Source organism: Calliphora vicina, chromosome 1 (genome assembly GCF_958450345.1).
Source record: "Calliphora vicina chromosome 1, idCalVici1.1, whole genome shotgun sequence".
Classification (NCBI taxonomy): Eukaryota; Metazoa; Arthropoda; class Insecta; order Diptera; family Calliphoridae; genus Calliphora; species Calliphora vicina.
In genome coordinates, this window is record NC_088780.1 from 75,135,651 (window position 1) to 75,207,739 (window position 72,089).

At 33.5% G+C, this 72,089-nt stretch overlaps 2 protein-coding genes and 2 long non-coding RNA genes across 4 annotated transcripts; 2 read left to right on the top strand and 2 right to left on the bottom strand.

Moving 5' to 3' along the window:
- The first annotated feature begins 7,714 nt into the window (after positions 1–7,714).
- Positions 7,715–8,878, top strand: LOC135963204 (uncharacterized). The gene is made up of 3 exons (XR_010576837.1): positions 7,715–7,846; positions 8,451–8,574; positions 8,657–8,878. It is a non-coding gene; the product is annotated as an uncharacterized LOC135963204 (long non-coding RNA).
- A 15,445-nt stretch (positions 8,879–24,323) lies between these two features.
- LOC135949420 (uncharacterized) lies at positions 24,324–39,720 on the top strand. The gene is made up of 3 exons (XR_010575867.1): positions 24,324–26,129; positions 26,214–26,450; positions 39,576–39,720. It is a non-coding gene; the product is annotated as an uncharacterized LOC135949420 (long non-coding RNA).
- A 2,509-nt stretch (positions 39,721–42,229) lies between these two features.
- On the bottom strand, positions 42,230–45,635 carry LOC135950539 (uncharacterized). Its single transcript, XM_065500078.1, has 3 exons — positions 44,994–45,635; positions 44,195–44,371; positions 42,230–43,192 (listed from the first exon to the last, which is right to left on the bottom strand). Exons 1-3 carry the CDS (start codon positions 45,633–45,635, stop codon positions 42,230–42,232), a joined length of 1,782 nt encoding a protein of 593 aa, XP_065356150.1.
- Positions 45,636–48,440: 2,805 nt separating this feature from the next.
- Positions 48,441–59,898, bottom strand: RpL10 (ribosomal protein L10). The gene is made up of 4 exons (XM_065514972.1): positions 59,868–59,898; positions 59,502–59,807; positions 50,456–50,618; positions 48,441–48,716 (listed from the first exon to the last, which is right to left on the bottom strand). Exons 1-4 carry the CDS (start codon positions 59,888–59,890, stop codon positions 48,552–48,554), a joined length of 657 nt encoding a protein of 218 aa, XP_065371044.1. The 5' UTR covers positions 59,891–59,898; the 3' UTR covers positions 48,441–48,551.
- Between the last annotated feature and the right edge of the window lie 12,191 nt (positions 59,899–72,089).

Sequence of the window (72,089 nt, forward strand, 5' to 3'; positions counted from 1 at the left end):
GAAAATACTATATTTCAGAAAATAAAGCATCCTCCAATTTTTGAGTTTTTTATATTTTTTGTGGTAATTAATGAAAAAGTTATGTTTTTTTTAAACGGGACAAATGGCGTCCCGTTCAGAGTATCGCCGGGGCACGGGACATTCGACTCTAAAACTGGTCTGTCCCGTCGAAAACGGGACGGTTGGCACGTCTAGGTCCAAATGACCCTGAACTTTTAAAATCACAAAAAAAACAGTCATTTTGACCCCAAGTGCTCTTAAGGGTTAATTTCCATTTTTGTAGTGTTATTGTAAATACTAGACTTCATGTTATATTCTTCTTAAGTTTCATCAAAATCGTCCAAAAAATATATAACATTTCGCTATCTTTCCATTAGAAATTCCAAATATTGAAAAATTTTACTTTTGACCTTCACGATTTAAGGGTTAACGTTTTCCGATTTTAAGAAAACTTTCAGACTATATTTAAAATTACATGGACTATAATATTCTGAACAGGTTTTTCTTAAAATTAATAACAGTAAGGAAATTGGGCTCATTCGCCAAAATATGGCCAAAAAATTAGTTTTTCCTGAAAATCACAAAATTTATATCACAGGTACGAAAAAACTATAGGAGGTATTGACATATTTTTTTTCACATTTTTATATCCTATTATGTTGTAAATAAATCCCCATGTGATGATCAAAAAATTCTGAAATTTGTTTAACATAATTTTTAAAAATTTGAAATTGGAGTTTTGAAACTGCCTTTAAAAAATATTTTTTTTGGTTATACCTGCGAATTGGTTAACTATATCCTATGAAGATAAAAACTCATATACATGTAAATATGGATATATTTTAAGTAAGAATAAACTTTTGTTTTGATATTTCTCAAATATGTTAATTTTGTTCCTACATTTCTTGTTCTAGGGGCCTGAGACACGTTAATGGCCAGGCGATTTTTTAATAACATTAACATTTTTTAACCAATTTTAGTTTTTTATATCTCATTAGAACGACAATTACGTACACGTACGATTCTTTTAAATTAAATTGCAAAAGTAATTACTTAATAGCTAAATTTTCTAAAAAAAACTGACAAAAAAATGCATTTTTTCCCCCTTGTAATGCACCTCAAAACTAAATCGAAAGTCGGCACGGGTTGACCTTCTTAGAACAAGCTAAAAAATTTGTTGGTGGTATTTTAGGTCATTACGAAAGTTTTCAGGGGGTACCATTTCAACATTTCAAAAAATTTAATTCTAAGGGACACTTGTACATATACTCTAATGTACATATAACGTTTATGTACTTTTCGAAATGTACACTACGTTTAGTGTACTTTTTAGGGTAGATTTTAGCGTACACGTAGTGAACTTTTTAGGGTACATTTAGGTAGCGAAGATTTTAAAGTACATGTACGGTATAGTATTTTTCCATGTGTTTTTTGTTTTTCTGTTTTATTTACTTGTATTATCTATTAGAAATATATGCATGCCGTTAAATTTTTCATTATTTATGTGATTAAATTTGTATGAGTAAATAATTTGTTTTTAATTAATTTCTCATTTCAATAATTTGTTGATCTATTTTCGTTCATGATTTTTAGATATAATAGAAGGCAAAATAGAACAATTGGATTGACTTGAAAATTATTTTTACTAACAAGTTTGTGGGCTACGTATAAAATATTTAAAAAAAATGCAACTGAATACAAGAGAGCATTGTTGGGAAAAATTTTATTTTATTATACTACCTGTTTCTATCAATCCATTATTTTGTAACCATTTCAAAAGGGTTTTTATGGTACTTGTAAAAATTACCAATGCAAATTTCATGGAAAATGTTTTTCAATATATGTACAATGTACATTGTATATAAATTATGATACTGACAGCTGTAAAAAAGACTTTTTAGCTGTAATGTGTGGAAAACCCCAAAACATGAATGAATGGTATTGATTTATTGCCTTTGTCAAACAAAACTCGTATATGTAAATTTGTTGTGTTTTTTTTAGTTTCCGCCCTATGTACAGTCTATATATATAAAAATGGATGTTTGTATGTGGGTATGTATGTTCCGAATGAACTCCACCGATTTTGATGAAATTTTCAGGGAATCTTCAGAATATCCTGGCGGGTAACACCGTAAAGTCAGATTTTCGGTCTGTGAGCGGAGAGGAGTGGCATTATCCAATTTTTACATTATACAGCTAATACCATCTATATATATATATAAACAACTTCTGGACCGATTTTGATGAAATTTTCAGAGAATCTTCAGAATAACCCAGCGGGTAACACTGTAAAGTCAGATTTTTGATATTCGGTCTGTGGGCGTAGAGGTGTGTAAAAATCTAATTTTTACATTATACCGTTAATGCAATTATATATAAAAACAGATGTGTGTATGTATGTTCCATATGGACTCAAAAACGGCTAGATCGATTTTGATAAAATTTTCACGGAATCTTCAGAAAAGCATAGCGGGTAAACTAAATACTTTTAATAAAAAATAAAGGTTTTATTCAAATAAAATTTGTTTTCGAAAGGGAATCTACGTCTAGAGTCGCAGAAACGGGAAGAGAACGAGAATCACGGCTTCAGCAAATGCGTCACAGTGCATCTTCATCGAGTGCTGCAGAAACACCTCAACAGCATATAGTTGTTCGCTCCCGAATGGCTCCATCAAGAGAAAGAATCGATTTAAAGTTGCCCGGATTTTATTACAATAAGTATGATGACTACAGGAATCACAAGGATGTACTAATTGGCGCAATGAACAAACATTACTTACATTGCAGCATTTTGAAGTTCCCTAAGGAATCCCCGGGAATATGCTGTTCGAACGGTAAAGTTATTCTGCCACCAGTTATTGAGCCGTCTGAGCTGCTACTAAGTTACATTTCCGGCGCCAATCCTATTTCCAAAAGTACAACACATGCTTTCAAATGACGTCGGCTTCATGCCCACCTTTAAAGTTAAAGGCCAAATGTACCACAGATTTGAATCATTGCTCACGCTTCTCAATGACGATACGAAAAATTCCAATTGATCCCTCCACATATAAGATTTCATTTCCGGACTTCTGCCAAATGCAAATGAATATTCAAGACGTTGTCGACAAAGTATTCCCAAGTCTTACAATGAACTACAACAATTCGGATTGTCTGTGGGAACATGCAATTTTGGCACCAACAAATTATGATATTAACAAGATCAATAAGCAAATACAATTGAAACTGCCTGGCAAAACAATAAAATACAAATAAAATACAATAGATTGATGAACGAAGAACAAGCCGTCGATTATCCTACTGAATTTTTGAATTCATTGGATCACCGACTTTGTCCGAAACTGTATATTAAAATAGAGATGCAATATTAAACAGATATTTTCTAAGGGCCAGCAACGCGGACCGGGTTCACACCTCAACAGCATATAGTTGTTCGCTCCCGAATGGCTCGATCAAGAGAAAGAATCGATTTAAAGTGGCCCGGATTTTATTACAATAAGTATGATGACTACAGGAATCACAAGGATGTACTAATTGGCGCAATGAACAAACATTACTTACATTGCAGCATTTTGAAGTTCCCTAAGGAATCCCCGGGAATATGCTGTTCGAACGGTAAAGTTATTCTGCCACCAGTTATTGAGCCGTCTGAGCTGCTACTAAGTTACATTTCCGGCGCCAATCCTATTTCCAAAAGTACAACACATGCTTTCAAATGACGTCGGCTTCATGCCCACCTTTAAAGTTAAAGGCCAAATGTACCACAGATTTGAATCATTGCTCACGCTTCTCAATGACGATACGAAAAATTCCAATTGAGCCCTCCACAAATAAGATTTCATTTCCGGACTTCTGCCAAATGAAAATGAATATTCAAGACGTTGTCGACAAAGTATTCCCAAGTCTTACAATGAACTACAACAATTCGGATTGTCTGTGGGAACATGCAATTTTGGCACCAACAAATTATGATATTAACAATATCAATAAGCAAATACAATTGAAACTGCCTGGCAAAACAATAAAATACAATAGATTGATGAACGAAGAACAAGCCGTCGATTATCCTACTGAATTTTTGAATTCATTGGATCACCGACTTTGTCTGAAACTGTATATTAAAACAGAGATGCAATATTAAACAGATATTTTCTAAGGGCCAGCAACGCGGACCGGGTTCAGGTAGTACAAAAATATTGACGGAGAAATAAGAGAATTGAATATGTATTTATAAATGTGTTTAATTGTAAATTCATTTCGTATTTTTATAATTTTTTAGGATATGTTTGTATATTTTTACTTTTGAATAGGACTTGAATAAAATATGGGAATTAATTATCGAAAATCATTTAAAGATTTTTATTTTTTAGATAATTATAAATAATTTTTATCGAAAATAATTTATATTTTGAATTTTTATAGAGAACTAGCTGAACCCGGTCCGCGTTGCTGGCCCTTAGAAAATATCTGTTTTATATTGCATCTCTATTTTAATATACAGTTTCGGACAAAGTCGGTGATCCAATGAATTCAAAAATTCAGTAGGATAATCGACGGCTTGTTCTTCGTTCATTACTGTGTCAATCTATTTGTATTTTATTGTTTTGCCAGGCAGTTTCAATTGTATTTGCTTATTGATCTTGTTAATATCATAATTTGTTGGTGCCAAAATTGCATGTTCCCACAGACAATCCGAATTGTTGTAGTTCATTGTAAGACTTGGGAATACTTTGTCGACAACGTCTTGAATATTCATTTGCATTTGGCAGAAGTCCGGAAATGAAACCTCATTTGTGGAGGGATCAATTGGAATTTTTCGTATCGTCATTGAGAAGCGTGAGCAATGATTCAAATCTGTGGTACATTTGGCCTTTAACTTTAAAGGTGGGCATGAAGCCGACTTCATTTGAAAGCATGTGTTGTACTTTTGGATATTTTGAAGGAAGTGTTTGGAAATAGGATTGTCGCCGGAAATGTAACTTAGTAGCAGCTCAGACGGCTCAATAACTGGTGCAAGAATAACTTTACCGTTCGAACAGCACATTCCCGGGGATTCCTTAGGGAACTTCAAAATGCTGCAATGTAAGTAATTTTTGTTCATTGCGCCAATTAGTACATCCTTGTGATTCCTGTAGTCATCATACTTATTGTAATAAAATCCGGGCAACTTTAAATCGATTCTTTCTCTTGATCGAGCCATTCGGGAGCGAACAACTATATGCTGTTGAGGTGTTTTTGCAGCACTCGATGAAGATGCACTGCGACGCATTTGATGAAGCCGTGATTCTCGTTCTCTTCCCGTTTCTGCGACTCTAGACGTAGATGCCCTTTCGAAAACAATTTTATTTGAATAAAACCTTTATTTTTTATTAAAAGTATTTAGTATTACCCGCTATGCTTTTCTGAAGATTCCGTGAAAATTTTATCAAAATCGGTCTAGCCGTTTTTGAGTCCATATGGAACATACATACACACATCTGTTTTTATATATAATGGCATTAACAGTATAATGTAAAAATTAGATTTTTACACTGAAGATTCTCTGAAAATTTCATCAAAATCGGTGAAGCCGTTTTTGAGTTCATTCGGAACATACATACACACATACATACCCACATACAAACATCCATTTTTATATATATAGATTAAATATATATAATTTCTGCCTTCATTAATACTCCACATGTTGAACAAAATCTTCGCTAAATGTACGCTAAAAAATACACTAAACGTAGTGAATGTGTACAATGTACCGTACCTTATTCGTAGTGTTTGCGATCATTAGACATGCCCTTAAAAAATAGATTTGCTTTGGATGGGTCTTATTTTGTTCATTAGCAGCTAAAACTAACTACTGCAAAATTTAAGTGCAATCGGATAACTAGAACATGTGCCGGAAATCGATTTAAAGTTGTAAAACGGGGTAAATAATGGTACTTTTTCCGATATCTTAAAAAAATCCATATTTGAATACTGTTTTTTAAACATTTGCAATAAACCTAAACTTCTAGAGAAAATTATCTTTCTAACAAGGTATAAAACCACAGTAGGTGGATTTACTTAGAGCCTCCCACCAAACTAGTGCTCCATACATTTGTATGGGCTTAACCACCATGTCGAAAAGCCATTTCGCATTCGTAGGACTTATTCCTCAGGTACTCCCAATGGCCCTTCTGCAGGCATATATAGCGATAGCCGCCTTGGACGCTCTCGTATGAATATTCTGGCTCCAGGATAGCTTAGAGTCTAGAATAATTCCCAGATACTTAGCTCTATCCGAGAGCTTAAGTTCCACTCCGTTAAGGCGCGGTAGTGGGAACGAGAGTGGAGATAAAACCCCTCCCTGTGGAGTGCCTCGGTTCGCTAATCTAAAAATAGTAGCAGTTCCCATAGAAGAGATAATGACTCTATTGGACAGAAGTCTACCTATGAAGCATATAATAGATTAATCTATATCCTGATCGCCTAGAGCCGAAAGGATCGTCTCTGGCGTCACATTGTTAAAGGCCCCCTCAATATCCAAGAAGGCCACCAATGTATATTCTCTGTGCTCGAGTGATTTCTCTACGAATCCCACAAGCGAATGTAAAGCAGTCTCAACAGATCTGCCCTTCATGTAGGCATGTTGAGACAAGGATAGTCGGTTCGGGTTAATCGATGTACGAAGGTGCAGATCAATCAACCTTTCCATGGTCTTCAAGAGGAAGGACGATATGTAGTGTATGGGCTGGTGTGTCTGTCAAACATCTGTTTGTTCATTGAACAAACAGAAAACAAAACAAGTAAGAGTGCTATATTCGGCTATGCCGAATCTTATATACCCTTCACCTTTGTTGTGGATGCATTATTATTTTTTATAATTAGTATATAGGTATGTATGTACATTGCCCACTTTCAGCGTACAGCATCCTAAATTTATCAAGAACACAAAAAACAACAACAACGCCAAACGAAACAGAACACCAAAAGAAAAAACAAAATACGCAAGGCAATGACACCAACACACATCCAAACATACGTTTAATTGTATAAAAAACAACAACAACGCCAAAAGAAACAAAACACAAAAGAAAAACAAAATACGCAAAGCTTGCACATCCAAGCATACGTTTTGTTGAATTTTTGTAAAAAAAACCAACACACAACCAAACAAAAGTTTAGTTGTATAAAAAACAACAACAACGCCAAGAGAAACCAAACACAAAAAAAAACACAATACACAAAGCTTGCACATCCAACCATAATTTTGTTGCTATTTTGTCAAAGCATGCAATACATTGTGTTTTTTGATGAAATTTTCAGAGGTTGTCTCGGATTTTTGCTCATATCTCCGTTATTTATGGACGGATTTTGCTGATTTTAAATAGCAAAATTCTCGAAAGTATGTCTGACAGAATTGTTGAAGATTTGGATCCCGGAGATATCTGGGGCCTTCAGAAAATTGATTTCAACAGACAGACGGGCAGACAGACAGACAGACAGACAGACAGACAGACAGACAGACAGACAGACAGACAGACAGACAGACAGACAGACAGACAGACAGACAGACAGACAGACAGACGGACATGGCTTAATCGACTCCGCTATCTATAAGGATCCAGAATATATATACTTTATAGGGTCGGAAATGAAAAATGTAGAAATTACAAACGGAATGACAAACTTATATATACCCTTCTCACGAAGCTGAAGGGTATAATAAACACAAAGAAACAAGGTGGCCAGATTGCCGGCGGCGCTGGTATGCTCGCGTTTGCCTGGCTGGGAACTCGCCGGAGGGGGTGGTCCTTGCCAGCAATCCGGATCGAAAACACACACTATCACAAAAATCATACCAGCAAAAGTATATTTAAGTTAAAGGGGCTCAAAGTAGTTTCTCTTGTCCTTTTTCCCTTTTCTCTTTCCTTTATTTCCCTGCGTACCTATCTACCGAACAATTTCTTCTCCTGGCTGATGTTGTTGCCAGGAGATAACCCACCCACTCGGGATTGAATCCCGCCATGACATCCTATCGTAAGAATGTCCCAAACTTTCCCCGCAAACAATACCTTCCCTACTTACCGCCGCGTTTACTGAATTTTAGTAAATCATTTTAAAAAAAAAAGAACTTGAAAAGTAGCAATTTCATTTAAACATTATAAAAGTTTCGGTTTATTAATAAAGAATGAATTTATACAAACAAAAAAATGAATTATTAACAAAATTTACTTTAGAAATAAAAATGTACAAAAATTTTGTTTTTGTTTAAAAATTTCAAATTTTAGCTTTAAGATTCAGTTTTAAAAATTTAGCTTTAAGATTTTAGTTTTAAATTTTAAATTTAAGATTTTAGTTTTAAATTTTCTTTTCTTAGATTTTAGTTTTAAATTTTAATTTTAAGCTTTTAGTTTAATTTAATAAAATTTCTTTTAATAATAATAATTTATAATGTATCTTTTTAAATCTAGCGTTACTGCTTTCCCGCTCTATTCCCTGGCGGCCAACTAATTTTGCAGAAGAATCTCCCGGGTGAGGATAGGGTAGATGGATATTTCCTGTCAGTGACGTGTCTAAATGTCTAAGTAGTTCGAGGTACTATTAATATTTAGAATTCTCTAATTCCTTTTATTTATTTATTTATATATATTTATTTATAAAATTTTTTTTTGTATAGGAGAATTACCTATATAAGATTTAGGAAAATCTTGGGTTAATTAACCTCGCGACTCACTGTTCCCTAGGCCAGAGCTCTAACCTAACTCGCGCACGCGTGGTTAAGGTTCACACGCGGGATGGACTTTGCGATACTTAAGACTTCCTATTTTTTTATATAAATATCTCACTAATCACCTTTTTTTTATTTTATAAATATTTCTTTTTTTTTTTTTTTATTTTCTTAAAGAAAAGGAACCGAATTGAACGTCCGTCTATATGTCCCGGTGTATTTCACTGTACTTCGTCGGAATATCACCAAATATACCCTAGCACCCCAGGCGTGGTGGTGCTAATGCTGCTGTTCCCACGATGGATGGAGTCCTGTTGAAGTGGCTGGCGGTTTCTTAGTTTTTTTTTTTTTTTTTAATTCTTTAGTTTTAAAATCATTTAGTTTCAAGACTATTTAGTTTTAAGATCCTTTAGTTTTAAGATTATTTATGAATTTTTTTTTTTTTAACTTCCAAATAAAAAAAAATTTACTTCAAAAATATAAAAATTGTTAAATAAATTTGCGCCACGAACTCCACCTTCTTCCTTCTTTGGCCAGTACGATTGAAAAAAGAACGAATTTCACTATCTTTCCTTCCTCGAAACCTATCTTTTTTTAGGAAAATGGCCGAGATTTTTATTTCAGCCATCTAAATTATATATTCTGTTCATTTGTTTCCAATTGTCAAAACACAAAAAAAAAATACTTCAAAACAAAACCCTTTTGTCATCATCAATTCATTATTAGCTCTTCTTCTTTTTTCTAGTAGCTTTTGTCTACAGGGTGCACACTACAAACCCCACCACTCCTGTTATCCAGCCCTGGATACAGGATGGGAGGGAAAAAAAAGCGCCCTAATTTCAATGAAATCCCTAATGTTCAAAAAATTTTGGGAATTTTGGGCATTTTACTCACTCCTATAATACAATTACCACTACGGTAACCCCGTTTTACAAACTCACCACACTTAAAAAAAAACAACTCTGTGCCTTGTTTACATCAATCGTATGGCAACCCCCCACTGAACATACTACACAGCTGTATGAATGAATGGAACGGGAAGAGGCAAATGTGAAAAATACTACGCGTGGGTGAAGAAGAAGCACCCAAACAAAAAAATATGAATGAAAATAAAAACCGGTAAGTAAAATTAAGGAACAAATAATAAAAAAATTAAATAAATTCTAATAAATCTTTTGGAAATTTTTCAGGTACTGTTCCAGATAAGCTGGTGGACTATCGATTAAGGTGGTTCCGGAAATTGAAGGTAAGTGTAATGAATTATCATGGAATTAAAAAAGTGTTCTCTTTTTTTTATAAAAAAGTGCAAAAAATAAAAATGTGGTTCGGGTTTATATAAAAAAAAATTTGGTTACAGTGTGTGCGAAAAGTGAGTAATCCGTAAAATCGTTTTCTGGTAAAAATATTTTTAACATCTTTAATAATAATTAAAAAAAAAAAAAAATTCGTTAAATAAAGACAATTTAATCGGAATCTACGATGAGTGATAAAAAAAGAAAATTTAGAATAAAAATTGGAACAAAAAAAAAAATCTAATTGGAAATACAGTGCTTGATAAAAGTTTGTGTTAATAAAAAAATTTAAAATAATCTTATGAAAATTAAACTATTGAGTGATTTGAAACTGTTGAATAAAAAAAAAACATAAATAAAAATTGAATTTTATAATTTACAGTGGCGTCTAAAATTTGTGAAACGGATAAAAAAAACTGAATAAAATTTAAAAATTAAATAAGTGAACTCTGTGATCAAAAATAATGGGATAACTAGAAAATTATTAATATAGTGTGCGACGAAAGTAATTGCTCAAATATTTTAATTGTTCATATAAAAAAAGGAAATGTTGAAAGTGAAAATAAATTTTATGAAAATTTAATTCATATATGGAAATTAATGTGAACTGTGGCCATAACCATTTAGTAACCAATCCAAAAGAAAAATTATTAAAGAAAACTTAAAAAAAATATCAAACCGATCCTAAATGGGTAAAATAAAAGAAAAGTGAAAATAAAATTATTTCTCCAATTATAATATCTTTTGTTTTAATTCAAAATTAATAATTTTATAAATTTTCTTTTACTTTCAGCTAATAAAATTCAATTGGACCTGGGATTTGGCCTTGGTTAGCTGCTTCCGTTCAGGAAAGGCAAGTAATAAAACTAAATAATAACAAATGAAAGATAATTTCATTTATATTAAGTTTTTTTTTTTTTTTTTTTTTTCTTTATTAATTCACGACTTAATCGCAGGAAATTTGGTAGAAATGTAAGGACTAAGTTCACCAAAGCTCATAGACTAAGGTCTAGAGACTTTGGCAAGAAATACCCCTTACCATTTCTCCGGAAAATAAAAGTAAAAATATTCAAAAATAAAATTATTTTGGAAAACAAAAAAAATAAAGTATAATTTTCTAAAAGGAATAATAAATAAAAATGGTTTGATTTTAGCTTGGAATTCAATTTGTCCTTTTAGAAAATTATAACAAAAACTAAAATAACTTATCTTAACTAATTATATCTTATCTATCTTCCACAGGCTACAAATTCAGATGGGACCTGGACCGGAAAACTAAATATGAAATAATTTGGACCAAATTATGATTCAAAAAGGTAAGTACTAAATAATGCTGAAGTTAGCTAAATCATTTGATTAGATATTGTAAATGAATTGTATCATTAAAACTTATTTTAGACCAAATACTAATTGTTTTTCCTATTACAGGTGTTGGTAACAATTCGTATTTCCTACAGAAAAACAGCGAGACTGAGGAAGAAGCAACACACTGAGGAAAAGATCCCTGTCAGCGAGAATAAAATCGGTGAGTGAAAAATTTAAATTGCTATTATTAACATCTAATTTTAAATTATTCTGTTTAGTCTAACAGTAGATTTAGTATTTAAATTAGATTTAAAAACAAATTGGATATATTGCCTTATTTCGTGATCGTTAAGATCATAATGTTTTCCATTAGAAACTAAACTATTTTGCCAGGAATGGTTCATGTTGTGAGAACAAATCACAGTATTGTTAGATTTATCCAATAACAAGTAAGCCACGTATTTCTTTACGAGATGCTTGTTGGGTAAACGTCGCGAATTGCTCCCGTTCCTTTAATATAAAAAAATCAGATCAACATACTAGATGACTAACAATTCCCAGCTCTTAATGGCATAGTTCCCCAGAGTGTTAACGGAATTGCATCAATAGTGTGTTGACAGTCACAACTGTGATAAAAGATTAAATTGGTTTCGGTGAGCATGGCGACGTACTACTTGTTACTGCGTAAATCCACCGCAACTGGTAATTGTTTCACAACAACCATCTGGTCACAAATTTCTAAAAAAAAAACAACAACAAAAATAGCAAAATATTAATTAAAATAAAATCCAATGAGGCAAAATAAAGAAAAATGTAGTCATTTAACTAGAGTTTTGTGTAAAAAAAGGTATTTACTAACCACTCAAAAAAAATTGACAATACGTTTTTGTATTTGATAGAGTTAGGTATTCGGACTGAAATGTTGGGACTAAGACCACCAAAGAACTTGAACCTATTGTTTCAAGTCTTTGGCGTGAAATACCCCCAACATTTTCCCCTGAAGGTCTTCCACCTCGTACAGACTATTACCTATAGGCTTGACAATTCGACATTTTAAAAATTTTCGGGCTAGTTTGGCGTTAAAATTATTTTTAAAATCACTTTGCTGGAAGTTGCGGCGATAAACTTCTTGACCTGGTATGAATTTGACTTGACGGCAACGGATATTGTAGGACTTCTCGTTTTTCAGGTACGCCTTATGCAGATTATCGCGAATTTTCTGCCGTACTAGATCCATTTTTACGGGTTTTGGTACTATGTCGATTTCCGGATCATGAAGACATTGTAGTTTTCTAGCGAGCTTATATACACTTCCGTGCGAAATCATGTTCATGCCGAACAGTGCAAAGTACGGTGTAACTCCAATAGACGTTTGGACTGACGAACGCAACGAAAACTCTATTTCGGATAGGTACTTATCCCATTCAGTGTGATCCTGTTGTAGATATGACCGAATTGCGGACAGAATCGACTGGTTTACACGCTCTGAAGCGTTCGCCTGTGGTGAATGAATGGCTGTTTTTACGTGTTTAACGCCAAAGTTTGTAACCATTTCCTTGAAATCCTTGCCCACGAACTGTTTACCGTTATCAGATAGAATCGTCTCTGGGGTACCAAACTTGAAGAATACTTCAGATATAAGGAACTTAATTACGTTTTTAGAATTTGCCTTGGTCATAGCTTTAAGTAGGACGTATTTGGTCAAGTGGTCTAGCACGATAAAAATGAAAGTATTTCCGTTCTTTGACCGCGGATACGGACCCAAAAAATCGATGAATAACTTTTGGAACGGTCGTTCCGACTGAGATTCAGTTCCCATTGGTGGTCGTAAGGTGGTGTTAGAGGGTTTGGTTTCTCGACAGGTTTGACAATTTGACACCAACGTGCGGATATGTGCATTCTGGTTGGGCCAGTAAAAGTATTCTTTGACCCTTCGAAGCGTCTTCCCAAATCCTCCGTGCGCAGCCTGAGGTGGATTGTGGCACTTGGCAATTATGTATTGGGTTAATTCGAGCGGGACCCAAAGTTTCCAAGCGAAGTCCTCGTTTATCGGGACTCCATCGTAAGGCAAAACTCGTTTGTAGACCAAATCGTCTACTATCTTCAAATCTGGTAAACGTTCTGCATTTTCTTGGATTGTGGCGATTAATTCCAGGTAACTTTGTTCCTTAAAATACTTGGAATCAAAACTTATAATGTTGTTTACCTCCGTAGAAAGCTCCTCCATGTCATACCTCGACAAGGTGTCGGGTACTATATTTTTAGAACCTGGCCTGTGTTCGACGTTGAAGGCAAATGACTGAAGATGCAAGCTCCATCTGGCAAGTCGACCGCTCAAGTCTTTGTGAGACATTAGCCATTTAAGGCTGCTGTGGTCAGTAATGACTGTAAAGGGCATCAACTCGATGTAAGGCCTAAATTTTTTAATGGCCATTACTACGGCCAAACACTCTCTCTCTGTGACCGAATAGTTCTTCCTGGGCGCTGGTCAATTTATGAGAAAAAAAAGCGATGGGATGCTCTCCGTCGTCTTCGTCCTTTTGAAATAAGACAGCTCCCAATCCAAGATCCGAGGCATCACACTGCACATAAAAGTGCTTGTTAAAATTGGGATGAGTGAGCACTGGTGCGGTTGTTAGGGCTGTTTTCAGTCTATCGAAGGCTTCTCTGGCATCATCGGGAAAGTTGAACGTTTTTCCTTTCTTAAGGGTGTTGAAGATAGGAGTAGAAATCGTCGCGTAGTCTGGGATGAAGCGCCTGTACCAGCCAGTAGCTCCCATGAAACTCCTGACCTGCCTAGCGGTTTTCGGGTAAGTAAATTTTAAAATCGTTTCTACTTTCTCTGGGTCTGGTCTTAATTTACCCCCTCCCACTATATAACCTAGGTACCTCAACTCTTTGAAGCAGAACTTAGATTTCCCTACATTTATGGTCAGTCCTGCCGAATCCAAACAATGCGCTACTCGATCCAGCAATTCCAGGTGGGTTTTAAAGTCCGGAGATACGATCAAAAGATCGTCTAGATAGACAAAGACTCTATCACGAAGTGCTGAGGGGATCACTTTATCCATCAGACGGCATAACCTTTGGGCTGCATTACACAACCCGAAAGGCATTACCGTAAAATGGTAAAGTGGTCGTCCTGGCACCGTAAATGCAGTCTTTTCTCTACTAGACGCATCTAGTGGTATCTGCCAGAATGCGTCTTTAAGATCTACGCTTGATATAAAATATGTGTCCCCTAACCGGCTGAGAAGACCTTCGATGTGCGGCAGAGGATAGGCGTCCTTAATCGTGAGGGCATTCAGCTTACGAGCGTCCAAGCACAAACGGTTCTTCTCGCCCCTACGGACGAGAGTAACCGGATGGCTCCAAGGGCTCTCGCTTTGCTCAATGACCCCAAGATTAAGCATCCTATCAAGTTCTGCGTACATCAACTTCTGCACAGCTGGTGAGACCGGATAATGCTTGTCCTTAACTGGAATCGCGTCGCGAGTGTCGATTGTATGAGATTCGAGGGAAGTCTGACCAAGTCCCTTCTTCGTAAAACATGGAAATTTCGCTACGATGACATCTAATGACGCCTTCTGACTCGGAGTGAGTATATGTGTCTTAACTTTATCATTCGTTTCTTCGGACTCCGGACAGAGATTGACATCATTAGTTGTTAGGCTACACAAATTAGGAAATAAACCAAAACTTCGCATGAAGTCTACACCTAAAAATAGTGGTCTATTTAGAGAAGGCACCAAATAAAAAGTGATCTCTTGTGTCCTATTATTAAAATTTATTTCGACCCTTACACGACCTACTATTTTGTGAGGACTACCATCAGCTGTTTTAATGTGTGATGAAAAATTTAAAATTTGTATACCTGTGTTCTCGAGAAACTCCAGGCACCCTTTACCTAAACATGAGACAGTGGCTCCACTGTCTAAAAGACCTTCTATGGGTACGCCATTAATGGGTACCTTCAGATAAAAACGGGCGTCTTCACCCTCATATAGACTAGTAGACATAATTTCATTTTTAATTTTCCTCCTAATCTTATACCTAATCCTAGCTTTCTGCATTTTACTAGAGACCTGACCGAAAATCCTAGATTTAGCTTCGTTATATTCACGAATTCTCTGATGGAGTGGTTTGATAACGTGAACTCGTGGCTTTTCGTCCTTAGGTAGCGGACGTTGCGGACTTACTAAAATTTCAGTAGGCCTAAACTTATCACTATCAGAGAACACCGGGATTAGGTTTGGGTTGAACGAGTCTCCCCCGTTTGGGACTCGCCCCCCTTCAGGTTTCCCTGACATTTAGGGCAATTAGGTGTCACTACATTGTCCCGACCACATTTAAAACAGAATACGCGCCTATTAGTTGAAGGACAATCCATAAAGCTATGGCCTGGTTGCTTGCAATTCCAGCATGTATAACGGCTGCTGGTGGCCATTGCATCTATCTCGAGGATTGGTATAGGTGTTTCATCACTGAACTGTAGTTCATGCACGCGAGCGGGTGTAAGAGTTCTTGACTGGAATGACTGCCTCTGGGTATTTATCAAATTTTCGGCTCTTTTTGCCTGTTGACAGAAATCATTCAGACTGTCAGTTCTAACAGCGAATAGCAAATGGGATAGAGATGGCTTCAAGTTGCTTTTCATAATCTCGACCAAGTCTCTTTCCGAATAGGGATTCCGTTGCTGGTTCCTCAGCCTCATTACAGCATTGTAAAAACTCTCGAAATTCTCCTGAGGCATTTGGCGACGATCCATAATTTGTTTTTGCAATTGGAACTCACTACCATACCTCCTGAATTGTGTGAGAAATGCTCCCACGAGCTCGTCCCAGGACTGTATCGTACTCAGCTTACGTAAGGTCCAGTACCAATCCAGCGCCTGACCTTCCAAAAGGGTATGGAAACATCTTAAGAGATCATTAAAAGCGCAATTATAATCTTGCCTCAACACATCTACTCGAAAAATGAAGTCTTCGGCACTCATTGATCTCGAAGTACCATCGAATTTAATCCCCCATTTCGATAAATCCACTTTGCGTTGGATGGTAAACTCGCCTTCGGTTGGCCAACTAGGCGCCTGCGAAGACTGAACTGGATTGACAGTCGGTGTTCCATGACTCGGTTGCGTATTGGCGGCATTGCTTTGAGGAAAATTATGTGGTGGCTGAATGTTATTACCGGGTATGTAAGAATGAGTTTGTTGTTGTTGTTGATTTATTAAATTATCTTGTTGTCCAGCAGGAAAAAGTGGTACGGCAGTTTGTGGACCAGGTGTTGACGGGATCGCGCGAGATACAGCATTCGCAATTTCTTGTTGCATATCTGTTCGCAACAACTGCATTTGTCGCTGTAGTTCCTCCCGCATAAAAGTAAACATATCTCCTGTGGCTGGCATATTATTTGCCGGTTGAGGAGCTACAGGTGGCATAACCGAACGGTACTGCACCATTCTAGCAGTGATGTTGCTGTACTCAGGTGGCGTTATAGTGTCGTTAGATAGGACATTATTGACAGGTTGAGGAACTGGAGGCGGGTTACTACCACGATATTCCTCCTGTACATGTCTGGCGGCGGCACTACTGTAGTCTGGCGAAGTTATGGTACTGTTCGAAATGGCCGATTCATTGAAGAATCCTGAACGTTCCTGCGCCATTGAGATGAATTGCTGAACTGCTGGAGTTACTGTTGGTGTTCTTGTAGCCGTAGTTGTGATCGTGTTCGCGATGGTATACACCGGAAGTGTAGAAGAAACTGTAGTTCCTACGGTAGTTCTATTTGTATTTTCCATATTAGATTTAGCCGAACGAGTTAAAACCATTACTACTTGTCTAATTAGATATAGATAAAGATCTAGTACGAGGAATAACCAAATGAAACAAATCAAAATGATAAAACCACAATGTTGATTATTTGTATAGAACGCTAGTAAAAAAAAATATATTTATCTAACAGATAAATATCAAACAAGATACTAATAGAAATCTCCTCCTCTTAAAAAACTAGACGTATAAATCTTAACAAAGAAAAGGTTAAAACTCAAAATGGAAAAGAAGATTCAAAACTTAATCTTGTGAACGGCGATGTTTTTCGGGTAAGTAATGTTTGCAGGTAAAGTGTATAGAAATTGTTCGAAGATATGTACTAATTGTTTTTCTATTGGTTTCAGGAAATGGAAAAAGTAAATGGATAAATAAAAAAAAGGTAGTATTTGTTCTACCGCAGCTCAAATTTCAAGGGGCATCTAGAAGATTGGTGTTGAAAACCCAGTACGCCTAGGACTACCCTATCTATTTTACCGCAGACAAAACGTGAGTTTAAATAAAACAAATACTAATAATTGTATCTATTAAGGGTGGCTGCCTATGCTATTCTTTCCTCCCAACTTGAGCATTCTCGCTTTTGCTACAGAAAGCTAACACGAGAGCCTCAAGTTGCTTGGAAAGAACAGGCTGAAGAATCTATCATCCCGCATGACTATAGCGTACACACCAAACGTCGCAACGCGAACCAGACTAGATTGTCCAGATGTTCGGGACTTACGTTGGTGTGCACCATATTAGCCATGCACGATGATAGATTCCCATCTATTGTAAAGTAAAAAAAAAACGAAAAGGAAAAAAAAATAAATAACTATTTGTCTGACGACGTCGCTGCAGTTAGGGACTCTTGTTATGACCTAACAGGACTTACGTAGTCTTGACTAAATAGCATTAAGGACTAACTAGATTAGGCTATGGACCTACTTCGGTCCCCACGTTGGGCGCCATTTATGTAGTGTATGGGCTGGTGTGTCTGTCAAACATCTGTTTGTTCATTGAACAAACAGAAAACAAAATAAACACAAAGAAACAAGGTGGCCAGATTGCCGGCGGCGCTGGTATGCTCGCGTTTGCCTGGCTGGGAACTCGCCGGAGGGGGTAGTCCTTGCCAGCAATCCGGATCGAAAACACACACTATCACAAAAATCATACCAGCAAAAGTATATTTAAGTTAAAGGGGCTCAAAGTAGTTTCTCTTGTCCTTTTTCCCTTTTCTCTTTCCTTTATTTCCCTGCGTACCTATCTACCGAACAATTTCTTCTCCTGGCTGATGTTGTTGCCAGGAGATAACCCACCCCCTCCGGCGAGTTCCCAGCCAGGCAAACGCGAGCATACCAGCGCCGCCGGCAATCTGGCCACCTTGTTTCTTTGTGTTTATTTTGTTTTCTGTTTGTTCAATGAACAAACAGATGTTTGACAGACACACCAGCCCATACACTACAGATAGACTAATAGGCCTAAAGTCCTTTGGTCTAGTATGAGATGCCTTCCCTCCCTTGGGAATGAAGGCTACAATACATCTGGTCCACGACTCCGGAATATATGACCAAGTTAAGCAGGCCGAGTATATACGAGTCAACCAGGGAATGATTAAATCCTCATTCCGTTGCAAATCCGCCGGAATGATTCCATCAGGACCCGGAGATTTATATGGGTCGAAGCTACGCAGGGCCCATTTCAGTCTCTCCTCATTTATGAGAATTGTGACTTCAAAAGGCCCAGCAGAAGATACCGCAGTGTTACCCTCAGATAGGGGAACACTGCCAGGGAAATGAGCGTCCACCAAAACCTCTAGGGTTTCCTTTCCGCTAGTAGTCCAGCTGTCGCTCGATGTCTGTATGTAACTCGGGACAGCGGCCGAAGATGACAAGATCCTGCGCAAGCGACTCGTCTCAGAGGAACCTTCCACGCCACAGAAGGACCTCCAGGATTTGCGCTTAGCGTTTCATACCAGGTTCTTAAATTTGTTAACAGAGGACTTGCAAGCAGACCAGTTGCCCAGTCCTTTGGCCTCATTGAAAAGTTTGCCACACTCTCTGCGAGTGTTCGCAATCTCGGAAGTCCACCAAGGTGGTTTTTTCCTACCTCTGCAGATGATAGGTCCGCACGTATCTGATATCGCTCTGTCAAACGCAATTGTCAGTTTGTTGACCGCAATTTTAATATCATTTCGATCTCTAATGATCGGAGGGTCAGGGAGAAGGCGTGAGAGAATAGCATGTTGCCCAACCCAGTCAGTCCTTCTCCTGTTTCGGATGGGCATAGCCCCCTTTTCACGAACTTCAATAACGAAGTCTATGTACATATGATCAGAGAATGGACAGTCATTCGAAACTCTCCATCCACTGATAAGATCTGAGTGCCTAGAACTAACTAGCGTTAAATCAAGAACCTCCCTTCTGTTAGTAACTACAAAGGTTGGTTCTGAACCAGTGTTGACTATGTCTATGTTATTGCAAAGAATGAATTTGAAAATTGACTTACCCCTTGCGTTGGTATCCGAGCTACCCCATATAATATGATGTGCATTGGCATCAGCTCCAATAATAACCGGCAGATTCTCAGCTCTTGCCCTTTCAATTATGTCGGGAACCTTGCGGTTTGGTGGTGGTTCGCTGTGGTCATGTGCCATGTAGCTTAAGATAACTAGTATAGTTCCTACACCAGTTTCCCAGGCCGCTACCACAGTATCTTCATCGCTGTAATCAGAAAGAATGAAGATATTGAGTTTATTGCTAGCTACTATACATGATCTAATGTTACCTGAGCCTTTCATGTATAGTAACTTATGGCCTTTGGCACCTAGTTCGCGAACCCCATCTCGATGGATCCAGGGTTCTTGGATGAGTGCGAGCTCCTCCCCTCTCTCAGACATCCGGAGGAGCAGGGCAGCCGAAGCTGCTTTGGAGTGGTGAAGGTTAATTTGAGTTACCTTCACCATCTCCGTGTTTGCGTACAATTGTGACGTTGACGTCTTCTTGGTCTGCGGGACTCGAGTTCAAGAGGGTGTCCTCGTCAACTACATCGTCCAATGGCCCAAAAAATTCGAAAAACTTTCCGCATGAAACGATTGAATTGCAACAAAAACAGTGTAAAATGAAACAAAATATGTTTTTTCTCGCACAAGTGTTTCTGTATCTTGAGTTTGCGAGAATTATCTTGCACATCCTTCCAGCAATTATTGGAAGGATGTGCGAAAAAGTGTTTCTGTAACAATATTTTGCGAAAAGATTCTCACAAGAACTGTCAAAACAAGTCATATTTGAAATTGGTGTGAGAAAAACTAAATTTTAAAAAATATAGATATTTTTAACTTCGTATGTATAAATATGGAACCCAAATCAGCCGAATATGTAAGTAGCACAGAGTTTAAATAAAATAATTATTATGTTAGTACACAAAAATGTGTTTCAAAATTATTTTTTTAAATTCAGCAGTTATAAGCGCACCACTATACTTTTTGTTTTATATTTAAATGATGACAATCAATAAAACACAATTGTTATATTTTGGCATTTTTATTTGTTTTAGCCTTTCACTGTTTTGGTTTTATTATAATTTCTTTCTTTCGTTGACGTTTGTCTTGCATTTGACACTTAATTACTGGAAATATTCCAGTAAGAACAGAATCTGTGTTGTCTGTTTTCGCATTCAAATACAGAAACACTTTTTTCTCGCACATCGAGAAACGATGGAATTTTTTGTTTCACACTTCATGTGAGAAGTTTTCCGATGCGAAAAATACAGAAACGAGCTACAGGTTTCCCTTATCATCCCCTCGGTAAACTCTAAGAAAGATCGACTCGAAACCGTAGTAGAGCTTTCCTAGATTTTTCCGAAGAGGCGCCAAGGACTCCTGGTTCATAATGACCGTTATCCTCCTGTATCCCCCTTCGGATTCGGAGACCCTGGCAACCATCCAATCATGTGTAGGGATGTCAGGATTTCCGATCCGAAGAAGTTCCAGGACTTCCTCCGGTTTCGCCGGTTCGTCGGGAACACGGGCTGTGGACCTATGCCGGCGTGGTATCTCATCAACAGAGACCACGTCCAGTCTAGCTCCTTCCCAAAGGCCGTCCAACAGAGCGACAGCCTGCTTAAAAAGCATAGCAGATCGCTCGTTTTGAACATGCCATCAATTTAACCCGACCGCGATACCAGCCGGCATCATCTCACTGAGGGGGGGTCCGGGGTTCTCTTTGAGAACTCGCCAGAACACTCCCATCAGCTTTCTGCGCACCATATCCCAATTTGCATGAGATATGGAGCAGTCAGAGTCACTCCGATCGATTACAGCCCGAACAAGATGACCTTTTGCCACCTCGCTGAAGGATTTGTCAATTCTGCAGGTCAGCTAGGATGTACCTTGCCCAGTTTATTGATGATAAATCATCAGCTGAAATTGACTCGGCAGGTTTGTTGCCTAACCGGTCGATAATTTTCTCGGCGGCTCGCCGTCTCAAAAAAGCCTTTCTAGCTGGTGTTACGTGCCTTGTGGGGTTTTTATCGCCCTGTTGGGCAGGAGGCACAGCTTGGGAACCCGAAAACTTGTTCGCAGTTCCTTTACTGGCAGGGAGAGGTGTAGCTTGGGTACCCAAAATCTTGTTCGCAGTACCCTGCGAAACCTTTCGGGAATTCGTTATCTGTCGTGGATTTGTACGGGTATTTACGACCGTTTGGATATTAGAAGTTACTTTACTTTCTATAATTTTTTCTAAAAATAAAGTTTTAATTATACCGAGAATTATTGAATAAGATAGTTCAAAATAATTTTTAATTAAATATAATTTCTCCTGGAATATTGGTTTGTTGCTGTATACGGCGAATTCCAATCCGGTTAATGATTCCTAGTTTAAAATTTTAATGGATTGATTTGATTCAATTTGTTCTAAATGTAATAGCCCAAATTTTTTTTTTTTTTATTATGAACATTATTCCTAGCAAAATATTAGAATTTATATAAATTCTTTTATATTCAACGAAATCTGTTTCTCGACTAATTATATTATATTATTTTGATATAAATTTATATTTTTTTTATTATTGAGAATAAATCTCTTTATATAACAACAAAATTTGATTTGATAATTACTATTAGCTAATTCATAATAGAACATTTCAGTATTTCAGAAATTATATTTTTACTTGGAAAACTAATTTTTCTACTTTTTATTACCTTTTTTCATTAGTATTGTTTGCATAACTTATTTTGTTTAATTATTTTGATTGAATTACCGATTGAATTTTATTTTAGATTGTTAGAATTTTTTATAGCAAAATGGCGGTAGCAAGAAGCACAGAGGATACTCCTCTTGCCACTGAAACTTCTTTAGGTCTAGGTTGTTCTTTATGTGAAAAAGACATGGTGAACTTAAGCATTTGTGTTTCAACTAATGTAAACATTCTTTCCATCAAGAATGCTTATCGAAATGGTTAGGCGAAAACAATGAATGTCCAAATTGTTGAAAGCTATGTTATGAAAGAGATTTAGTTCAGGTTGGGGCTAAACAAGTGGAAAAAACTAAAATTTCATCATATCGTGGTAGAGGTCGTGGATCTGCAGTTATGATATATCATACAAGGTCTAGTAGGTTACATAAGGATAATACGACAAATGCAGCACCTAAAGTGGGTGAAGTTGATATTACTGATGAAGAATCACAACAAGAAATTAATACTTCTTTGAATGATATTAATACTTCTCAAAATATACATAACACCACACACAATACAACAAATCGTTCTAATAGAGGTAGACAGATACGTAACAAAACCAATCGAATGACTCATATGATAGAGTCTACAGTACAATAAATGCTTACTCGGCTTAATCTAAGCCCATGGCAAGCACAAAGCCAATAAATTAATTCAGACGTTTTCACCCAAAATGATCAATTACAAAGCCAACATTTAGGTTCTGATTATGTTGAAAATAGACTAAGAATGAATCCGGATAAGGTAACCACCATAATTCAAAGCTGGAACGTAAAGTTTTATGGGTCGTCGGATGGTCTTTCTTGTGAAGAGTTTTTGTATAGGATCAAGTGTTTAGTTAAGGAAACATTTAGGGGAAACTTTGATGATAGCGTAGTAAAGAATTTACATGTTTTGATGCCTGGGAAAGCAAAAACCTGGTATTTGAGGTACCGTAAAACTGTTCCTAGAATAGTATGGGAAATTTTTTGTGTAGAATTCAAGAAACAATATCGATATTTTAGAACTACCTATGACATTCGAAAAAAACTACACAGTCGAAAGCAAAAACCATTTGAAAGTTTTGAGGTATTTTATGACGCCATCAATGAAATCGATAGGACATTTGAAACAACTTTGCCGAAAACGTGAGAAATTGCTAAGAATCTTTTCGTAGAAATAACGCTAATCGATACCCTAGAGCTAATCGATACCACAGCGTAGAGTAGCAGCGATTGAATCCAATAATAGGTATGAGGCAAATAATGAATTAGTAGACAATTTAGAATGGGAAACTATTTATTTTGAAGTTAATTCAATTGAGGCTAAAGCGGATAGAATAGTGAAATGTTGAAATCGTGGGCAAAAATTACATATGTGTGACATGTGTCTCAAAGATAGACAAATTTTTTGTTACGGATGTGGGCTCAAAATCGTATACAAACCACAATGTGTAAGATGTGCTAAGAATACAAAAAACTATCAGGGTTTATACCACCGCTTAGAATCGAAATTGAACTAACTAATGATATAAACCATAAAATAAGAAATGAAAATTATAATAAACCAAAATTTTAATTTAATAATACAGAAACTTTTGAACAAAAATTTAATAATTTAGAAAATGTTAAAATTTTGAACAATGATAATAATTATAGTTTAAGTTTAGTTAATAATACAGATAGGGGATTATTTAAAATCCGTCTTTTTCATGAGAAATTAAAAGATTATGTCTGTGCAAGATTTAGAATTTTTAACGAGCATGGCACAGAAAAAAAATTAGCTAAGAAATACAATAGATCTACGGTGCGTATGCGCAATTTTTATAATAAAATAGGAGGCAAGCAGCGTATGCTGCAGGGTCCGGAATGCGCAACATAGCTAATCTGTTGACATTGCCTAAGCCTCATCTGAATCCAATGACCGTTCATGCGCGGCTTAAGGCCGCACCCTACATGAGGTGCCTCTGTTGTTGAAAAAGCAGAACATGGCGGATCTAGAGCGGACGCTCGAAAAAAGCCCGTAATCTGTACCGTGTCCATGGGATGAATGGCACTACGTTAGTGTGTCTCCTAACGGTGGCCTCCGGACAAGGGCATTGTCCGGTTGTATTTTTGCCCATCGACAACAAGGGGCTCTGTTGTATGATGTTCTGTTCTCTCCCCATTAATTTTTATTTCTTTACAGGTGGACAATAAATTAATCAATATAAAAAATTTGGATAAATCAGAACAGGTCGCTATGGAACTAACTGAACCCGTTGAAGGATCTCATGTTCCTAATACTCCAATGGATAAAATGGATGATAACTCAGCGTTGGGGGACTTATGTCCCGAATCAACTGGGTCATATATCCCTACGGATGAAGAAGACACGTTACTGGATTCAACGCCAAACACGCCACCCTCTACATCCGCAGATACCGTTGCTACTGAGCACCAGACAAAGAGTGTAAATAACAGACCTAAATTATGTGGGGCTGCACGAAAACGTCTTAGGCTATATATTGAGCAAGGCATGGACATCGAGGAGGCACGAATAATATGCCTAAGGCCGATGAAGGAAGTTCGTAATGAGCTACGTGACCTTAAGATCCCCAGAAAGAGAGGTAGGTCAGACGGGTCAACTCCCGAAAAACCAAATCCCCCTAAGAGAGTAGCTAGTGCAACTGCAGATGGCATAAATCTTACCAAAGACACAAACACAATTAAAACTACTCTACCCTCGTATAGTGATGTGACTCAAATCGTACGGTTGGGTGTAATACAATCGGACTTCCAGAATACGCTTATAGCTTATACAGGCAGCAGTCCTAGATAAAATTGTGGAGCTGAAAAAGGGCTCTATAAAACCTCAATTTTCAGGCTGTACTTTTAAACCTGGCTGGCTTGTATTCAACTGCAAAGGCAACGATTCAGCAAAATGGATTAGGGAACATGTTCCTACGCTGAAACCATGGCAAGATGCTGCGATAAAGGTTGTATCGGAAGATGAGGTGCCTAGGACTGAAAAATTCGTAGGATATTTCCCAGAAGCGCCTGAAACACCTAACAGCAGAATCTTATCGCTTATTGAAGGCCAGAATGATGACCTAGGTTGAGTTCTGGAAGGTCCTGAATCGAGTCAGTAAGGGTAGTATAGCGGAAATTACCTTTGCTATTGACCCAAAATCGGCCTCCAAACTTAAGGAAAAGGAGTTCCATATTGGCTATGGGTATGGCACAGTGCACATAAGGCCCACGAATCGCCAACAGGGAGCGACTGACCTACCCACGAGGGCAAAAGTGAGTAGCAGACCAGGACAAGTAGTGTCTAGCAAAGAGGACAGCAAGTGTTCTACTATGCAAACAGACCTACCTTCCTGTTCTGGTACAAGCACCAAGCCCGTAACGCAAAAGGATGACGTACCCAATTCAACTGGTACGGTTCGTCAGGACCAACTGGACATCACTGTCCAAAAAAGGTCCTCTATTGAGCCAACCAGTTCGAAGAAAGGTATTAATTTCACAGCCAAGTTCCGAGTCAAGGAAGAGCAGCCATGGTAACAGGCCACGAAAGGGCTTTAGTGCCTCAGCTGAAGAAGCAGCACTACGCAGCACCAACCGTTGTAGGAAGATGGCGGCGCGGTAAGGTAAGGTAAGGCCAAGAGGCACTTGAAGTGCCTACAGGTGAACCTACATCACGCTAAGGCAGCCTCTAATTTGCTATGCCGTAGGTTCACCAAAGACCTCCTGGACATCTGTTTTATCCAGGAACCATGGATCAACTCAGGGGTAATTAAAGGACTCCATTGTGATCATGGTAAGCTCATTTACAACTCAAGTGTGTTGAGGCCCAGAGCGGCACTTTTTGTCAGGAATAATATAATATATTTACCAATTTCAGAATTCCTACTTGGGGATCTCGTAGCGATTCGGGCAACTATCCCATCGAGGTAATTATTGCCTCTGCACGAGGTAATTATTGCCTCTGCCTACCTGCCAGGTGATGATGTAGTAGCGCCTTCGTTTGAAGTTTCAAAACTGGTAGAATATTGCCAAAACAGAAACCTTGGATGGATCATCTGCTGTGATGCTAATGCTCATCATACGGTTTGGGGAAGTAGTGACATCAACAAACGGGGTGAGTTCTTACTTGAATTCATTTGCAAGAATAATATATTTATAGCAAATAAGGGTGATGAACCCACATTTAGGAATATTATTAGACAGGAGGTTTTAGATCTCACATTATCTAGCAATAACCTATCATATGCCATAACTAACTGGCACGTCTCTGATGATGTTTCTATGTCCGATCATCAATATATCATATTTGATATTGAACGATCTTTGACGTACGAAGCGAAATTTCGTAATCCCAAGAATACGAACTGGGAACTTTTTCGAGGCAAGACGATTATTCAACAGAGCCAAACATACAGGTGACTGGATCACCTACAAAACGGCTCTTACAGAATACAATAGGGAAATCAGGAGATCTAAGAGATCAACTTGGCGCAGCTACTGCGAGAACATTGATAATCTCCCGGAAACTATTCGGCTACAAAAGACCTTATCTCGTGATCATACCAATGGTCTCTGTACATTAAAATCAGCCCAAAAATATATAACATTTCGCTATCTTTTCTTTAGAAATTCCAAATATTGAAAAATTTGACCTTTGACCTTCACGATTTAAGGTTATCGTTTTCCGTTTTTAGTAAAACTTTCAGACCATATTTAAAATTACAAGGACTATAATATTATGAATAGGTTTTACTTAAAATTTATAACATTAAGGAAATTGGGCTCAATCGCCTAAATATGGACAAAAAAATAGTTTTTCTTGAAAATCGCAAAATTTAAATCGCAGGTACGGAAAAACTGTAAGAGGTATTGACATAATTTTTTCATATTTTTATTCCCTTTTTTTGATCTCAATAAATCCCAATGTGATGATCAAAAAATTCTGAAATTTGTTTAACAAAATTTTTAAAAATTTGAAAATGGAGATTTGAAACAGCCGTTAAAAAAAATATTTTTTTTTGGCCATACCTGCGAATAGGTTAACGGTATCCTACGAAGACAAAAACTCATACACAAGTAAATACGGATATATTTTAAATAAAAATTAGCTTTTATTTTAATTTTTCTCGAAATATGTTAATTTTTTTTCATAAATTTTTTGTTCAAGTGGCCTGAAACACGTTAATGGTCTGGCGAATTTGTAATAACTTTAACATTTTTTAACCAAATTTTGTCATTTATATCTCATTACAACGATAATTACGTCCACATTTCAATTCTTTTGCATTCAATTGAAAAAGTATTTATTTAGTAGCTAAATTTTTAAAATATCTGAAAAATTTGTATTTTTCCGAATTTTGGCGATAATACAGTTTTTGGGTCATTTTGACCCAAAGGAGATGCAGGGTTAACTTCCAAAAAAAATTGTTTAATGTAATATTCATTAATATAAATAAATCTATACATTTCTAGAAAACAATGCAGAAATTTAACGAGTTTCACCTATTTATTCCATATAAATAGTATAATTTTGCATAAATCTGGGGCCTATTTCACTAAGCTACAAGTTCACAATTACAAGTGTTTTTGCCTGTAAAATTGTGAACTTGTGAGTAATTGCGTTTCATCAAAATACAATTACAAGTTTGTAGCTACAAGTGAATTTTAGTCTACAAGTCATACTTCTACAAGTGGTTTTGTTTCACTAAACTAAATTTGAACTTGTAAACTTGTAGAATTGTAGAAAAAAAGCTTAGGGTCGACGGAGACCCTCAGAAAAATTTTTACAAGTTACAAGTGAATGATAAATTTAAATAAAATTTGATTTTTAACTATTTTTTATAAAAATTAGTTAAAATATACACAAAATCCAAAATTTTTAATATTAAGCCGAATTTTTTTTAAGCCGAATTTTGTTGTTAAATATGATATATGATTGGACCATTTATCGAAATAATCAAAAATCTGGGCTTATAAAAAACACGAATTAGGGGCTTTCTATATTAAAGTAACTATTTATTTATTTTGTTTACTATTAAATAGGTTTCATATATACAGAAGTTATGCCACCTAATTTTAAGGCGATTGATGTATTGGTATCATATGGTCGGGCTTCACAGACTATACTTTCTTACTTGTTTTTTTTTTGCCTTTGGGAATAACCACTTTGGAAATCTAAACATATATAGACAATTCTAAATTAGTACCCAAAATTGCAAAAGTATTTATTTTTATCAGTCCTCGCACATTTTTCGATAGATTGGGTATAAACAAGTAAGAGAGCTATATTCGGCTATGCCGAATCTTATATACTCTTCACCAAATTATACTTCAAAATACAAATTTTAAATTTTTTTAGGTAAACAAAATTTATTTTTTTTCCAGTTGTTTTTTTCATTTTTGGAAAAAAATATTTTTCGAATTGTTATTTTAATTTTTTTTTTTAAATTTTAAAAAAAAATTTTTTGTTTTTTAAATTTAAAAAAAAAATTTTGGTTTTTTATTTTTTTTTTATGAAAAAAGTTCGGGTTTAAAAATATTTTTTATATAAGAAATATTATTGAAATATGTTATATTGCGTTGTTATATGATATTTTTGCATTTTGAGTAAAAAAATAAGAATTGTAAAATTAATATCACAATATATATGTACAAGAACTTGTAATTGTAGAAATTGTAGTTTACAAGTGTTGTGAAAATGTTGATGAAACACAATTCAAAAGCACTTGTAAGAATTAGACTTGTAATTGTAACTTGTAGAATTGTAGTTTAGTGAAATAGGCCCCTGAACTTTGACCTCGATGCGCGTCCAGAAATCGTTGCCCGATTTGGCTCAAATTTTCAGCACTTAACATTTAGGTCTAGTGTCACAATATTCCACACGGCACTCTTTGAAATCTAAAAAAAAAAAATCGGCTGTCACTCTAGTACACAGCTTTGTACTCTCCACAAAGTAATGCCGCAGATAGGGTCAACAGATCTATAATTGCTGCAATTCGGGCATAGTTAAAGAAGGGTCACCGTGAGTGGGACGAGAATATTTCATCAATAAGTTGCGCTCTTCGTAATTCAATACATAGCTGTATAGGAATGTCATCTTATCATGCTTTATATGGCTTTGACATGATTACTCATGCAACCTCATATAAACTGCTAAGAAATATTCAATCATTAGAAGAAGCTGATGTTAAGGTAAAAAATGACGACAAGTTAGCGTTACTTCGAGATACAATATCTCAAAGTATTAAGAACGCTTATGATGTCAATGTAAGACAATATAACTTAAGAACAAGACCGATAAATTTCAAAATAGGGCAAGTGGTATATAGGAGAAATTTTGCTCAAAGCAAGGCAGATCAAAATTTTAACGCCAAGCTAAGTCCTCAATATATCAAGGCCAGAGTGAAAGAAAAGATAGGAAATTGTTATTATGTCCTCGAAGATATAGACAGAAAAGGTGTGGGTACGTACCACGCCAAAGACATGAAACCATAAACTTTTACTATTGTTAATATTGTTACCATTTCATATTGATTATTTTGTAGAAATTTATAGTTAGGTGCTTAAAAAGCAAATCTAGTTGTTATCTGATCATCTGATATATTTCTCATAAAAATAATTAAACCTATATTTCAGGATTGTTTCTCTTTCTTTTGAAAAGACAATTATTTTTTAAATTTTATTTAATTTTATTTTTAATATTTTTCGTTATATTTTCTTATTTTTGCTAAAATTTACTATATTAGCTCTTGTTATTTGCATCAATTAAGAAAACTTTTAATTATTCCTTATATTCCTTAATTTTCTTAAATAATTTTCTAATTCTAAATTAAAATTTTGAACATAAAAAAATACACTGAATCAATTAAGTCTCCGTACAGAAATACTTGTAATATAAACTAGCAATTTATGATCACTTTTCAATACTTATTTAAATTTTTTTTTAATTAATTTTATAAAAAATTTTATAAACTAGAAATCAACAAAAAAAATACAAACATTTTCATTAAAAACATAAAAATTTACATAAATTTAATAATTGAACTAAAAGTATCACCAAAAAAGTCTCCGTACAGTTGACCGTTTTAAAGCAAGGAACCCCAATATTAAAATTAATTGCATTTAATATGTGGTAGGTCCTCCTTTCTGAGCAATTGCAGCATTTAAATGGCAGTGCATGGAATGGACCAGCTTTGTTGTTGTTAGGAAATCTACTTTATACCACTCTTCCATTATAACGGCTTTTAGCTGATCTTTACTCGATATATTGTGCTGCCGATTCTTTCATTCCAAGTGATTCCATTGATGCTCAATCGGGTTGAGATCAGGTGACTCAGCTGGGTGATTTAATTGCTTAGGAACGTAATAAATAAGACATTCCTTTACTAATCCAGAGGTGTGTTTGGGATCGTTGTCTTATTGGAAGCAATACTTTGTTTTAAGTTTTCTTTTAATATATTAAGGTATGCATATTTATCCATCGTCTTTTCAATAAAAATAGAATTTCCCACCCCAGATGAAGCCATGCAATTCCAACCAATTATGTTACCTCCTCCATGCTTTACGGTTAGCGTCAAATGCTTCGGATCCATTTCAGTATTTGACTTTTTCCATACCATTTTTCTTCCATTAGAACCAAAAATATTAAATTTACTTTCATCGCTAAAAAAAATTCGATTCAAAAAAAATCTTTATCAATATGCTCAATAGCGTAATCCAATCTCTTTCTCAAGTTCACTTTTCGAACAAGCGGCTTCTTACGGCTTACCCGACCATTGTATACATTTAGTTTAAGAGCGTGTCTTACAGTTTGGGGGTTTACCGTTAATTCATCACTAGTTTTCAAGTTTCCCGCAATTACACAGGCGCTAATTTTTGGATTACCTTCTACAAATCGTACAATTCTTCTCTCTAAGTGGTGGTCTAGTTTTCTTGGACGGTGATTTATTGGTTTATTTGCCATTGTTCCGGTTTTTTTGCACTGTTGAAAAACGTACTGAATGGAAGAGCGTGGTCTTTTTACAATATTATTGATTTCAGTTAGACTTGTTCCTTCATTTTGCAGGCAAATAATAATTTTATTTCTATCCATTGAAATTTGCTTATTTTTGCATTCCCTGACAACAACAAAGCTGGTCCATTCCATTTAAATGCTGCAATTGCTCAGAAAGGAGGACCTACCACATATTAAATGCAATTAATTTTAATATTGGGGTTCCTTGCCTTAAAACGGTCAACTGTACGGAGACTTTTTTAGTGATACTATTAGTACAATTATTGGATTTTTTTTTAATTTCCCTTTATTATTACACCTGTCAACAAAATGACAATAAGTAATTTAATTTACAGAGGTGGGGTGTTAATTATCTTAAATCAGTACCTAAGATAACTTAAATCGAATTTTAGAATAAGTAATTTATACATTTTTTTATTATACACAGCATTTGTCTTGCTTAGTATCGCTCAGCTAGTTCTGAAGGTGTATACCGTTTAAGTCTTCTGGGTGCCAGGGTTTCGTTTGCCGGCAACTGCCTGAGTTCCATGTTGGAATGTTGTGTTAAACGAGTTGTATGTTTAATGCTGCTGATACGGATAATTTCTTTTACTGTTTTGACGTTTAGATCTCGATGTATGTCTTCATCTCTAATATACCATTCTGCGTTGACAATAGTTCGCAATATTTTAGATTGAACTCGTTGAATAATTTTTAAGTTTGTTGTGCTAGCTGTACCCCATATTTCTACGCCGTACTTCCAAATTGGCGCTATAATTGTGTTGTATATAAGCTGTTTGTTTTGAGTTGTTAGTTTAGATTCTCTCCCTAACAACCAAAATAATTGTCTAAACCTATTTTTTATTTCTTTTTTCTTTTGAATGATGTGATCTTTCCAGTTCAGTTTTGAGTCCATTATAATGCTAAGATACTTCGCCTTTGTATCCAAAAGAATTGGTAGAGTATTTATTTGAATAGGTTGAAAGTTTATCTTTCTATTAGTGTAGATTACTTGAACTATTTTATCACTATTTACTTAAATACCCCAGCTACGGAACCAATTCATTGTATTATTGAGCAGTTGTTGTAGGTTTTGCACAGTGTCGTCAGCAAATGTTGCTATCACGTTGTTATTTGTTATAGGAGTTGGTATATCTGATGTAAACAGGAGGTAAAGCATTGGTCAGAGGACACTACCTTGAGGTACTCCAGCTTTTATAGAAAGTATTTTTGAATACTCGTCTTTATATTTAACATAAAATCTTCGGTTTTGCAGATAGCTTTGTAGTATTATGAAAAAATCGTTTGGTAATTGATTTTTTAGTTTATGAAGAAGACCTTTGTGCCAAACGCCTTTGCAACGTCGAGGTATGTTGCGACGCAAAAGTTTTTTGTGTCAATATCAGACGATATTTTATTTGTTACTCGATGAATTTGTTGTATAGTAGAGTGCTTTCGCCTAAATCCAAATTGGTGTTTGGGGATGAGTTGTCTTTCTAGAAGAATAGGTTCAATACGTTCATAGAAGAGTTTTTCGAAGATCTTTGACAGCAGTGGTAGGAGGCTAATTGGCCTGTAAGATGTTTTTCAGGCGTCTTTGTTTGGTTTAGGAATAGCGATTATCTCAGCGACTTTCCATACTTTTGGAAAATATTTAATATCTATAATTGAATTAAATAAATTTCTTATTTGGCAATTCTTTTAGGAGTATTCCGGTGATCTGATCATAACCAGGAGATTTATTATCTTCTGTTGTTTTTATAATTTTTTTTATTTCATTAATTTAAATTCTTCTGATATGAGAGTTGGAAGAGCTATAAAAAAGCTATAGAATTGTCCAAATTTTCTTCGGTTTTTAGCGATATATTTGTGTCGAGTTTTGTCTCTAAGATTTCCCTGAAACAATCCCAGTAGGTTTTCTTGTTGTATATAAATTTATTTTGATTGTATAGAAGTAAATCGGTTTGGTATTTAAGTACCACTGGAGAGTGGTCTGATGATAATTCAAAGCATGATTTTATATTTAGATAACATAGATGGGCACTTTGCAGTACCAGTAAAATTTCAGTAAAAATACATTTTTACTGATTACGGAAAAAACTTTCAGTATTCAGTAAATTTTTACTGAATACTGAAAAAAAATCAGTAATTTTTTACTGATTACTGAAAAAAAATCAGTATTCAGTAAATTTTTACTGAATACTGAAAAAAATCAGTAACAGTAAATTGAAATCCATTACGCAATTACCGGTAAAATTTTATTAATTATATGTTAGTAGAAAAATATGTTACACTTCTTAATAGATATGTTATTAGTAAAAATATTTACCTAAAGCCGTAGCCCACTGGATTTGAACCGAAAGCCTCACGTTTGCTGGTCGCCGTTCTACTCACAACACCACCCCCTTATTTATTAATTGTGCGTTTTTAAATACTATGTACTTTATTTTCTGTTCGTGTGAAAAACAGTTTAAAAAATAAAATAGACAAATTAACAAAATATACATATTTCGATTCAAAATGTATGCATGTAAACAACGCACTCTTTGTTTTGTATTTTTTTTATTTTCTTTCGATATAAAAAATAATAGGTATACTTGTGGTTTGTATTTTTATAAAAGAGAAGAAAATTTGTAAATTGGTTTAAACGAAACTTTTTATTTTTTCAAGTTGCAACTTCAGGAAAATCCCCATATTACTACTTTTGCTACAAAAAGTGCATCGCCGTGAAAATAACAAAGTAGTTTATCAAACTAAATTGCCCAGCAGTCCGCAGGTTATTACAATTTAAAATACATCCAAATGTATACTATTATGTCAATAGGAAAAATTGGTTAAGAGTATACAACTAGCATCCGATTCAGATGAGTCCTATTGCTATTCCATTGTAAAATAAATACATATTAGAATTAAAGAACAAGACAAAATTGAATAAAATGTTGTTATCGTACTTGCATCTGAATTGAATGGCTATGCAATGTAGTATCATATTGTTAATATAGTTTTGTTGTTTGTTTTGGTTCAGCCGTTCTCCCGTTATTTATTTTTTGTTGTTTCATTGTTTTTTTCTATTCTTTCTAAGTAAAATTTCATATTGTGTTCAAGTGTTTTTGAAAGTACAAGTAGTTTAACCGTGATTGTGGCATTAAAAATAAATAAATAATTAATTAAATAAAATAAATAAGTACCTACAAATTAAAAAATAGTAAGTGTTGTTGTGTGTTTTTTTATATTAAAAGAAATGTTCGGCTTCATTAAAAGAAATTTAAGACGATTAAAAAAAGTCAGTGGATTTGGACCCATCCTTCGCTTACAATGTAGGTGGAGTTGGACCCATCCGACTTTCGCTTACATTGTCGGTAGAGTTGGACCCATATGACGGCCTAGGCCATCGCTGTGTAAATGTAAGTGGAAACTGAATACAGACTTTGGATTAGTCGCATCTACATTGTCATTGGTCTCAGTTGGAAGATGTATGGGGAAAAAAATCCGCTGGGTGGTTTCACTCAATTTGAAGAGAGTAACACAAAAATCCTCTCTTGCAGACTTTGTGCAGCCAAAAAATGAGTGTTTTTTGCTTTGCAGAAGTGGAGCCAAGTTTATTTATGCTTAGTACATATAATTTTACGTAATTTATATGGCAACACCTCAAATTTAATCATGTGCAGTGTATGTGTTGTTCTTCTTCTTTTTAATATATGGGAGAGGATTTTTGAGTTAACAAACTAGTTAACAAACTAATGTGCTGTTTTTCTATAGCGAACGAGTGATTTGAGAGGACGTTTTACATGTATTTTGTTTTTGTTACAATAACAAAACACATGTTAAATTTCCACTCAAAGTACTCGTTCGCTATAGAAAAACAGCACATAAATAAAAGAGATAAAGTGAAAAAAACATTTATTCAAATATTTATTAAATTAAAATAAATAATATAAAAAGATTTACATTTCTTTATTTCTATTTAATTTATATTTATTTATAGGTTTTTGTTGAACAAAGATTTCAAAAACTTTACTGAATACACTCTTTTGGCCCTGGGGCCAAATTTAGGACTTCTTACCGGGTTTAACCAATGGCCAGTTATAGTGGACAACAATACCTACATTTTGGCATATTCAGTTTTTTCGTCTATAGTTTTTTGTTGAACAAAGTTGTCAAAAAACTATTTTTTTCAAAATATCACTTAATATACCTCTTTTGGCCCTAGGGCCAAATTTAGGACTTCTGACCGGCTTTGGCCAATTGCTTGTTATAAAGGACAACAGTACCTACATTTTGGCATCTTCAGTTTTTTTGTCTATAGTTTTTTGTTGAACAAAGTTGTCAAAAATCTATTTCTTCAAAATTTCACCCAAATTTAGGACTTCTGACCGGCTTCGGCCAATTGCTTGTTTTAAAGGACAATAATACCTACATTTTGGCATATTCAGTTTTTTCGTCTATAGTTTTTTGTTGAACAAAGTTGTCAAAAAACTATTTCTTCAAAATTTCACTCAATATACTCTTTTGGCCCTGGGGCCAAATTTAGGACTTCTGACCGGGTTTGGCCAATGGCTTGTTATAGTGGACAATAATACCTACATTTTGGCATATTCAGTTTTTTCGTCTATAGTTTTTTGTTGAACAAAGTTGTCAAAAAAACATTTTTTTCAAAATGTCACTTAATATACTCTTTTGGCCCTGGGGCCAAATTTAGGACTTCTAAAAGGGTTTGGCCAATGGCCTGTTATAGTGGACAATAATACCCACATTTTGCATATTCAGTTTTTTCGTCTATAGTTTTTTGTTGAACAAAGTTGTCAAAAAACTATTTCTTCAAAATTTCACTCAATATACTATTTTGGCCCTTTTTAATATTTTATGTTTTAAAATATTAAAAATATTTAGTCCCTGTTTGTTATGTTTTTCGAAGTTCTCGAAATACTAATAGAAAACAAAAGTGTTAGTAGGATTATAGTTGAAGCAAAAAGTCGACTTTTCGATCTTTCGACTTTTTTATTTAAATCTAGTTTTTTCGACTTTTCGAATATTGTCAACTTTTTACCATATCTTAAAGAGGGGTCAGACGGCATGTATTGCTTGTGTTTTGTGCCATGTATTGGGACATTTTTCCATATGTAAACATGTACATACAGTGTGATCCATATGTGTATGTAAAATACATGTGTATTACTCGTGAAATTTTTTGCAATTAGAGCATGTTCTATTTTCGTGTGTATAACAGTGTTGTATTTTGAAATACAACACTGTGTGAGTGCAAAATAAAAAAACAAAACAAAAAATAGTAAAGAAAAATCATAACAAAATAAATTTCATTGCATTAAATATATGTATTGTGATTTTAAAATGTTTTAAATAAATATATTGTTAAAAACCACAAACATATAAACTAATAGAGGTTATGTCACATGCAATTACATATGTACGTTTGAACGTGGAAATTATGAATCGTATGTATAACGTGAATTTGCCATACACATGGAATTCCATATGTATCGAATACATGTCCCAATACACAAGCAATACATGCCGTCTGACCCCCCTATTAGAAAGGTGACTGCATCACTACAACAATACAAAAACAACAGGTACTTTGTTTTTGTTAAAAAGTAGGTGAACTGTCAAAGTTGTCTGTTGTTGTTTTTGCTTTTGGGTTTGTTGTATTTTTCGCCACAATAACCACAAGTGAATTGACAATTCAAACTGAATAAAAAAATAATCAGCTGTTTCATCTCAGTCACCTTTCTAAGTGTGCCCTGGTTACTACATTTATTGATACGCCTTTTCCAATAAAAATTAAATATATCAAGGCAATTAGTGTTCTATAGTTGAAACAAAACTCTACTTTTCGACTTTTTACTATTTTTAAAATGTCGACTTTTCGAACTTGCTACTTTATTTAAATCGACACTTCGACTATTTTCGACTTTTTACCATGTCTAATAAAAAATACATGATGGCTACATTTATTGATGTACCTTTTGTAATGTTTAGCAATGAATGAAAAGATTTTTTAATTTCCTCCCGGGAAAGAAAAAAGTCCGGGAAATTAGGAACCCTAGTATCAACTAAAAATACAACCAAATTTAAATAAAACTTTTTGATTATTTTTAACTTGAATAAAGGCTCAAATCAAAATAATACTTTTTTTGTTGGGGTATTCACAATGTCTGCTATTAGTCATATTGTCATAATATATTATAATAGTTGTTGTTGTGTTTAAAAAAAAAAAAGTATTATTTTATGACAAAAAAATAAACATAGTTCAAATAGTGTTATTAATTTAGAACTTTTTTGTTTGAAACACAGCAACAATTTTTTTAAAATATCAAAATATATCTGTTTATATTCTTTTCGTATTAATTATTTTTTAAAATTATAAGAAAAAACTACTTATTCTTTTTTTTATATATATATTTATTTAAATTACAATCTATCTTAAGATAATAAGCAATTTTGATGAAAAATATAAATTGACATTAATAGATGTACTCTAATAAGTACAAATATAAGTTCAGATTCATCTTCTTTTTTACAGTAATTAAATAACAAAATAATAACAGAAATACAAAGAAATTAATAACAAATTATAACATTACCATTAATTACATTCATATATATTTACAATAAAATTAGCATTATTCATAATTGAAAATATTGTTAGCAATATTGACATTATAGTATGGTAAATAAATACATATATATACAAAGAAAACTATAAGATGACAAAAAAAAAAAAAAGAATGAAAATACTTAGAAAGAATTAAAATGTCAGTCGTTATCTTCGAAATGGTAGGTCTAAGACATGGTATCTCTTGTCTTTTTATTTCGTCTGTGTCATCTAGTAAACAAATAGCTAACGTATTGACATGGTTGTCCAATCTAGATAAATATCTGTCGCTGTGTGTTCTTATCACATCCTTTATTGTGGGTATTCCAAGATCGCTATGTATGGCTTCGTTGGTAATGTACCATGGTGCTTGAGCAATTAACCTAAGAGTTTTTGATTGGTATCTTTGAATTATTTCAAGATTGGAATTACTAGCAGTTCCCCAGAGTTCAATTCCATATGTCCAGACAGGTTTTAAAATAGCTTTATATAGTTTAAGTTTGTTTTCAATGTTAAGTTTCGATTTAGCACCTAGTAACCAGTATAGAGTTCTGTTTTTGATGTTTAATTGTTGTCTTTTAGACTTTATGTGTTGTTTCCATGTTAATCGACGATCTAAATGTATACCAAGATACTTAATGCAGTCTTTGTTAAAGGGGGGTCAGACGGCATGTATTGCTTGTGTTTTGTGCCATGTATTGGGACATTTTTCCACATGTAAACATATACATACCGTGTGATCCATATGAAACTTTGTGTATGTAAAATACATGTGTATTACTCGTGACATTTTTGGCAATTAGAGCATGTTCTATTTTCGTGTGTATAACAGTGTTGTATTTTGAAATACAACACTGTGAGAGTGCAAAATAAAAAAAACAAAACAAGAAAGAGTAAAGAAAAATCATAACAAAATAAGTTTCATTGCATTAAATATATTTATTGTTATTTAAAAATGTTTTAAATAAATATATTGTTAAAAACAACAAACATATAAACTAATAGAGGTTATATCACATGCAACGTTTGAACGTGGAAATTATGAATCGTATGTATAACGTGAATTTTGACATACACATGGAATTCCATATGTATCGAATACATGTCCCAATACACAAGCAATACATGCCGTCTGACCCCCCTATTAGGGATTGCTGTATTATCTAGCATCAACATTGGACAGTCACCTCTTCTTAAGCTAAATAAAACATGGGCTGATTTGTCTGCGTTAACAGTAATTTTCCATTTTTTTGACCAAGTATTTATGATATTTATGAGTTTGCACTAAATTTGCAGCTATAATTGGTGATTCATTTACTTATTCTTAAACAATCAATATTTCGGTTAGGTAAGGGTCTATTTTTCTATAATTGGCAGCTAAAGCCTCAAAAATAAAAATGTTTATTATTAATTTATTTTATATTATTTCATTATGGCTAGTAACATGAGATGCTGTAGTAAATATCCTAATATGTTTTGTTACATTTTGATACAAATTTTAAGATAAAATCAAAATACAATATTAGCGATATTTAAAAAACTGCAAATGAAGATGTAGTTAGATTCAAATGTGTATGAAGCAATAAATGACTACATAAAAATTAATTAATATCAAAAATATTTATTTGTTTTAGTTTTGATGGATGTGTTGCAGCTCAATTAGCCTTTACTCCCATCAAGGTCTTAGTCATCGCAATTTATCGGGTGATTACTTTGCGGATTGTTCCTTTACCTCTTTGTACATTTATACTCAATCTCTATTAGATAAATTATACAAACAAATTTAGGTTTTTTAAACAAATACATATTTCAAATTAAATTATAAATAAAAATTTTATGTTTATTAATTGAACATTTATAAAAAAGATCTGTGTTAAAATTCATTTTTTAGATTATTTACAAAATAACAACAAATATTATTCTAAAATATTTTGAATTAAACTATAAGTAGTCTTTAAACTTAAATTTTTTGATAGAGCTGGCAGTTGCTAAACAATCATCTATCATTAATTGAAATTATAAGGTATTCATTCGAGTAATGATCGTTCGATTAATCGAATAATATCTTACGAATAATTATTCGAACAATTAAAAAATTACGATTTTCGTATAACGAACAATTTATTAGAACATAAGGTACTTTTTTAAATTTTATTTAAATTTGTTGGGAAATTGTATTTTATTTATTTCTTATTGTTTATTTCTTTATTTATAACTAGCTGACCCGGTGCGCTTCGCCACCCCAATTAGAAGAAAGAAATAGTACTATCGAGTCTCATTTTGTGAATCTATTTGTAAATGTCTAATTTCATATTTCTGGGTCCATTATTATAGAAAAATGTGTTCCTAATTTTAAATTTTTATGTTTATTATTATAAAATATTCAAAAAGTACCATTGATTATCACTTTTAAATTCGCATTCACTAAACCATAACCCGTCAAGTTTGAATTTTAGATTTGTATATCATTTCCTATATTATCAACTAATTTTGTTTCTATAATACTTAATATTTAATAAATTATCACAAAACCGAAACCGATCGGTTTTTAATTTTATAAAACCGAAACAGCGGTTTTGAAATTCTTAGATTTTTTGGAAACTCTAGGTCCATTATTATAGGAAATTCAAAAAAGTACCATTAGAATATATAAAAAGTACCAAACAGTCTCCCCCTAGAATTCTAACTCACTTAGGACCATGTATGCTTAATTTCATGTTTTTAAGTCCATTGCTATAGAAAATTAAAAAAAGTACCATTAGAATAAACAAAAGTACCATGAGGTATCCGCTTGAATTTTCAATCACTTAGGACCATATACGCTTAATTTCATATTTCTAGGTCCATTATATTATAGAAAATTCAAAAAGTACCATTAGAATATAGAAAAAGTACCAAAAAGCACCCACTTGTAGTTGCCCATCACTCGGGCCCATATAACCTTTATTTCATGTTTCTATGTTCATTGATGAAGAAATTACAAAAAGTACCATTTGAATAAAGAAAAAGTACCAAAAAGTCTCCCCCTAGACTTCTCACTCACTTAGGAGATTTGTGTTTAATTTGGTGTTTCTAAGTCCATTGTTATAGAAAATTCAAAAAAGTACCATTAGAATATAGACAAAGTACAAAAAAGTATACACTTGTGGTTTCCAGTCACTCGGGTTCATATAAGCTTTATTTCCTGATTCTAGGTTCATTGGTGAACAAATTACAAAAAGTAACATTCCAATTAGGAAAAAGTACCAAAAAGTCTCCCCCTAGAATTCTCACTCACTTAGGACCATATATGTTTCATTTCATGTTTCTAAGTACATTGTTATAGAAATTTCAAAAAAGTAGCATTAGAAGAACAAAAAAGTATCTATAGTTCAATTCACACATTTTGGTACCTAAATATAATCCCCTATTCCTAACACTAACTTCACTCAGATACATATCAGCTAACTTTAATATCGATAACTGAAATAATTTAAAATGTTAAAAAGTACCATTAGGAGAAAAGTACCAATTTCCCTTTTCTTCCTTGAACACCCGTCACGTTTGAAATTTAAAAATATTCCATTTTGCCAAAATTGTTTATGCTACAGGCATGTCTCAAAATATTAAAATCTGTGTTAATGTGCCCAAGAATAAATATGCTTTAAAAAAGTGCCAAAATGTTTACCCGGATTTGGCCCAATATACACCTTGGTACTCGAGTTCCAAATAACACCCTGTTAGTTAATTTTTGTATGAATCCAGGAACCAACTTTAAAAAAATTATCAAAATTGGCTTAATAATTTCAAATCAAATGTATTTTCCCCATTTTATCCCCTTTTTGGTACCTTTTTTATCCCCATGGTAAAATTTTATTTAAATAAATGTCTATATCGTGGTGGGAGCTCTTAATAAAATATTCGTATGTCAATGTCAAATTATAGAAAAACATATTTTATGAAAAAGTACGAAAAATAAAAACAATTTTTATCCCTTAAGGGTTCGAATTTCCAAAAAGTAGCAAACTTATATTTTTTGATAAGTAAAGTGTTGTGACCTTGTAGAATAAAACTCGCGCTTTTATTTATTTAGTCTTAAAAGTAATATAGTTTATTTAAATATAGTTATAAAAGTATGTAAAGCAATTATTAGATCACGACCGAACTTGCTCACTGCTGAGACAATACACACAGACAACTGCTTGTAGTTTCAAAGTTCGTTAAGTTTAAAATTGCATAGTCCTGCAGTGTCGCAATTTAGCAGTGTTGCAACTAAAACAGTGTTGCATACCCAACATTTCCCCCTTTGTTAGTGATGAACCTCGTAGTCCCGGTGCCATGCTGGAGTACGCTTATTTCGTGTGGAACGTCTGGGTGGTGACGTAGTACTTTCATTTGTAGCATCATCATTATTTGATGATGTGTTGAAAAGCTCATTGACATCTTGGTTGTCTGACTGAATACCGTCCGGTAACTCAAGATGTGGATGATCATCTTCAGCTGGTCGGTTAAATAATGGTTGCAAATTGTATGCCGTAGATTCGTGTGGATTCACATCTACAAAACGTTCACGAATTTGATTGGTATGTGATTTGATGACTTTATCTGAATCAGCATCCTTGATTTCAACATGATAATTCACATGACCAACTTTTTCGATTATTACACCTGGACGCCATATCATCCTATTGTCCTTGTAGGTTTTTACAAAAACTTGTTGATTAATTTGAAATTCACGATGATTCGCGCCGTGTTTCCTATTGTACTGTTCCTCCATTTTCGTGTCACGTATAATTTCTGAAGAATCCTGAGGTTTGATAAGATCAATTTCAGTACGTAGTTTCCGTCCAATAAATAGTTCCGCAGGAGTTTTCCCCTCCGCACAATTTGTGTTTGGGGTCGAACGATACTGTAATAAAAATTCTTGAAGATGTGTGTTATCCTTCGAATCACCATCGTATAATTTTCTTATCGCTGTCTTGATTATGTCCACAAAGCGTTCAGCTTGTCCATTACTTTGTGGATGGTATGAAAATGAGTCCACTATGACCAAGTAGTAATGTGATCGAATAGGACCTGCAATATCAATATGAACGCGTTGGAGCGGTTTGGTTGATATAGGCCAGGAACATAATGATGTCTTTGTGGGTGACCTCATGTTTGTTTGACATTGTGGGCACAGACGTACAAAATCTTCAATATGTTGATCGATGTTAGGCCAATATATATTGCTGCGTGCAATAGATTTCATACGTTGTTGACCTTGATGTCCCTTGTGTAATATTTTTAGAATTCTGTTTCTAAATATTCGTGGAATTACAATACGTTCACCGAATAGTAAACAACCGCCTACAAATGATTATGATGAGCGGCGATTATAAAAAGCTAGTAGATCGCTGCCAGGAAGATCTTTTGATTTCTTTGGCCATGATGTTTGTATATACTGAAGTATTGTCTGTATGGTTGAATCTTTTCCCGTTGCCTGTAGAACCATATGATGTGTGAGTGGAATTGACTGAAGATTATCTCTTAAGATAGATCTTATGTTATATTCGAGAGTTGCACATGCAATTACAAAATCTTCATCCTCTTGTCGTTTTGATGGAAGCAATCGGGATAACATATCAACGTTACCAAAATCATCTGTTTTGACATACTCGATATCGAAGTTGTATGTCATCATGGTTAATGCCCATCTCTGAAGTCTGCTTGCTGAATGAACTGGAATACCCTTTCTTGAACCAAAGATTGCCAGTAATGGTTTATGATCGCCAGTAATGGTTTCATCATGCGATGAAATTTTTTTACTGCAAAAACTAAAGCAAGAGCCTCCTTCTCAATTTGCCCATAGTTTTTCTCAGCTGGCGTCAAAGACCTAGATGCGTGTGCAACTGGTTTTTCCGTTCCATCTGGCATGATATGTGCTATTTGTGCGCCAAGACCCTGCATTGAAGCATCTGCTGAAACTATAATCCGATACTAGAACCTGCTTGAATTTTTGAAATGAATTTTCACAATCTGGAGACCAATACCACTTAGTATTATTTTGAAGTAATTCGTCGAGAGGTGCTCTAAGAGATCTTATTGTGCCAATGAATTTACCGTAGAAATTTATAGAACCAAGAAATGATCTAAGTTCACTGACATTTTGAGGTCTCGGTAAATTGGTGATTGAGTAAATTTTATTCGGATCCGGTTTGATGCCCCTAGAATCAACTATGTGACCTAAGTATTTGATTTGGGGTTGAATAAATTCACATTTCTCAAAATTTACTGTCATGTTGTATTCTGAAAAACGATTCAATACGTGTCGTATTGATTGTAGGTGCTGTTGAAATGTCTCGCTGGCAATAATAACATCGTCCAAATATGCTGTGGCCTCTGGAATGCCCGCTAGAATTTGCTCTATAGCTTGTTGGAATGCACCTGGTGCTGACCTTATTCCAGGAACCTATTAAACGTATATAAGCCTCGGTGTGTGTTTATAGTTAAGATGGACTTGGTTATGTCATCTACTTCAAACTGCATGTATGCGTCATTAAAATCAAGTCTTGTGAAGTACTTACGATTGTTGAGGCACATGAAAATATCCTCTGGTAGAGGTAGTGGATGAAAATGAGGTTCAACATTTTCGTTGAGACCTGTTGAATAGTCTGCACATATTCTGATTTTACCACTAGAGCGTCTCACTGTAACTATAGGGGCTGCCCACTCTGAAAAGTTAATTGGTGAAATCACGCCTTCTTCCTCCAATCGATTGAGTTCAGCATCTACTAGAGAAATTACTGAATATGGAACTGGACGTTTGGGACAGCATTTGGTTTGAGTGGAAGATGGATCTTTATTCCTGAACAATGACCCAGCTTCTTTTCAAAAACTTGTGGAAATTCCCTAATAAAATCTGCGATGTGGTCATCAGCATCATGTTTTTGAATTGTATTGCAAAAAGTGTTGATAGGAATTTCCCAAAGACCAAATTCTTCAAAAAAATCTGCACCTGCTATGTTCAATGATTGTACTGTTGTCACATAAAATGTTATTGTTCCTGTTGCATTTAAAAATGAAATGTTTACTTCGAATTCTCCAATGAATTCAATTTTGTTGTGGTTTGCGTCTCTTGCAGTACGCTTTGTTGAGGTTAATGTGGGGCTATTTATACTGGCCCATATTTCTTCTGAAATAATAGAAATGTCTGAAGCTGTGTCCAGTTGAAGCTCGACATTCTGATTATTTATTAAAACATTTACATGTTTACGATGAAACCAGTTATCGATACTGTTATCGATGGCTCTCGTTTGTGCTGTATTCTTATTAGAATTTGTGTTCTGCTTGTTTGCTGTTTGTTGTGTGTGACGGTTGTCAGCTGAATGCTTCTGCTTGTTGTTGTTGCCGTCACTTTTAACGTTGCAATAACCTTCTTTGTGTCCTACTCTACCACATTGCTTACATTTGTGGTTCTTGTATTGGCAAGTGTTTGAATAGTGCATAGCGCCACAAAACCAACATGGTGTTGAAGGTGTTTTTGAATCATCCTTGTGATGGTTAGATACGTACTTAGTTTTCTGTTGTTTTGTATGAATGGCTTGTGTCTGAACAGCTGCCTGTTGGTTGTTGCCAATCATTTTGGTATCATGCTGACGTTGTAGGGTACGCTGAATTTCCTTGTTGATGAATTCTAAGGTTACCGGCTTTTCAGGTCTCTCTTCATCCAGCATTCTTAAAATTTCATTGCGGAAATTTGCGTCCTTTGGTGACTGAAGACCGCTGACAAAAATGAGACATTTCAAATTGTCTTTTGTGCAATTTTCCAATTGGAAATTTTGTGAGTTTTTTTTTTGGAAACTTTAATTAGATAAGCGCTTACGTAATGTGTATTTTTACCACATGAAGAGTTGGATTCTATAAGTAGATTGTTCGAACAATCGACGTTTTGCTGAAAAAAGTCGAAATCGACTTTTTGGTCGGAAAAAAGTCGAACAACTTTTTTTTACTTTTTCGTATTTAATAAGCAAACATTCTCTTCACTTCCCTACTTGTGCTCTGATTATGGGTACAAATAAATACTACAATTGACGACGAGTTTCACACATGAAGAAAAAACTTACTCGATGCAGATGTCTAACCCCCTGTCTATACCTGACAAATTTTTATCATGATAAACTTCAAAATTGTTGTCTAGATAAAGAATTATCAGGTATAGTCCCATTTATTAGTATTATTGCTTCGTTATGATAAAATTGTTAGTGCTTTTGCTTAGACAATTTTGTCTTGATAATAAATGTCATTTATTGTTATGATGAATATTTTTCAAGTATAGACAGGGGCTAATAAACAATAAGGGCCATTTTTGGACTTCGTATTTAAATATGAATTATATTTAAGTTCTATTTAAATACGGAAATGAGTTTCTCAGTGCTTTTTTAAATGATACTTAAATGGCCAACGTTGGCCATTTAAATTCTATTTAAGTTTCATAAACTACCATAAGTTTTTAACATTGCGCAAAATTTATCAATTTTTATTTTGGTTGAACAGCTGTTTTATGCAAAACAGAAATATTTGATATTTAGTAGTGCTACCATACTTTTATCTTATTTAAATAAGAAAAATTATATAGCATTGAAAAAATCAAACTGTATTTAAATACCACTTAAATTTAAGTAAAAATTAACTAAATACGTATTTAAATACGAAGTCAAAAACTGGGGCCGATATCGAGTAAATTCGATCGTAATTTTCTTATTTGAGATTACGGCATTAGATATCGAGCATGAAATTTAGTACATTTTGTTATAATTACGATATCGAAATTATTTTTCGATACGATAGTTCATTCGATCACGAGTGCGGTAATTCGGCCCATGGGCTTATCAATAGGGTTCTATAGCTGAACAAAAAGTCGACTTTTCGACTATTTCCGTTTTTTAAAAAGTCGAATTTTCGAACTTTCGATTTTTTAGTTAATCGACTTTTTTCAACATTTTACCATTTCTAGTAAAAAATACATGGTTTCTACATTTATTGATGAGCCTTTTGTAAAGTTTAGCAATAAAAATAAAATTTATCAAGGCGATAATAGTTAGAATAATGTTGTAAGAATTTTGTGTAGAAAAAAGCTTTATTTTATAAACATTTATTTATTTATTATTTACTTATATTAGCATACACTACAAAAAATGCAAGTGCGCTATTTTTTTTTTAACAATCCAAAAAGTCGACTTATCGACTGTTTTCGTCTTTTGAGATAACATAATTGATTGTTCGACTTTTTCCGACCAAAAGTCGATTTCGACTTTTTTCAGGAAATAGTCGATTGTTCGAACAATCGACTTGTAGAACCCTTCTTATCAAGTCAAAATATAACGGCGTTGCCAGATCCTAAACCTGTGAGTGTGGCACTCAGTGTTGTCAGATTAGGGGATTTTTCCCCAAATTGGGGATTTTATTTTGTAAATGGGGATAAATTATTGTGTTTGGGGATATGGGGAACAGTAGGGGCAATATTGTATGTTTTGGGGATTTTTATTTTACTTATTTTTTGGATTAGTTTTCGTATTTACGGAATTGATCTATTTATCTATTGCCGATAGGGGTGTATATAAGAGTTTATTTTACAATCGAAAGGTTATTTTAACATCGAAATATTTTATTTATACTGACAATCCTTGTTATTCACCCCTATCGGCAATAACATGTGAAATTCTGTTCCCATGAAATATTCATTTCCCTCGAAGGGAAAATTGCTATCGGGAATATCATGATGAACTTTACATTCACAATAGTTGATTTTTTTCGTAGCAGCTGTTTATTGTTTACAAAATTCCATCTAAAAATTTCACAAGGGGAATTTTTTCACGTGAACAAAGTTGATGAACGAAAAAAGGAAAATATTTCATGTGAAATATTGATTCGCGATAGGGGTGAATCAATAGGTTGTATTACAATAGACGTAAATGTTTGTTTTAGAAGAAGCTATAGTTCAAATGAAGAATTTGTATCGTTAAAAATGGCAAATAAAATTAACAACTCCAAAAAAATGATAATTCCATCTGGGAAAGTGAAGATTGGGCACAAGGTAAGAAACATATGTATTTCTTATGGAATAAAATCTGAAATATAAATGAATATAAGGGTATTCATTTCAAAAAATGGAAAATTATACTCTGATTTCTTTACACTTGGTTATAGTTTGTTAAAATACTTTTTGTGGAATTTTTTTTAGGTTTGTTGTGTAAAAAAATTACGAGTGTAATTTAAAATGAAAAATAACTTTATACAAGTATTATAAATTTTATTTTTTAAATTATTTTATATACATAAATAAAATTGTAGAACAAATAAATACGTATAAATATGTATCAATTAAATTATTTTCACTGGGGATTTTTGGGGATATCACAAACTGTTTTTTGTGGAATTTCGGGGACGAAAAATTTAAATTTGGGGATAAGTCTCGAAAAAAATCTGGGAACCTTGGTGGCACTACATGTATATCAAAAAAAAAATAATATAATACACAGTTTAATATTTTTAAATAGACAATTTTTTATTTATGGAAAAAGATTTAATTTTACAAGTTTATATTGTGAATATATCACAAGGAATAATCTTCAAAAATATGTTTAAAATGATTAAGCATACACTTCACGTTGTGCCTTTTCCCATGCAGCCATAGGTCCATGTTCTGGCCTGTATTTCACGTTGCAACCATCTTGTTCAAAACGATTATCATCACGCAATTCTTCGTAACGTTCACGTTCGTACTTAGTGAATCCCCATTTTTTAGAGACATAAATCTAAATAGAAAAAAAAGAGACAATCATAAATTATAACCTACATCATCATTTTTAAAGTATTTGAAATTGCGTAAATTTTGGGATATACAAATTGGCAGTTCTGAACACAGAACAAAAGCATTAAAATTTACATTAATTTTGTTTATCATTTATGTAAAAAACATACAAAATTTAATTTGTTCCATGAAAATTCTAATACTTTTCAAAAAGCCTTCTAGATTTTTTCCATATTGAAAAACTATGAACAAATTAATAAAGTCCTAAAAAGCAAGTGGTACTAGCCAACAAAAATACTATATTAATTTAAATAAATTTATATCAAGTAACTTAATTATTATATGATCACCATAAAAGCGAGGGTTATATGAAATTTTGTGGAAAAATGTGCTATATATCTGGAAAAACAGTTGCTAATTGAATTATTCTATTATATCCATAAATTTTTTCGGTTCTAGCAACAGATAGTCAGTTGGCAAAGAAGTATTACTGTTGAAATAACCGAATTTTTCACTCATCCCAAGCCACAACAGAAAAATTTGGTTATTAATAATGAATCAAATTTAAAGTCTATGCTCTTAAAGGAATTATTAAGATGCCTAACATTAGAACTTTTAGGGATATTCAATGATTATTATTCATATTTAGAGAAAATAATAATAATAGTGGTTCAAATTTGTTTATCCATTGAAATTTTGTCTAACCTACGCATGTTTTATAGATTTTACATGGTCGATATTCTTAAGTTTTCTAATTAAACAAAGAATTTATTGATTTTATACTGATTAAAACTACGACTGTGACAATACCGATCAAATGCCACTATTAAATTAGGAACCCTTATAAAGGCTTGACCAACATTGTACAACCACTATAAAATAAAAAATAATTTGTTGTTGGAAATGCATCACTGCGCTGCATCTGATGCGCAGTGAGTTCTAAAAAGCAACAGTGAAACAGATGATGCGCAAAAAACCATCAAACAAGCATCACAAAAATGGATGATGCATTATCTGGGGCTTGTTCGGAAATGCATCACTGCACTGCATTTGATGCGCATCTGTGGATTAGTTTGCGATGCTGATGCAAATCAGCTGATGCTGTCGCGCAGACAATGCATCAGCCATTTTTGTGATGATTGTTTGATCTCATCTGTTTCTCCACTTGAACTTACACAATACTTGAATCGACCAGTTTTCCCTCGTAACTTGAACCCCATTGAAGTATGGGAAAATTCAAAAAAAAAAAAAAAAAAAACCGAAACCTGTATGTTATTGCGCTGAAATTCCTTGGTAATTGGCAACATCTGTGCCATGGTGAAATGCTGTTTTCAAAGGCTGGGTTAATTATAACTAACCAAAGAAATAGATTGAGTTCAGAGCATATGGATCAACAACAATTACTTTTACAAAATTGTCTGAAGAATTAATAATTATTTAAGGTTTAATAATTCTTAAAATTTATAAAAAAAATTGCGTTATGTTTGAACATAAAGTAAAATATTGAATTAACACATCCTTTTGAAAAATGTAGAAACAAACTTACAAAAATAAAATTCTTTAAAAATAATCGTAATCGACCAAAAAAATCTACTTAGGTTCGATTAATCGTAATTTAATAATCGAGTTAAAAATAGTTGATCGAATAATCAAAAATCGATTATTAACATTTACTACTTTTACTCATTTCATTAATACGTATTTTGTAGTAGAAATTTAATTTGTTTTTTTATGTACACTTACTTTTTGACGACCGGGGAACTTAAATTTAGCACGTCTAAGAGCTTCCACAACTTGTGCTTTATATCTGTCACTCGAACGAACAGACATTATAGGTTGTCCAATACGAACTCTTGCGACTGTTCCTTGAGGTTTACCGAAAGCACCACGCATTCCAGTTTGAAGCCTAAAAGAAAAATATAATAAATGTCAGAAAATCACTTATACTTAATTAAGGAAATATTTCGACATAGATTCAGATTATTAGTCAAAGAAATAGGTAATCATATTATTTCATATCCCAGTGCTCTAGGCAATTTCATCACTATATACATTGTATCTTCACCTAAAATGCAAAAAACCAAACATTCAAAAATGCGAAACAGTGTTGACCAGATCTTTAGCTACAATTTTATCAGTCGCCAATATTGCCTCCCCCTAGTAATTTTGTGTTTATGGAAGGGTTTCAAAGATCTAAACCATTTCAAGGTTATTAATATGATTATCAATCCGTTTGACCCCTTCACACTTGGCAATTTAGTTGCGCAAGTCTCTTTTGTTTTTAGATGCTAGAGGTAATGTCGGTTTAAGGCAGTAATGCGCAGCCCATACCACAATTGTGGAAAATAAAATCACACGTATTCTTATGCTCTTACATTTTAGTAGTCGTTGTCCACTCAACGAGACAACTAGGAATACGCATGAGCACTGGTGTATGACTTTTTCTTTATTTTTTCAGTTTTTGTATTTGTGTGTTTGTAGGTGCACTGAATAAAATAAAGAATTGAATGTGTTGGTGAGAGTAAGTGTATTGGTGAGAGGATTTATTTTTGCGAACCTCTGGTTTAAGGAGAAGAAAATTTTGCATGCCGTTTTGTTGTTGGGCAAGAGACTTACGCAAATAAATTGCCTAGAGTGAAAGAGGTCTTTGTAATTTCCAAAAGTTTCCAGAATACGTAAACTTTATGAGGTCGCAAATAAAAAAATGTGAAAATTATAAACGGAATACACACCGTTTCCACTCGTGGTGCTACAAGATTTAGATTTATATAACATAATTTTTGATAACTTGTTTATGTGAAAAATTAGTTACTTATTGATACTGTTTTAATTATATGACCACCAAATATTAAAAACGATTAGTTCTATTTAAATACGAAAATGAGTTTCTCAGTGCTTTTTTAAATGATACTTAAATGGCCAACGTTGGCCATTTAAATTCTATTTAAGTTTCATAAACTACCATGTTTTTAACAGCTGACTTTTGTTATTTTTGGTTTTTTTTCACACTATTATAAGGCTGTATTTTTTTTTACAGCGTCTTGCAAAAACTACAATTCCGATGCGGTGCAATTGGAGCTTCTTTTGCGCATTTTCCTAGCTATAATTTTATTGTTTAATAATCTTTTTTTTTTCTTATTGCGCAAAATGTTTAATATTTTGTTTTGGTTGAGCAGCTGTTTTATGCAAAACTATCGATAAATTTTTGATATTTATTAGTGCTACCATTATTGCGCATTTTCCTAGCAATAATTTTATTGTTTAATAAACTTTTTTTTTCTTATTGGGCAAAATTTTTAAATTTTTGTTTTGGTTGAACAGCTGTTTTATGCAAAACTATCGATAAATTTTTGATATTTATTTAAAGCCTAGTACTCTGTTCATATTTGCGAAAAACTATGGTTTTTTCATGCGAAAAATTTTACATGAAGTTTGACAGCTAGCTGTTCGTGCGAAAGAAGTGCTGCGTATGTTATTTCGTGTGGAAAAATAAGGTTGCCAGATGTAATCCACATGTTTTCAACAATAAAAACAGAGTACTGCTTTTGCGAAATTATTTCGCATATATTTCATTCCAAATATTTTATATGTAGTTTGACAGCATTTCGCACGAAATTTTGAACAGATAGCTTAAATAAGAAAAATTATATAGCACTGAAAAACTCAACCTGTATTTAAATACCACTTAAATTTAAGTAAAAATTAACTAAATACGTATTTAAATACGAAGTCAAAAACTGCGCATTACGGCCATTTTTTGACTTTGTATTTAAATATGAATTATATTTAAGTCCTATTTAAATGATAATGAGTTTCTCAGTGCTTTTTTAAATGATACTTAAATGGCCAACGTTGCCAATTAAATTCTATATACCATATGTTTTTAACAGCTGACTTTTGTTGTTTATTTTTTTTCACTCTATTGTAGCGCGGTATTTTTTTACAGCGTCTTGCTAGAACTACTATTCCGATACGGGGCAATTGGAATTTTCGCATTTTTCTAGCAATAATTTTATTGTTTAATAAACTTTTTTTTCTTATTGCGCAAAATGTATAAATTTTTGTTTCGGTTGAACATTGTTTTATGCAAAACTATCGATAAATATTTGATATTTAGTAGTGCTACCATACTTTTATATTATTTAAATAAGAAAAATTATATAGCACTGAAAAACTAAAAACTCTATTTAAATACCACTTAAATTTAAGTAAAAACAAGTAAGAGAAATTACCAAATTATACTTTAAAATAAATTTTTTTAAATATTTTTAGGTAAACAAAATTTAATTTTTTTTTTGTTTTTCAAAAATTTTTTTTTAATTTTTTTTTGGAAAAAAATGTATGATGAAAAAAAAATTCGGGTTAAAAAATATTTTTCCCGATTTTGACCCATTGTATGTCCAACTTACTATAGCCTTATTCGTTGCAATGGACTTTGAAATATCTATCATTAGATATCCATATTGTCTATATTAATGACTTAGTAATCCAGATATAGATCAAAAATCGAGGTTGTCCCGATTTTTTGCTCATATCCCCGTTATTTATTGACCGCTTTTGCTGATTTTAAATAGCAAACTTCTCGAAAGCATGTCTGACAGAATTATTGAAGATTTGGATCCCGAAGATATCTGGTGTCTTCAGAAAATTGATTTCAACAGACAGACATGGCTTAATCGACTCCGCTATCTATAATGATCCAGAATATATATACTTTAGAGGGTCGGAAATGAAAAATGTAGAAATTACAAACGGAATGACAAACTTATATATATACCCTTCTCACGAAAGTGAAGGGTATAATTAACTAAATACGTATTTAAATACGAAGTCAAAAACTGGACATTACAGTATTGTCAGAAAATGATCAATGGTTAACACCCATATGTTTTAACATAAGTTCTCATGGTTGTGTTAACCATTTTATGAGCATGTTCCTGACAATCTGACAAACGTGTAAACGCAGCTTTAAGAAAGTAAATCAAGATCGAAACAGCTTGTATTTTAATAATTTGTTTGGTGTTGATAGCTCTCAAAATTATAATCACAAAAACGTTCTCTTAGTTTAATGCCCAGTTTTTGACTTGTTATTTAAATACGTATTTAGTTTATCTTTACTTAAAATTAAGTTGTATTTAAATACAGTTTGAGTTTTACAGTGCTACATAATTTGTCTTATTTAAATAAGATAAAAGTATGGTAGCACTACTAAATATCAAAAATTTATCGATAGTTTTGCTTAAAACAGCTGTTCAACCAAAACAAAAATTGATACATTTTGCCCAACAGGAAATAAAAGTTTATTAATAAAATGAATGGTAGGAAAATGCACAAAAGAAGCTCCAATTGCCCCGCATCGGAATTGTAGTTTTTGCAAGACGCTGTTTTTAGTAAGACGCTGTTGTTTGGTTTTTTTTTCACTACAATAGAGTAAAAAAAAACCAAACAACAAAAGTCAGCTGTCAAAAACATATGGTAGTTTATGAAACTTAAATGGCCAAAGTTGGCCATTTCAGTATCATTTAAAAAAGCACTGAGAAACTCATTTTCGTATTTAAATAGAACTTAAATATAATTCATATTTAAATACGAAGTCGAAAACTTGCTCTAAGAGCCAGTTCTTGACTTCGTATTTAAATATGAATTATATTTAAGTTCTATTTAAATACGAAAATTAGTTTCTCAGTGCTTTTTTAAATGATACTTAAATGGTCAACGTTGGCCATTTAAATTCTATTTAAGTTTCATATACTATCATATGTTTTTGACAGCTGACTTTTGTTATTTGGTTTTTTTTTCACTCTATTGTAGTGAAAAAAAAACCAAACAACAGCGTCTTGCAAAAACTACAATTCCGATGCGGGGCAATTGGAGCTTCTTTTGTGCATTTTCCTACCAATAATTTTATTGTTTAATAAACTTTTATTTCTTATTGGGCAAAATGTATCAATTTTTGTTTTGGATGAACAGCTGTTTTAAGCAAAACTATCGATAAATTTTTGATATTTAGTAGTGCTACCATACTTTTATCTTATTTAAATAAGACAAATTATGTAGCACTGAAAAACTGAAACTGTATTTAAATACAACTTAATTTTAAGTAAAAATTAACTAAATACGTATTTAAATAATAAGTCAAAAACTGGGCATAAGTGTTACAGGTAAAGTCAATCAGCCCAAACATGAATAAAAAATCCGAGGGAGCTTTTGCCTTTTCCCATTTATCCTGTTGTTCTGAATATATACAGCCAAATTATGAATAAAAAATTCGGCGGGAGTTTGTTCCCCGGGAGTTTTTTTCTCATTGAAATTGAATAGGAAAAATGAGAAAAGGGAAAAAACTCCCGCGGAATTTTTATTCATAATTGGGCTGATAGTAAATTTCTCATATATTTTGAAATAATCTGATCATTATGGACATAAATTATATACCTATTCCTCGAATTTATGACGTACTTCAGAAAATGTTGATATACAGAACAAGTAAGAAAGTATGGTCGGTCAAGCCCGACCATATAATACCCTACACCAAGTAAATGAGTAAAAATATTTTTCTTTTAAAATTTCAATAATTTATATTTTTGAGTGATTTTCGGAAGTGGGCCTTATATGGGAGCTATGACCAATTATGGACCGATCACCATAAAATTAGGTCGTGTGATTTATGTCTATATTAAAGTTAACTATGTTGAATTTTGTGTGTATACCAACATTTTTAAGCGATTTATGCACGTTAAAGTGATTTTCGGAAGCGGGTCTATATGGAGCTATGACTAATTATGGACCGATCGTAACAAAATTTGGTGACATGAATTTTGTATATATAAAACTTATTTGGAGCAAAATTTGTGTAGATACATAGATACAGTGAGTGTCACTCAAAATCGTACAACATATTTTTTTTTAAATATTATGAAATTATACAGGCAATAATAGGTGATTATATAAAAAATTAAGTCATTTTATTAATTGGAACAAAAAAATATGTATTTCAACAAAAAAGTTAACAAAACCTCATTTCGTTAAAAAAAATATTGATAAAAATTAAAGAACATCACAAAATTCATATTTCACTTAAATTCGTACAATTATATTAAATTATAATTAAAACTTTAAAAATTAAAAAAAAATGTTAATATAAAATAATCCTAATACTTTGTAGGCTATCATTTGCTATTTTTAGTGCCTTTACGATTTTAAATGAAGCGTTGATATTCTGGGCACTGACAGTCTTACCCAATTTTTTTATTTGTGGATAAGGGCAATTAAAATTATACCCAATTTTCTGATAGGTAATAACACAGACAATATAATAATAGCATTTGAAAATATTTCCAAAACATCAACTTTCTAAAACTAATGAATAAAATTTGACTACGATGGTGTACGATTTTAAGTGACATTCACTGTAAATTAAACATTTATGACCGATAAAGTCCAATTTCGAGGGGACATTTGTATGGGGGATAGGTGAAATAATGGACCGATTTCAGCCAGTTTCAATAGGCTTGCTCCTTGGGCCAAAAAAGTAATATGTACCAAATTTGATCGAAATATCTTCAAAATTGCGACCTGTACTCTGCGCACAAGGTTTACATGGACAGCCAGCCAGCCAACCAGACGGACGGACGGACATCGTTTAATCGACTCAGAAAGTGATTCTAAGTCGATCGGTATACTGTAAGGTTGGTGTTAGACTAATATTTTTGGGCGTTACAAACATCTGCACAAACGCATAATACCCTCCCCACTATGGTAGTGTAGGGTATAAAAAATGATTTTAGTGAAGCCAATGTTCGATACTCCGCAGAGTTTAAACTTTAAGGCAGAATTCTGTTACGTTCCGAATCAGCTGTTTCTCTTTTGTACATGAAAAACATGTATAAGTAGTAGAGGGCTGCACAAGCACATTCATTTTGTCGTCTACACTGAATGACCTGCTTCACTTCACTCGACAATACTGTAAAATGCCTACGCATGTACTCTATATCATATACACAGTGAAAAATGAATGAGTATTGTGCGCAACAAAAATAAAACGAATGTGAGTTTGTTATGTATACGATCATATGCTACCATGCCCTGCCGCGTATGTTTTAAGGTAGGATCACACGATTGCCGCAATGAACCAATTTACTACAATTTTTATTGTGCTGAATTGGGGCCCAATAAAGAAATTGTCCCAATCAAATTCTCTGCAGTCACATGATTGCTTCATTTTATATAAATTTGATTGTCGTAAATTGGCGCAAAGCGATTTAGTGGCAATAATTGTCGCATTTCAGTCACACGATTGTTCTAGTTTACGGCAACTCAGAGAAACAGCTGTTGTGCTAGATTTTAAATTTTGTTTTGTTTACATAAATGTAAAAACAATCTATTTTTGAAAAAAATATTTGTTAAATAAAAAAAGAAAATTGCGTCGGCCTTAATTATCATATAAAAAAATTAATAAAGAAATGTTAAAAGATGTATGTGGGTCAGAGTGTGGCTGACAAAAACAATATTTCATTTACAAAAATTAATATTGGCGCTAATTGTCTTCTTTGATTGCCGCACTAGAACACAATAAATATTGGTGTATTTTTAACTTTTTTATTGGTGCATGTTGCCTATCAAGCATTCACATGATTGCCGTACCAGGGTTGCATTTGATTGGGCCAAATAAGCACAATATTGTTGTGGTTTGACATGAGCCAATAAGTTGTGAAATCACACGATTGACGTATAAAATAGACCAATAATTGGTGCATTGCGGCAATCGTGTGATCCTACCTTTACTTTTTCACTACTATGATCAAGAATTATTCGAATTATTTTTGTTTTCATGAATGAATTTCAATGTGTGTGAATGTGTGCGGCCTAACGTTAACGTAGAATTCTTATTTATCATTACCCAGCAGTTCTAGGAGACAGTACCGAACTAGTGATTTTACTCATCATTTAGGGTGGGAGCTAGTTACTTCAATAGCCACGTGACCAGTCATTTTAACACGGCCATGTCCTAGGCAGGGGGTCAATTGTCTCTTTTTGATTACAATGGGACTATCTAATAGGTGGTCCAAAGTAGGCAACGCATTGGATTCACATACTGGTTACATAGCGTCAGTTAACTTGCTAGCTTTGTAACTGGTTACTTGATCAGCTACTTGACTAGTTATTTTAACACGTGCATGTCCTAAGCAGGGAGTCAATTGACCCTTTTGATTACATTGTGACTATCTGATAGCTGATCGAAAGTAGTCAACGCTTTTGGTGGGTAAAATAAAGTGCAGTACAAAAAAAAGTTTGAAGTGATTTCACCATAGGTTACTAAGAGGCACACTTAAGCAAAAACAAAAATAAACTGTATGAGAATTATATCAACACAATTTGTATAAAACCAGTTTGTACGAATTATTCACAAAACGTTTAATGTGACTACACTCCAGATTACTTAGAGACACTTAAGTGTCAATTGTCTTCACGCTAGATTACTTGGGATGTATAAAGTAACCAATTGTCTTGTCTCTGCACTACAAAGTGCACACAAGAGTCAAATGACCAAAATATATAAATTGGAGTCCGACAAGTGATAAGACATTTGCGACAATTACTGTCTTTAAGGGATACATTGACTACTTGCTTAACTGCTGGGTATGTTTGCACCCGAACACACGAACATTTAATAATACAAAAAACTCGGTGTGCACTGCTTCATTGTGACCTGAAATCATATACCATTAACTTGGTGTATATTTACTCTCCTTGTCATATACTGTCTCTCATTCTATACTCTGTTGTTTTGTTCTGTCGTTGGTTGTTATTGTTCCTCATTCACACTCATTCGTTTTGCAAATAAATACAAATGAATGTGCTTGTGCAGCCCTTTAATAAGTAGTTAGTTTTTCTGTGCTGTTCCGGACGAACCAGTTAAAAACAAAAATTGTCTACGAAATTGTAAGTGACAGCGGCTTTTCAAATAAAGAAAATTTTTTGTTGATTTTGTGAAATTTGGAAAAAAACGAGCCGTCTGGTCGAAAATATGAAAGGAAATGGGAATGACAGGTAAGTTAATGTGTTTTAAAGAGGAATTGTGTTAAAAGAAAAATTATAGATTTTGTCACAGAACAACTAACTGCCATAAGTAAAATCCAGAACGGAATAGAACGCAACAGCAACGGAATGACTAATGAAGCCTTTAAAGTCCCCTGGCCAGAAAATGATTATCAAAAAAAAAAAAAGGAACAAATCAAGATCCCAGTAAAATTTTATATTTTCATTTTTTTTTGTACAGCGGCGAAGGAACTTTAAACTCGGGTGGGTGTATTTAAACCGGCTTCGCTAAAAACTCTTTTTTCTGTATATCAAAATTTTCTGAAGTACTGTCATATAAATTCAAAAAGGAATTTTTGGTTCACAATATTAATAAACAGTACCATATTTTATATTAAAGGTATTTTGAAGCACTATTTAATGATCAGATTGTTTTACAAATATATGAGAAATGTATATCAAAATTTTCTGAGTACTGTCATATAAATTCAAAAAGGAATTTTTGGTTCACAATATTAATAAATCAGATTGTTTTACAAATATATGAGAAATGTACTATTATATATGTATGGATATATAAAATACACTATTTTGTTTTATATGGCTGGATGATCAAAACAATATTAGCAAACGGCGGCAAATAAAATATTTTTCGACATAATAGAAGTGGAACTTTAATTCATGGCTCCTAATAAACATTTTACATCAGATTTTTTGCATTTTAAGGGTGTACAGCTATTTTTATTGTACATACCTATCAGCTCCGGCACACGATAACATCTTGTTAATGCGAATAACATGGAAGGGATGACAACGCATTCTAATATGGAATTGATCTTTACCGCAATATTTAACCAAATACTTATTACAGCAAATACGTCCAGCTTCCAAAGCCTCACTACTCAGTTGTTCGTACTCATCAGAAACCAAATGAACGCACAGAGGAAAATCTTCTACTGAAGCTTTCTTTCTCCCCAAATCAAAAATACGAATTTTGGGATCTGGTACACCACGACAAAAACGAGATTTTGGATATGGCTTATTTTTGCAATAACGATAGCTTAATACAAAAAAAAATAAAAATTTGAATACACAAAAATATTAAATCAATACTACATACCATCTCGCTGGACGACGACCCATTTTTATTCCTAGAGTTAGAATAATTAAACAAATATAACATTAATTGCATTTCTTAATATTTATATTATCGGAAAAATATGTACAAAAAGTACAAAAATATAAACTAATCATGATGTTTTCAGATCAATAGGTTCAACACATACCTTAGTCAAGGAGGCCACAAAAAGAAAGACTCAACGGCAATAGGAAATTACTAAACAGACCGTAGGAAGTGTTTCGAAACCAAATTTATGTTGACTAGGTTACTGTTTACACTACCCATAAATCTTGTCTACACAAACAATAATTTTAAATATATAGGCCTATATGTTAACTAACCATCAATTTCTTTTCTTACACCGTGTCTACAACAGACATGAAATACTTATTTATTTGTTATGCTGTTAAAACTTTATGTTATAAAAGAGTTGTTAAAACACATAGTTTAACTACCGTGTTAAACAATGAAAAAATCATAACATTATGTGTCTATACCTAACACTAACATCATGTTAGTGTTCAGCATTTCATGCCAGTTGTAGACACAGTGTTATTTATTGTCAAGACACGAATTCGTCTCGTGTGATCGGGAACATAACATTGACCAAAAGTCAAGACAGAGGTTTAAGGATGTGTAATATCCGTGTTTAAATAGCTAAATTTCAATGGTTGAGGTTTGCAGAGCGAGAGCAAAAATATAATTTTCAATAGGCAACGAGTGTGATATATATTTTCCATTCTCCTCAAACCACGACCATATTGACATTTTCTTCTCTTTGTTTTCTATTGCCATATTTCTGAAACTAGCTGATTCATATCTGTATACTTTGCGATACATAATATCGAAAATAACTATATATCGTCCACTCAATAAAACAATAGTGGATAAGCATATACACCATTATTTTGTTATTGCATCAGAAAGATGAATTGAAATATTACTTTTGTTCTAGATGTCTTCTAACACAAAAATTTTAAACTCAATTATTTCGAAATGGCAAAAAGATTATACACTATTGTTTTATTAAGAGGACGATATTTTTGTTCAATTAAAGAAAACAAATGTGAATTTTTTCTTTTAAGGGCACCATACACTATCAAAATGCTTGCTGTCACTTTCGTGTACGTGTAATTTGATGCTTTGATGTACACTTGATTGATGACGCGTCAATCTGCATTTTATTTTCGATTTTGTGGTGTTAACACCAATAGCGGGAATTATATTTAATTTTTATTTGCACTAAAATGTATTTAAAAATGTCAATATCGTATGCAACTTTAATTGCAATAACGAGAACATGTTGAGAATAAAGAAAAAAACCAAAATAATAAGCGAAATATGTAATATAAAAAATTATTCTCTTCATCCGACACGCTCATCAACCTCACGCCTTGAAATATTTTTGTAAATGACTTCGTGATTGATGAGAAAACACCATACACTATCAAAAAGTGACATCAAGCATTCTAAAAATCAAAATGTTTTTGATTTTCAATCAAGCGTTGTCGGTGTCACACATACAAACACATTTTCACTAATACTACTATAGTGCTTGATGAGTATTTTGATAGTGTATGGTGCGCTTTATTCCCATAGTGCATTTCTTCAAGCATTTGAACAAACGGTAAAGCTGCGTTTACACATGCAAGTAGATTGATGATAGTTGAGAATACGTATTATTATCGAAAATACATCGAAATGTCTACAAGTTGCTTGAGCGTTTACACATGCAAGTAAAAGTTCATTTTGTAAATGTTAGCGAAGGAGAAAGATGTCTTCAAAATGACACAAATATAAGAAAATTAAAGCTAATTTGATAAATAAACCTTTAACAATAAAGTGTTACCATGATATTCAAATACAAACATTTTGGGGGGAAATGTTAGGTTAACAATTTGTATAGATATTAGTAATAATTTTATTTATAAAAACTAATAAAATTGCTATTTTTCCGAAAACGATAAATATTAGTGGCCATTTGTACTATTTTTTTTTTTACAAAAATACATAAAATAAGTTAAAAATATAATTATTATTTTGCCAACTTCTGGTAAATTTTTCAAAAACTATTTATTGGCAACTCTATTTGTCTTCACTTTTATGAAAGTGTCGAAAATCACTGTTCACCTAAATTCAGTAGGCAGTAAGCAAGGCGAATTCATACAAGGTGGTGGCAGTTCTACAAAAACAACAATTGGTCTTATAGTGCATTTACACCGAAGCGAAATCTAGTACATATGAGATTTCGAGCCAAATCTAGTTATTTTGACGAGATTTCCCATACAAAATGAAATCTACTTCGTGACTAGATTTTGGGAAAATCTCCTCAAATCTACTCAGTACCAAGTGATGCAACCGTGAATTTCTTCATAACGGACTAAAAAATACAGCACTGTACAAGTAAAATTTGACAGATACAAATAAAAAAATAATATAAAAAGTGCGGAACAATTTTAGCGTTTGATAAATATTTTCAATGGATGCAAATATGAATAAAAGTTAAATTTATAAATTATAATACTAAAAATTTACTACTGCGGGTTTTGTTAGTCAGCTGTTTTTGTTATTAAATGAAATCTTGCTAAATGTCAGAAAACAGCGGTGTAAACGGTATAGATTTTGAACAAGATTTCAATTAAAATCCACTAGATTTCGCCTCGGTGTAAATGCACTATTAACAAATGTCAAAAAACAAAAATGAAAAATTAAACAAATAAGTATTTGTAGTAATCTCTCACTTTGAATATTTATTTTATATCACGTTTTTTATTTATTACTTTACGGTTTTGCTTTATTTCTATATGGCGGAAATCACAATTCGCAATGAAGTTGGTTGCAGTTCTTTTGCAATCCTTACGTTAGTTATATGCAATTACCAGATCTAATTACAATTTGTGTTACCATATATTATATTACTACAATCTCGGCCGACCTGACATTTCAATCGACCTCGATTGATACTATTTATAAATATTCCTCGTCTAAAAATTCGTAATCTTCATATTCACTAATACTATCATCATTCTCTAAATATTCATAATTTTCATATTCGTCAATGTTGCCTTCAGAGTTCATTAAATTATCTCGATCATTAATCTTAAATTCCAACCAATTTCTTAAACGACTTGAACCTACAATGCCAACATAGGCATTTGTGTTACTTGACAATTCTCAATATCAGTTATTTCGTATCGGTCACTACCCAATTGCTTCTGAATAATATATGGCCCTCAATATTTTGGAATGAGCTTCTTGTTTACGCCGGCTGATGTATTGACATTTTTCAATACTACTAAATCTCCCACTTTGAATATTTTGGCCGGCTTATGATGTTTATTAAAATAATTCAGGTTGTACGATTGGGACTTCTCTATAGCATCAGAGGCTTGCTTTATCGTCGAATCTAAATCTCTATCAATTCCCTCATAAGTGTCCTGCAAATGTTCTGTCAATTCATCAATTATCTCGCCACTTTGTTCAATACCAAATAACATCTTACTAGGGGATTGTCATATAGAACGGTGTACGGTGTTGTTAATAGCAAATTCTACATGCGTTAATTTCTCAACCCAGTCACTATGTTCTATTGGTTCTGTCATTTTTGGTAACATTGCCCTTAAATCCCTATTTATCCTCTCGACTTGCCCATTTGATTGTGGTGATGCCACTGACACTTTAACATGAACTATCGTACAAATTTGCTAAATTCACTAGATGTAAAACAAGTTCCCCGGTCACTTATTATTCTCCTCGGACGGCTGTAACTTTCAAAATATTTTTTCAAAGCACATAAGACCTCTTTTGTACCTGCAGAGTTCACAGAGTATAATTTTGTAAATGCATCAACAACTACAGGGATATACTTCCGCTTTGACTTTATCGATGGTAATGGCCCGTAATGATTAATATGTAATGTATCGAACGGGACTGGTTTTTTACTCAGGCTATATAAATTCCTTTCATTTTTTCTATTAGGCGCTGAATAGTATATAAGTTATTTGTAATGAAACAACTTTGAGTACTTGACTGCAACTAAAGTTGCGATCAAAAAGATCTTTATTTATAATCACAAAATAAAAAAAATCAATAAAATAAAACAAAGAATTAATTATGCAGACATATCGTCAGCATTTACAAAAATATTAAATTCTTATTAAATTATGCAGACATACCATCAGCATTTACAAAAATATTAAATTCTTATTAAAATATCATAATTAAAATAAACAAGAAATTGCAGACAGTTAAATGAACTTTTATAAGTTTAACAATAACGCAAACGCAGCAAATTGAAAAAGTAAAGAAAGAGGGAGTATTCATAATTAATTAAATTAGTGTTAACTTATACACTTCAGGCAGTTTCTTATAAATTTATTAATTTTCTCCTTCATTTTTGGGAACCAATAATATTTCCTTATGTTATTAAAACATTTTTCAATCCCTGAATGACCGTATTTCTCGTGTATTATACGTATTATGTTCTCTTCTCTGCGGGTACGTATAATTGTCTACGTCCTTGTTCAGAACATCGAAATACTAAGCCGTTCTCCAATTCATAACCTTCTACATTATCCCTTTCCAAACGTTCTCGCATATTCTGAATATTAGCATCTAGTCTAGTCTAGTAAAATATGCGTAAAATAGCACTTTTTGCTCAATATTTGGTCAGATAAAACTCGTATAACTTTGTTATTTTTCATTCGAAATTATTGTTTAATACCTTGTTAGAAAGATAATTTTCTCTAGAAGCTTACGTTTATTGCAAATGTTTAAAAACAGTATTTTTTTTTTTTTTTTTTTTTTTTTTTTAACGTTTTATTGATTTATTGAATCTGTCTATTTTGACCTTACAATAAGTATTTAAATCTTATAACTAAAATTAAAACTATTTGCTCTTCAGCAAGAGAGCCATTATGGTAAACTGTCACTCATCTTAGCGGGGTGGTAGATCTGCTCTACGGAGCCTGGATCGGGTTTGGGTCTGCACAAGTTGTCTTGCAAGCGTATTGGGATGGTTTCGCAGCTTCACAATATATTTCTCACGGACTTTCTCGAACTCTTCCTTTACCAATGTCACTTCTAAGTCTCTGTGGATGTTTTCATTTCTTATGTACCATGGTGCTCCCGTCATGGTCCTAAGAATTTTAGATTGGGCCCTCTGTATAAGATCAATACTGGTGTTGCTAGCCATTCCCCATAATTGAATTCCATATGTCCAAATTGGTTTTAAAACGGTCTTATACAGGATGACTTTATATTCAAGGCTTAATTTTGATTGGTCACTGATTAACCAATGAAAGCTAGAGGCTTTTAACTTCATGTGAAGTCTCTTGGTTTCTATGCCATGAGTGGGTTTTCGTCTGAGCTAATAATGGCGGTATCATCAGCAAATGTTGAAATTGTTAGTTTATCGCACGTAGGGAGGTCGGAGGTGTAAATCAAATATAGCGTAGGTCCTAGTACACTTCCCTGTGGAACGCCAGCTCCAATCTTGTATTCTCTCGTCACATAATCATTGTACTTAACTCTGAAAAGTCTATTCGATAAATAAGACTCCAGCAATTTATGAGTACATAGTGGTAGTAAACATTTGATTTTATGTATTAGACCCTTATGCCATACCTTGTCAAAAGCCTGAGCAACGTCTAAAAAGATGGCAGAACAATATTTCTTTAATTCAAAAGATTTTCGAATCTCTCCAGTTAAACGATTGACCTGTTCAATGGTACCATGATGTTCACGGAAACCAAATTGGTGTACTGGGATAATGTTTCCATCATTCAAAAAAGGTATTATCTTTTCCTGGAATATTTTTTCGAATAACTTCGACAAACAAGGGAGTAGGCTAATAGGTCTATAAGAAGATGGCAGGGTTAAATCTTTACCCGGTTTAGGTATCATTATTATTTGAGAAATTTTCCAATTTTTTGGATAAATTCCTAGTTTCAAGATCGCATTAAACAATATAGATAGCACAATTATTGCCACATTTGGTAGGTTCTTAATCATTGATGGCGTTATTAAATCATATCCCGGTGATTTTTTCAAGTCTAATTTATTTTTAATTACTCTATTAACATCCTCAGGACTAATATCGAATTGGGCTGCATTAGCCATTGTTGAAGCTGGCAGTACTTCAAACTCATTTGCCGTGGAGTTGGGTTGAAATACTTCACTTAAATGTTCAGCAAATACTGAAGCTTTTTCTATAGCACTTCGTGCCCAGGTTCCGTCAGCTTTTCTTAAAGCGCTTTGTGCCTCTACCGGTGGCTTAATGTTCCTCGTTGCCTTCCAAAGAGAGAAATTTGTGTATTTTGTACTCGTCAAACTTTTAATATATTTTTCGTTTATGCGATCCTCCTCTAAATGAAGGGCTCTTTTCAGTTTTCGTACTGCTGCGGACAGCCTCTGCTTTGCAGCAGGTGATCTATTATGTTGCCATTCTCTTCTGAGTCTTCTCTTTTCGAGAAGAAGTCTTTCAATATCCGAACTTGAAATAGGCGTATTAGTTTTTGGAGGGATCTGGCACCTAGAGTGTTCCAGTGCCGAAACAATCAATGACGTGAAGTCATTAACGGTCCTATCTATGTCTTCCTCACACTGTAAATTAGGATTTGTGTGGATATGACTGCTGATATATTTCCTATATTTTAGCCAATTTGTCTTAAAATACAAAGAGTCCTTAGGAAATCTTGGGGTGTTGGGTCTCTCACAATAATTAATAATTACAGGAGAGTGGTCAGAAGATAGATCATAGGATATTTCTGTGGATATTGCATTCCGAATAATATTTCTGCATATGGCGAAGTCTATTAGATCAGGAATTTTTCTAGGATCAGTTGGCCAATAAGTTGGGTGTCCAGAAGACACAAAATCTAAGCAATTTTTGCGATCAACTAGAGCTTTATACAGCTGTCTACCTCTGGGATTTACCAATCGCGAACCCCAATATGTATGTTTGGCATTGTAGTCTCCACATGCCAGAAACCGATCTCCTAGTGTTATAAAGAATTCTTCAAATTTTTCCTTGGTCATCGAAAAACGTGGTGGGCAATATATAGAGCTCAGAGTTAGGTCTCCAGCTGGGTATTCAAGGCGAATAGATGTTGCTTGCATATAATCCTTTGAAAACGCTTCTAGGGCATAGTGTCTCAATCGGTTTCTAATTATGATACCGGTACCGCCATGTGCCTTACCATCCGGATGGTTTGTGTAATAAAATGAGTATCCTGATATATTAAAGTTATATCTATTTGTAAGATGTGTCTCCGAAATTAACATCACATCGATGCTTTTATTTAACATAAAATGGGAAATTTCCGATTTGTGCTGGTTTAAACCATTTGCATTCCAGAAACATATCTTCAAAAAATTCATTTTCTTGTTAATAGAATTTGAATCATTTGGTTCTGTGCTCTCAGAAGCTCTTGTATTGTGTTTTGCATGGATGACATGAAGTTAGTCATATTTTGATTAAGAGAGGAAATATTCTCAGTAAGTGTTTGCATAAGGTTTTCCAACCCTCCCATATTTTGGGGGACTTTTGGCTTTTGATAACCCGTTTTTAAAATACTGGCGTATGAGCTGGCTCCAGCATTAATTGTAGCTCCCTGGCCATTTTCCTGTGATACTGGATGAGCCGCATTTATTTTATCATTTGAAAAATCTACTCCAGAGCTTAGTGGTCTAGATGTAGATACCGAATTTGTAGGTGTTGATTCAACTATTTCACCTCTCAACAGCTTTTGCCTCTCTCTTAATCTTTTTAGTAACTCCTTGTAGACCGGGCATCCGCGATAATTAGCGGAATGATCTCCACCGCAGTTACCACATTTCCTACTGAGACCATTCTCAACTATATCACATTGTGACGAAGAGTGCAGGCCTCCGCATGCAACACATACTGTGCGTAGGGTACAATAATTACGTGTATGTCCAAATTCCTGACAATTACTACACTGAACTGGACGATTACGCTTAAGAGGTTCCTCTATATTTACTCTACGATTCAACAAATATCTTAGAGTGTATATAGGGTGAGTTTCATTATTTTTTAATTTCCTATCATCAGGCTCTAACTCAACCCTAAACATTGGCTGAGGAACCTTGTCTCTATTAAAGATATTGACTACATTCTTTGTCTGATAGCCCAATTCTTCCAGGGCCTCCTTGATTTCGTTTGTATCTACACTGGACTCTATACCTTTTATGACCACTATCAAGCCCTTGCAACTCTTAAGTTGATATGTATAAAAGTTTTTCTTACTGTCATTTAGGTGTTGAGAAATTTTTCTATAACAATCCTCAGTGTATACAACTATTTTTGTCTCTTGCACACCTCCTTTTCTTATTGGAACAATATGAAAATTATTTTTTCCAATGAGTTCAATAAATGATTTCACTAAGCTATTAGAGCTAGTTTCACGAAGGAATATTGGTGGTGGTTTTAACGGTTTACGGATGGATTTATCATCATTTTTTTGACGATTAGAATCTTCCTCACTCAAGAGAGCAAAACGGTTACTTTTCAAGGGGTTATCAGTAATTTTTTGCTTTTTCTCAGAAGGCAGACTTTTCTGGGGACTTAAATTTCGCTTATTAATTCTTATATATCTAAGCATACCTGTTTGAACTGGAGATTTAGTTTTACTTATCTTATTTCCAACCTTAGGTATAGCACCACTTGATGTTCCATTATCTTCCATCACGGTATTTTCAGTGTTAAATACATTAAAACTCTCACTAGGTGTTGTTAGTGGATTATCATAAGCTTGTGTATTTATCATTGTCGACTCTGTTATATCTACTGCAGTATTTGTTGTTGTACCAGAACACTTTTTATTTTCTTTTATGCTTTGTTCTAAACAAGCATTACTAGGTGATGATGTGTGTGCAATATTGTTCTCATGTATTTGTATCACGGGGGAACAAGAGCGCGCTCTCTCAATCGGTTTGGCGGTTAAATAATTTTTGTTAAAGTCTGGATCTCTTATATTTTTGTTAGCACTTCTATTTTCACCCTCCCCGTTCAAAAATATGTAGGCATTTCTACCGTTTAAACTGAGTCTACTCTCATTATGAGAGTTCATATGCTCACAGTAATTTAACGAAATTTGAAAAAAGAAAATAAACAAAGCACTTTTAAACAAATTTCTATTTTTTTTGTTATATTGTATATTTTTTTTGTTTGTTTATATTAAACACTTAGAGAAATATTTTTTTTTTTTGCGTCCAATCGCTAAATTTTTCCTTTTTATTTAAATTTTCACTGAAACCACTTAAATCGCGGAGCGAATAAAAAACACGTCTGCTTCTCATAAGAATTGCAGAAATTGATATGAAAAACAGTATTCAAATAGGGAATTTTTTTAAGATATCGAAAAAAGTACCATTATTTACCCAATTTTACAACTTTCAATCGATTTCCGGCACGTTTTCTAGTTATCCGATTGCAGTAGTTAGTTTTAGCTACTAATGAACAAAATAAGACCCATCCAAAGCAAATCTATTTTTTAAGAGCATGTCTAATGTACACACATAACATTTACATTGCGTAGAGAATCTGCCCCCTATTCATATCAATAACCAAACAATAATTCAACAATCGGAAGTGAAATACCTCGGAATACATCTCGATCGTCGCCTTACATGGAAAAGTCATATAGATGCAAAGTTGACTCAAATGAAATTGAAATCAATTCAAATTAATTGGCTTATTGGCAGAAACTCCACGCTTAGTTTAGATTGTAAACTTCTACTTTATAACATGATCATAAAACCGATATGGTGTTATAGCATACAGTTATGGGGCACGGCCTCAACGTTAAATGTAGAAAAGATCCAAAGACTCCAAAACAAGTTTCTAAGAATGATCACAGTTGCCCCCTGGTATATCAAAAACGCGAATATACACAAAGATCTAAACGTGCCCATGGTAAAAACTGAAATCTCCAAAAATGTACACAAATATTTAAAAAAAAACTTGAAGTTCACCCAAACCGCTGGCCCGCAACATATTAGATAACCGTGGCCACACTCAATTAAGAAGGAGGGACACAGCAGACCTAATCTAGAAGGAAGAATGCCAATTTGACCAAAACAACCATGAATACAAAATTTTTTCGTCCGGCACTGGCTGGACTAATTAAATAATAATTATTAGATATAAGATTAGAACCAGTTATTGATAGTTCATTAAATAATGAAGATACAATAAATAAATGATAAAAAATATCCAACAATTGCGGCAATAATCGGTATCTGACTTAAGGCATCAACATGCGTCATCAATTCCCCTTTACGATGTCGAATTTTATAATCTAAGTTTTCAATTTCTAAAGCCCATATTGCTATCCTTGGATTTATCAGTTTCTTATTTAACGTCAACGTAAGTGAATTACAGTCTGTCACTATTGTAAACGGAATGCCTTCTAAACAAATTCGAAACCTTCTTAGAGAATATATTATAGCAAGAGTTTCCAGTTCAAAACTGACATTTTGCCTCTGCTTTTGAAGTACATTTTGAGTAATAAGCTACTGGGTGAAATCTTCCATCACCTGTCTTTACAGGAGCACTGAACCGTAACCTTGTAGTTCTGTTATGTATTGGGGATTGTACACTGCTAATACCGGCGGATTACTTAATTTTTCCTTTAATGTCATAAATGCCTCTTTACAGTCACTTGTCCAACTAAACTTGTCCTTTTTCAACTCTGTTAAGGGTCTAGCTATTCTCGAAAAATTTGGAACAAATCTGCGGAAGAAGGAGAATAATCCTATAAATCTTTCGACCTCATGCTGATCCTTGGGAATTGGATAATTCTTAATCGTCTCGACATGTGTGTCATTTGGTCGAATACCCTCATTGTTGACTCTATAACCTAAGTAATCAAGTTCATTAAATGCAAATTTGCATTTTTAAAAATTCAATCTTAAACCCGTTGTGCTCAAGGCCTGCAATACCTGACCCAATATTTCCAAATGTTCCTCAAATGTTTCCATTGCAATGCTTATATCGTCTAAATACACCACTATATTCCCTTTATCAATCATATCCCTTAATATCATATTAATAAATCGTTGAAAAACTGCACCAGCATTCTTAATAGGGGGGTCAGACGGCATGTATTGCTTGTGTATTGGGACATGTATTCAATACATATGGAATTCCATGTGTATGTCAAAATTCACGTTATACATATGATTCATAATTTCCACGTTCAAACGTACATATGTAATTGCATGTGACATAACCTCTATTAGTTTATATGTTTGTTGTTTTTAACAATATATTTATTTAAAACATTTTTAAATCACAATATATATATTTAATGCAATGAAATTAATTTTGTTATGATTTTTCTTTACTCTTTTTTGTTTTGTTTTTTTTATTTTGCACTCATACAGTGTTGTATTTCAAAATACAACTCTGTTATACACACGAAAATAGAACATGCTCTAATTGCCAAAAATGTCACGAGTAATACACATGTATTTTACATACATAAAGTTTCATATGGATCACACGGTATGTATATGTTTACATATGGAAAAATGTCCCAATACATGGCACAAAACACAAGCAATACATGCCGTCTGACCCCCCTTTAAGTCCGAATGGCATATAACAAAATTCGAATTGTCCTAAAGGTGTTACAAAAGCTGTATATTGAATAGAATCCTTATGCATTGGAACTTGATGAAAGCTATTTCTCAAGTCCAGAGTAGAGAAAAATTTTTTATTACCTAAATAATCAAGACAGTCTTCTATCATCGGCAGGGGATAGTTATCCTTTACGGTAATCCTATTAAGCGATCGGTAATCAACACATATCCTCAAATCCCCGTTCTTTCTTCTAACTAACAATATCGGGGATGCATAAGGCGACTCACTGGACCATATTTTATAGTTCCTCGAGTTTAGATTTGACTTCACCACGTTCACGATAAGACAAACGCCGAAGTCCACTACAAATAGGAACATCATTTGTCAACCTAATTTGCATACAAAAGTCAGTTATTTTTGAAGCAGTATTAAAATTTTCAAAGTAATTAGTATTTATTAATGATCTTAATGCAAAAGCTTCGGTCGGCGTCCTGCAAACTGATATATTCAAATTAACTTCGGTCCCAATCGAACAAACTGTATTTACTAGAGATTCACATATATCTCTTTCAATAATTATGTCTAATTCACTCATTACGCAACCACTAGGTCTT

Excerpts from the sequence above, each read along its gene's own strand:
- LOC135950539 (XM_065500078.1), bottom strand. The coding sequence starts at position 45,635 with ATGCTGGATGAAGAGAGACCTGAAAAGCCGGTAACCTTAGAATTCATC. Across the intron at positions 44,372-44,993 it reads AATTCATTGGAGAATTCGAA|GTTCCTGGAATAAGGTCAGC; the intron begins GTAAACATTTCA and ends TACGTTTAATAG. Across the intron at positions 43,193-44,194 it reads TTTCAGAATACAACATGACA|GGACATCAAGGTCAACAACG; the intron begins GTAAATTTTGAG and ends ATATTACACAAG.
- RpL10 (XM_065514972.1), bottom strand. The coding sequence starts at position 59,890 with ATGGGTCGTCGTCCAGCGAGATG. Across the intron at positions 50,619-59,501 it reads TCGTGTGCCGGAGCTGATAG|GCTTCAAACTGGAATGCGTG; the intron begins GTATGTACAATA and ends TTTTTCTTTTAG. Across the intron at positions 48,717-50,455 it reads AGTTCCCCGGTCGTCAAAAA|ATTTATGTCTCTAAAAAATG; the intron begins GTAAGTGTACAT and ends TTTTCTATTTAG.